Raw genomic sequence first — 72,089 nt, 5'->3', positions numbered from 1 at the left:
CCAGTCATCATCATCCTGCTCAGGTGCTTGGTAATCAGCCTCACTACCTTCCTTCACCAGAAGAGGGAGTTCATCAGACCTCAATGGTGAAGGGAAAATGAACTCACAACAGAACGGATAGTCAGGACGAAGCAATAGATCAGTAAACCAGAACGGGCAATAGACGGTACAATAGGGGCAAACGGTAATGGATTAACGATAGCCAAGCCAGGAGGTCAGAACCGGAGAAGACAATAATACCAAAACGTGAGACAGAGAACAGAGTGAGGGGACAGACCAGGTCATACACGGGAAGCAAACAAGCAATGCAGTATACACGCACACCAGGGGTCAGACACACAGCCAGAACAACAGTGTAGCTGACAGGGAATCCTAGTCTGGAGTGGGTATAAATACCCCTCCCAGATCCAAAGGGAGGCCAGCAAAAGTTAACCCTGCGAGAACAGGACATTAACCTTGTCCTATACCATGACAGATTTATTCCTAATCTATTAAGCTTATCATATATTGTTCCTGTTTGTTCCTGAATAAAGAAGCTCTGTTGACACATGCTTGGAGAGTTTCCTGAATAATCTGCAGCCAACAGACTACTTGCTAGAGATGGGCTGCAGGTTACCAAGATGGGAAAACACATATTTGGATGTCGCTTTAAAAAAGAACATTGTGGGAATGGAACTAAAAGGCTAGGGAAAGTTATACAGCAAACAAATACTATTGAGAACTCTGTTATTAGAAGTATAAAAACAAGACAAAAATTCAGAACAATGCAATTATTGGAGAAAGAGGATATTACAGTTTTATTGCAACATAGAAGAGCTAGAAGATCGCAGCATCTAATTTCTCCTGCTCCTGCACTGATTAGAAGCACTTCACCTTATTATGAAACAATGTAAATTTCTTTTGGCAGTGCAGGGTTAATCTGCTCTGTTGAGAGCTCCTGGAACATTTAGGCTCTTTGCTGCTCACTGTTAGCCACTCCCATCTCCATTGTAATCTGGGTCCTGGCTAGCACTCATTGTCAGAGTTAGCTTATTCTGCATAGCTGGAGGTTGTTACTGGGTATTATTGGAGAAGGCAATTGGTGGATTTATCTGTGATTGTTGCTAGGTTTTGAGTATGTGACAATTCCCTTTCTTCTCCTACATTGGTTTAACCCCATCCTCAACTCCACGGTGCATTCCTCTGTTACATGTGTGAGTATATTTGTAAGCTTGTTTTTTTTCTTTACCCCTGTTCATACTACCCTGTTAGTCTGGTTGGTGCACTACGGTATACTACTATTCCCCTCAACCATGGGTGGAGGAAAGGTACAGACTGAGGACGGATTCGGGAACTAAGGCAAGGTTAATTACTCTGTCATCTTCACCATCAGAAGTAATCCGGGAGCTGAGCGAGCTAGGGTGCACCCTTGCGTTAGGGACAGGGTTGGAGCCCCTGGTCCCAGGAAACCTGACAACACAGTTGCGAAACCGATCAAAACCTAAGATATTTTTATACAAATGCACAAAGCATGGGCAACATACAAAGAGAATTGGAGCTACTAATGCAGGAAAGGATATATGATGTCATTGGCATCACTGAAACTTGGTGAGACAATACACATGATTGGAATACAAGACTAGAAGAATACAACTTATTTGCAAGAAACAGACTTAATAAATGGGGAGGAGGTGTCGCATTGGGTGTTAGAAAAGTGTATATCCACAGAGATTGAAGCTCCAGAGACTGGGAGCCCTGTGGAAACTGTTTTGTTAAGAATACAAGGCGAGAACAACGGAAAGGACACCATTGTAGGAGATGACTTAATGATCATGTGAAATTTCAACTGTCCAGACATTTGTTGGGACTCTCTCATAGGCAAAACTAACAGGTCCAGCCAGGTACAGACTGGGGCTGAAATTCAGTCCTGGCATTTGAAATCACACAGGCCCATGTTGTCCCCATCCCCATGAACCAGATCGGACATATTATTAATATTACCCTGGATGGAGGAAATTAAGATTTTCTGCAAAGCCTATATTTCTAATGATACCCGTGGCCTGCTGGGGTAAGTGATGGAGTCAGCAACTTTGTGCTCCATCACAACTTTTAACAGTATGGGTGTCTTGAAAACACCGATTTTGTTAACATAGCAGACATGGCAGCCCATGACTAGTGTTGCGCGATACCACCTGATATTGAAAAATATCGGATCGGATTGGATCGGCCGATATGAAAAAAGTATCGGGTATCGCCGATTCCGATCCCGGAAGTCCCATTCAAGTCAAAGGAACAGAAATATCGGTATTAAAAAAAAACCTTTTTTTTCCCTGTAGGTTAATTCTACATGAAGAAAAACAACTAAGAATAATGTAGAATGTATTGGGGGAGGTGGAGGAGACATTAAAGGCATAGAGGTTTAGCCCAATCAAATGGAATAGCAGGAATAAATTTTGTTTTTAAAGATGTTCGGAGTTACAAAGATATCGACTATGTTAACCTTTTGTATATTTTGTTAGATATGTATGCTTCACTACTTCCATGCTCTTCACCTTCTTTTTTACTTCTCCAACACTTTCTCCTTCATCATCCTCAGCAGCAGCATCTTTTTCATCAACTTCTTCAACTTATTCATCTTCTACTTCTTCACCTTCTTCCTATTATTCTTTTTTTTTACATTCTTCATCTTCTTCCTATTATTCTTTTTTTGTACATTCTTCATATTCTTCTTATTCATCTTCTTCCTATTCTTCTTCTTCATCATATTCTTATTTGTGACATGCATTCCTGTAGTTGTTATCTATAAAATTTTGAAGATTACACCTTCTGTTTTGCCTGTCACAAAAGATTTACAACAGGATTTGTCCGCGTTCAGTTTGGCCTGCAGAAGCAGGCATTTTCCAGGGGCACCACGAGGAGGAACGGACTCACCCCATACACTGCTTAGTCTTCTTCTGCTTAGAATTTAGATAATATCTTTTGCTCTGATTTTTAGTCTTATGCTTAATGTTCTTCTGCTTTTGGTCCTTCTGCGTTTTGTTCTTCTGCTTCTTGGTCTTCTGTCTCTTGTTGTTCTGCATCTTGGTGGTTGTCTTTATGTTCTTTGTCATCTTGGTCATCTTCTTCAGGGTCATCTTTTTGGTCTTCTTCGGTGTGGTCGTCGTCAGGGAAATTCAGAGTGAGAACCATAAACCATTTCCACAAGCGTGAACTTTGAAAAGTAGCAGAAGGTACAAGAAGGCTGAGGAACTGCCAAGAACCAGCTGATGGTACTGGAACCCGGATGGGCAACAGAAGGAACAAGAGCCAATGGCACAACTGTGGACCAGCTGATGGTTCTGGAACACGGTTACTAAGCAGGAGGTACCTGTGCTACAAAGCACTACCAAGGACCAGCAGACATTGCTGGAACTCGGATACCGAGAAGGAGGCACCTAGGCCAAAGGCACTGCCGAGAGCCAGCTGACGGTGCTGGAACCCGGATGGGTAGCAGAAGCTACCCCTGAAAAACAACGTTGCAAGGTCGCGAGCCGGCCGCAGTTACCGAAACCCAAAGTCCTACAGGGGGTGCTTGTCCTATTGGCACTACGGAACCAGCCTTTATTACCAGAACCCGCAGCCCACATAGGAAGTACCTAAACTGCAGGCACCATAGACTCGGATAACCCGACCGCAACACGACAGGACTATGTATTGGTGGTAAAGTGACGTTGACACTACCCGGAAACAGCAGGCGTGCTGGAACCAGGTTGAGCAGGAGGGAGTACCCATGCCAAAGGCTCTGCCGAGAGCCAGCTGACGGTGCTGGAACTCGGATACCGAGAAGCAGAAGCTACCCCTGAAAAACAACGTTGTAAGGCCGCGAGCCGGCCGCAGTTACCGAAACCCACAGTCATACAGGGGGTGCTTGTCCTATTGGCACTACGGAACCAGCCTTTATTACCAGAACCCGCAGCCCACATAGGAAGCACCTAAACTGCAGGCACCATAGACTCGGCTAACCCGACCGCAACACGACAGGAATATGTATTGGTGGCAAAGCAGCGTTGACACTACCCGGAAACAGTAGGCATGCTGGAACCAGGTTGGGCAGAAGGGAGTACCCATGCAAAAGACACTGCCGAGGACCAGCTGACGGTGCTGGAACCCGGATGGGTAGCCGAAGCTACAAGAGTCAATGGAACTACCGTGAACCAGCTGACGGTGCTGGTACCCAGAGTGGCAGGGTAAGGAACAAGAGCCAATGGCACAACCGTGGACCAGCTGACAGTGCTGGAACACGGTTACTAAGCAGGAGGTACCTGTGCTACAAAGCACTACCAAGGACCAGTTGACGTTGCTGGAACTCGGATACCGAGAAGGAGGCACCTAGGCCAAAGGCACTGCCGAGAACCAGCTGACGGTGCTGGAACCCGGATGGGTAGCAGAAGCTACAAGAGTCAATGGAACTACCGAGAACCAGCTGATGGTGCTGGTGCCCAGAGTGGCAGCAGAAGGAACAATAGCCAATGGCACAACCGTGGACCAGCTGACAGTGCTGGAACACGGTCACTAAGCACGAGGTACCTGTGCTACAAAGCACTACCAAGGACCAGTTGACGTTGCTGGAACTCGGATACCGAGAAGGAGGCACCTAGGCCAAAGGCACTGCCGAGAACCAGCTGACGGTGCTAGAACCCGGATGGGTAGCAGAAGCTACCCCTGAAAAACAACGTTGCAAGGTCGCGAGCCGGCCGCAGTTACCAAAACCCACAGTCCTACAGGGGGTGCTTGTCCTATTGGCACTACGGAACCAGCCTTTATTACCAGAACCCGCAGCCCACATAGGAAGCACCTAAACTGCAGGCACCATAGACTCGGCTAACCCGACCGCAACACGACAGGACCATGTATTGGTGGCAAAGTGACGTTGACACTACCCGGAAACAGCAGGCGTGCTGGAACCAGGCTGGGCAGGAGGGAGTACCCATGCCAAAGACACTGCCGAGGACCTGCTGACGGTGCTGGAACCCGGATGGGTAGCAGAAGCTACAAGAGTCAATGGAACTACCAAGAACCAGCTGATGGTGCTGGTACCCAGAGTGGCAGCAGAAGGAACAAGAGCCAATGGCACAACCGAGGAACAGCTGACAGTGCTGGAACACAGTTACTAAGCATAAGGTACCTGTGCTACAAAGCACTACCAAGGACCAGCAGACGTTGATGGAACTCGGATACCGTGAAGGAGGCACCTAGGCCAAAGGCACTGCCGAGAACCAGCTGACGGTGCTGGAACCCGGATGGGTAGCAGAAGCTACAAGAGTCAATGGAACTACCGAGAACCAGCTGACGGTGCTGGTACCCAGAGTGGCAGCAGAAGGAACAATAGCCGATGGCACAACCGTGGACCAGCTGACAGTGCTGGAACACAGTTACTAAGCAGGAGGTACCTGTGCTACAAAGCACTACCAAGGACCAGCAGACGTTGCTGGAACTCGGATACCGAGAAGCAGAAGCTACCCCTGAAAAACAACGTTGCAAGGCCGCGAGCCGGCCGCAGTTACCGAAACCCGCAGTCCTGCAGGGGGTGCTTGTCCTATTGCAACTACGGAACCAGTTTTTATTACCAGAACCCGCAGCCCACATAGGAAGCACCTAAACTGCAGGCACCATAGACTCGGCTAACCCGACCGCAACACGACAGGAATATGTATTGGTGGCAAAGTAGCATTGACACTACCCGGAAACAGCAGGCGTGCTGGAACAAGGTTGGGCAGGAGGGAGTACCCGTGCCAAAGACACTGCCGAGGACCAGCTGACGGTGCTGGAACCCGGATGGGTAGCCGAAGCTACAAGAATCAATGGAACTACCGAGAACCAGCTGACGGTGCTGGCACCCAGAGAGGCAGGAGAAGGAACAAGAGCCAATGGCACAACCATGGACCAGCTGACAGTGCTGGAACACGGTTACTAAGCAGGAGGTACCTGTGCTACAAAGCACTACCAAGGACCAGCAGACACTGATGGAACTCGGATACCGAGAAGGAGGCACCTAGGCCAAAGGCACTGCCGAGAACCAGCTGACGGTGCTGGAACCCGGATGGGTAGCAGAAGCTACAAGAGTCAATGGAACTACCGAGAACCAGCTGACGGTGCTGGTACTGGAGAAGTGGGCAGCAACTAACAGAATGGTTTTTAACAGGGAAAAATGCAAAGTACTACATCTGGGCAATAAAAATGAAAAAAGCATATATAGAATGGGAGGAATAGGGCTAAGTGACAGCACATGTGAAAAAGACTTGGGTATACTAATAGATCACAGACTGAATATGAGTCAACAGTGTGATGCAGCAGCAAAAAAGGCAAATGCAATTCTAGGATGTATTAAGAGAAGCATACAGTCTAGATCACGTGAAGTAATTATTTCCCTCTACTCCTCTTTGGTCAGACCTCATCTGGAATATTGTGTCCAATTTTGGGGACCACATTTTAAAAAAGACATCAACAAACTGGAGCAAGTTCAGAAAAGAGCGACCAGAATGGTGACCGGTCTGCAAACCCTGTCTTATGAGGAAAGGTTGCAGGATTTGGGAATGTTTAGTTTGCAAAAGAGAAGACTGAGAGGAGACTTAATAGCTGCCTACAAATATCTAAAGGGCTGTCACATTGTAGAAGGATCAACTTTATTCTCATTTGCACAAGGAAAGACTAGAAGCAATGGGATGAAGTTGAATGGGAGGAGACACAGATTAGATATTAGAAAAAACTTTTTGACAGTTAGAGTGATCAATGAGTGGAACAGGCTGCCACGAGAAGTGGTGAGTTCTCCTTCAATGGAAGTCTTCAAACAGAGGCTGGACAGACATCTAACTGGGATGATTTAGCGAATCCTGCTTTGAGCAGGGGGTTGGACCAGATGGCCCAGGAGGTCCCTTCCAACTCTACGATTCTATGATTCTATGATTCTATGATTCTAATCAGAGTGGCAGCAGAAGGAACAATAGCCAATGGCACAACCGTGGACCAGCTGACAGTGCTGGAACACGGACACTAAGCACGAGGTACCTGTGCTACAAAGCACTACCAAGGACCAGTTGACGCTGCTGGAACACGGATGCCGAAAAGGAGGCACCTAGGCCAAAGGCACTGCCGAGAACCAGCTGATGGTGCTGGAACCCGGATGGGTAGCAGAAGCTACCCCTGAAAAACAACATTGCAAGGTCGCGAGCCGGCCGCAGTTACCGAAACCCACAGTCCTACAGGGGGTGCTTGTCCTATTGGCACTATGGAACCAGCCTTTATTACCAGAACCCGCAGTCCACATAGGAAGCACCTAAACTGCAGGCACCATAGACTCGGCTAACCCGACCGCAACACGACAGGACTATGTATTGGTGGCAAAGTGACGTTGACACTATCCGGAAAGAGCAGGCATGCTGGAACCAGGCTGGGCAGGAGGGAGTACCCGTGCCAAAGACACTGCCGAGGACCAGCTGACGGTGCTGGAACCCGGATGGGTAGCAGAAGCTACAAGAGTCAATGGAACTACCGAGAACCAGCTGACGGTGCTGGTACTGGAGAAGTGGGCAGCAACTAACAGAATGGTTTTTAACAGGGAGAAATGCAAAGTACTACATCTGGGCAATAAAAATGAAAAAAGCATATATAGAATGGGAGGAATAGGGCTAAGTGACAGCACATGTGAAAAAGACTTGGGTATGCTAATAGATCACAGACTGAATATGAGTCAACAGTGTGATGCAGCAGCAAAAAAGGCAAATGCAATTCTAGGATGTATTAAGAGAAGCATACAGTCTAGATCACGTGAAGTAATTATTTCCCTCTACTCCTCTTTGGTCAGACCTCATCTGGAATATTGTGTCCAATTTTGGGGACCACATTTTAAAAAATACATCAACAAACTGGAGCAAGTTCAGAAAAGAGCGACCAGAATGGTGACCGGTCTGCAAACCCTGTCTTATGAGGAAAGGTTGCAGGATTTGGGAATGTTTAGTTTGCAAAAGAGAAGACTGAGAGGAGACTTAATAGCTGTCTACAAATATCTAAAGGGCTGTCACATTGTAGAAGGATCAACTTTATTCTCATTTGCACAAGGAAAGACTAGAAGCAATGGGATGAAGCTGAATGGGAGGAGACACAGATTAGATATTAGAAAAAACTTTTTGACAGTTAGAGTGATCAATGAGTGGAACAGGCTGCCACGAGAAGTGGTGAGTTCTCCTTCAATGGAAGTCTTCAAACAGAGGCTGGACAGACATCTAACTGGGATGATTTAGCGAATCCTGCTTTGAGCAGGGGGTTGGACCAGATGGCCCAGGAGGTCCCTTCCAACTCTACGATTCTATGATTCTATGATTCTATGATTCTACTCAGAGTGGCAGCAGAAGGAACAATAGCCAATGGCACAACCGTGGACCAGCTGACAGTGCTGGAACACGGACACTAAGCACGAGGTACCTGTGCTACAAAGCACTACCAAGTTGACGCTGCTGGAACACGGATGCCGAAAAGGAGGCACCTAGGCCAAAGGCACTGCCGAGAACCAGCTGATGGTGCTGGAACCAGGATGGGTAGCAGAAGCTACCCCTGAAAAACAACATTGCAAGGTCGCGAGCCGGCCGCAGTTACCGAAACCCACAGTCCTACAGGGGGTGCTTGTCCTATTGGCACTACGGAACCAGCCTTTATTACCAGAACCCGCAGTCCACATAGGAAGCACCTAAACTGCAGGCACCATAGACTCGGCTAACCCGACCGCAACACGACAGGACTATGTATTGGTGGCAAAGTGACGTTGACACTATCCGGAAAGAGCAGGCATGCTGGAACCAGGCTGGGCAGGAGGGAGTACCCGTGCCAAAGACACTGCCGAGGACCAGCTGACGGTGCTGGAACCCGGATGAGTAGCCGAAGCTACAAGAATCAATGGAACTACCGAGAACCAGCTGACGGTGCTGGCACCCAGAGAGGCAGGAGAAGGAACAAGAGCCAATGGCACAACCATGGACCAGCTGACAGTGCTGGAACACGGTTACTAAGCAGGAGGTACCTGTGCTACAAAGCACTACCAAGGACCAGCAGACGTTGATGGAACTCGGATACCGAGAAGGAGGCACCTAGGCCAAAGGCACTGCCGAGAACCAGCTGACGGTGCTGGAACCCGGATGGGTAGCAGAAGCTGCAAGAGTCAATGGAACTACCGAGAACCAGCTGACGTGCTGGTACTCAGTGTGGCAGCAGAAGGAACAATAGCCAATGGCACAACCGTGGACCAGCTGACAGTGCTGCAACACGGTCACTAAGCACGAGGTACCTGTGCTACAAAGCACTACCAAGGACCAGTTGACGTTGCTGGAACTCGGATGCCGAAAAGGAGGCACCTAGGCCAAAGGCACTGCCGAGAACCAGCTGATGGTGCTGGAACCCGGATGGGTAGCAGAAGCTACCCCTGAAAAACAACATTGCAAGGTCGCGAGCCGGCCGCAGTTACCGAAACCCACAGTCCTACAGGGGGTGCTTGTCCTATTGGCACTACGGAACCAGCCTTTATTACCAGAACCCGCAGTACACATAGGAAGCACCTAAACTGCAGGCACCATAGACTCGGCTAACCCGACCGCAACACGACAGGACTATGTATTGGTGGCAAAGTGACGTTGACACTATCCGGAAAGAGCAGGCGTGCTGGAACCAGGCTGGGCAGGAGGGAGTACCCGTGCCAAAGACACTTCTGAGCAGCAACTGTCGATGTTGGAGCCCAGGGTCAATCATGCAGCAGGCTGAGGCCTACTTGGAGCGAGTAGAAAGTAAGATGTAGTGTGATTTTGGAGGCAGCAGGAGACTTTGTCGTCCACACAGCAGGGGAGCAGCTGGCATTACTGTACCCCACTGACACAGGAGCTAGTGTTTCTCTCTGTGCGGACGGCACTTCCAAGCAACAACTGGCTGTGTTGAAGCCCAGGATCAAGCATGGAGCAGGCTGAGGCCTACTTGGAGAGAGTAAAAAGTAAGTTGTAGTGTGATTTTGGAGGCAGCAGGAGACTTTGTCGTCCACACAGCAGGGGAGCAGCTGGCGTTACTGAACCGCACTAACACTAGAGCATGTGTTTTTCTCTGTGTAGATGACACTTCTGAGCACCAACTGGCTGTGTTGAAGCCCAGGATCAATCATGGAGCAGGCTGAGGACTACTTGAAGCAAGTTTTATATCGGTTGTACACTACTACTGATTGTAACCGTGCTCCACTTAGGCCTCTGGCTCCACTGTCTCTAGTATTTCCCCTGGCCTCCAACCCCGCCAGTTGCTGCTCAGAAGTGGCGTCTGCACAATCCACACTTGTTCCTGGGTTACAGGGGCTCAGTCATGTCAGCTGATCCCCTGATGTGTGTCCGGCAAGGTCTCCTGCTCTGTCCACATTCCCACTACTAGTAATGGGAATGTGGACAGAGCAGGAGACATTGCCGGACACACATCAGGGGATCAACTGACGTGACTGAGCCCCACTAACACAGTAACAAGTGTGGATTGTGCAGACGCCACTTCGGAGCAGCAACAGGTGAGGTTGGAGGCCGGAAGAAATACTAGAGACAGTGGAGCCAGAGGCCTAAGTGGAGCGCGGTTAAAAATCAGTAGTAGTGTGATTGTGTAGGCAGCAGGAGACTTTGCCATCCACACAGCAGGGGAGCAGCTGGCGTTACTGAACCCCACTGACACAGGAGATAGTGTTTCTCTCTGTGCGGACGGCATTTCCAAGCAACAACTGGCTGTGTTGAAGCCCAGGATCAATCATGGAGCAGACTGAGGCCTACTTGGAGCGAGTAGAAAGAAAGATGTAGTGTGATTTTGGAGGCAGCAGGAGACTTTGTCGTCCACACAGCAGGGGAGCAGCTGGCGTTACTGTACCCCACTGACACAGGAGCTAGTGTTTCTCTCTGTGCGGACGGCACTTCCAAACAACAACTGTCTGTGTTGAAGCCCAGGATCAATAATGGAGCAGGCTGAGGCCTACTTAGAGCGAGTAAAAAGTAAGATGTAGTGTAATTTTGGAGGCAGCAGGAGACTTTGTCGTTCACACAGCAGGGGAGCAGCTGGCGTTACTGAACCCCACTAACACTAGAGCATGTGTTTTTCTTTGTGCAGACGGCACTTCCGAGCACCAACTGGCTGTGTTGAAGCCCAGTATCAATCATGGAGCAGGCTGAGGCCTACTTGGCATGTCAAATGGTACTGTCTCCAAATGAATGACTGCGTTTGAAAGAGAAGGAAAAACGTCTGAAGCAAAGCACAGGTCCGGACGAAAGTCGAAGTAGACTGAGAGCGTTACTGTCGGACTGTAAGGCAAATTTAGATAGAGGATCGCAAGACCACTGCTCGGAAAAACAATGCAGAGCTCAATGAACACCTACAGAACACAGTTTCCACGAAAAAAGTTTGTCGCGAGCTGCACAAATCTGGATTCCACGTAATCGCTGCAATTGTAAAAACACTTCTCTCAATGACAAATGTTTCCATGCATTTAGAGTGGTGTAGAAACCTACAGAAAAAGACTATTGAGCTGTGAAAACATTTTATATTCTCAGACCAATCATCGTTTACCCTATTTACAACCTCCGGCCGAGTGTACGTTTGTAGATAGCCTAAAGAAATATTCAATCCAGACTGCCTTCTCGCAACCGTAAAGCATGGCGGATGTTCTGTGATGATCTGGGGTGACATTTCGTGGACATACTCCAGGCCAATGATATCCCTTACTTGTAGAAGTAACAGCCGCGATTATATAGGCATTTTGGGCAACCAAGTGCATCCTGTGGATCAAGCACTGTTCCCGGAGGGGAACGCCATCTTTCAGGATGATAACGCACCAATTTACACAGCTCGAATCGCTAAAGCATGGCACGAGTAACACTGTAATGAAGTTGAGCATCTCATACAGTTGTGGCCAAAAGTACTGACACCCCTGCAATTCTGTCAGATAATACTCAGTTTCTTCCTGAAAATGATTGCAAACACAAATTCTTTGGTATTATTATCTTCATTTAATTTGTCTTAAATGAAAAAACACAAAAGAGAATGAAGCAAAAAGCAAAACATTGATCATTTCACACAAAACTCCAAAAATGGGCCAGACAAAAGTATTGGCACCCTCAGCCTAATACTTGGTTGCACAACCTTTAGCCAAAATAACTGCGACCAATCGCTTCCGGTAACCATCAATGAGTTTCTTACAATGCTCTGCTGGAATTTTAGACCATTCTTCTTTGGAAAACTGCTCCAAGTCCCTGATATTTGAACGGTGCCTTCTCCAAACTGCCATTGTTAGATCTCTCCACAGGTGTTCTGTGGGATTCAGGTCTGGACTCATTGCTGGCCACCTTACAGAAGAAGTCTCCAGTGCTTTCTCTCAAACCATTTTCTAGTGCTTTTTGAAGTGTGTTTTGGGTCATTGTCCTGCTGGAAGACCCATGACCTCTGAGGGAGACCCAGCTTTCTCACACTGGGCCCTACATTATGGTGCAAAATTTGTTGGTAGTCTTCAGACTTCATAATGCCATGCACACGGTCAAGCAGTCCAGTGCCAGAGGCAGCAAAGAAACCCCAAAACATCAGGGAACCTCCACCATGTTTGACTGTAGGGACTGCGTTCTTTTCTTTGAATGCCTTTTTTTTCCTGTAAACTCAATGTTGATGCCTTTGCCCAAAAAGCTCTACTTTTGTCTCATCTGACCAGAGAACATTCTTCCAAAATGTTTTAGGCTTTTTCAGGTAAGTTTTGGCAAGCTCCAGCCTGGCTTTTTTATGTCTCGGGGTAAGAAGTGGGGTCTTGCTGGGTCTCCTACCATACAGTCCCTTTTCATTCAGACGCCGACAGATAGTACGGGTTGACACTGTTGTACCCTCGGACTGCAGGGCAGCTTGAAGTTGTTTGGATGTTAGTCGAGGTTCTTTATCCGACATCCGCACAATCTTGCGTTGAAATCTCTTGTCAATTTTTCTTTTCCGTCCACATCTAGGGAGGTTAGCCACAGTGCCATGGGCTTTAAACTTCTTGATGACACTGCCCATGGTAGAGACAGGAACATTCAGGTCTTTGGAGATGGACTTGTAGCCTTGAGATTGCTCATGCTTCCTCACAATTTGGTTTCTCAAGTCCTCAGACAGTTCTTTGGTTTTCTTTCTGTCATGATCCAGCATGGATCTGACAGATTAAATGGATAAGTGAACTTTTTTCCCTTGGCTAGGTGCCAAAGTGATGTGATTGCCCCCGGTGGTCATTAGAATTATTACACGTGGTGTCGTTCATTCTAAGTTGCCCGGTGGTGGTGAGTGGTATCGCACCTTAGTTTTAGGGTTAATGTGCACGCAATTACAAATCAGGTGGTAGGCTCTATATAAGAGAGCCAGGTGTGTTCAATCACTGTTGGTGATATTGTGTGTTAGTCATTCACAAGGAAGCCTGGGTGAATGAAGGAGCTGAACAAGAGTCCTGCGCAGCCCAGCCACAGGGGATGAGTGGCAGCTAGGTGGTCTGCAAGAAGGGCTGGCATGGCGTGGTGGAGTGACGACTATGGAGAGAGTTGCACTCAGCATGCGGGACTTGGTTGCTGAGAGCTGGACTCAAGCATGCTTGACTTTTTGGGCAGGAGCTGAACTCATCTTTGGGACTCTGTTACTGGACAGCTGCAACTGGTGGTGGACTCTGCTCCAAGGCTGCACTATGGTGAAGGATCCAGTTACGGTGATGGATCCGGGTGGAGGAGAAGATGCACACAGTGGTGGGCTCTGTTGCTAGGAGCGTACGCAACAGAGCAAAGCTAAGTGGTGTTTCCCCTGTTTTGTCATCTTTCCTCATATGTGTTTTAGTGCAGTGGTGGGATTAGTTTCTGCACCGACCAATTCCCTAGTGAGGGTTTAGGTCAGGGAGAGCTAGGGTTTTCAGATTCCTGTTGCACGCCCGGTGCGGAACCGGCATAGGGAACGTTAGGAGTTCAGGGACACTGGCTCAGGGGAGCTCAGGAGGTCTCCACTTTTCTATTCCCTATCGCAGGGCCCACCATTGTTAATGTTTCCCAGGTTCCCCTATATTATTTAAATTTGCCTTACTGGAGGCGGGGTTTCCAGACTTGTATATACGTGTAATGTCTAAATTTGCCAGTTGGAGGCGGTGTATCCAGCTGCACGTGTTTATTATTTAAATTCGCCCCACCGGAGGCGGTGTATCCAGGGTCACGTGTGTCATATGGGTTCGCCTTGCGGTACTCGCTGCGTCCAGACACACGTGACTGTGACATTATCACCAACCCTACATTTTTTTTTTCTGGTGAGCTTTGGCCATGTGGAGACCGCTGAGTAATTGCTGCCGGGCCTCACTGAGGTAAGTGGGGAGCGGCAAGGTGTTTAGAGACGCTGCAGCAGCAGTTATCAGGGTCTGGGGCCTCTGCTCAGGTAACCAGGAAATCAAAATGGCGGCTTTGGCAAATTGCAGGTCTGGCAAAAGCCCCCTTGAGTCGCTTGCTGGGGAGCGGGACTTGTTCATACAGGTGGACGTAACCAGACAGGTGGGTGGAGTTGGTGATCCCCATGGTGCTGTCTGGGGTTCCCCGAGGTGAAGGGGTATGCCTCTGTAGTGAGCAGACTGGTGATAGTCCGCGGGGCTCACGCCAAATCTTCAATACCACCGAAGAAGCCGCCCCCTCCTGGTCGTGTGGAGGAAGGCGACCAGCGAGTGTATTTTTTCCTCCATGTCCCTGCGGCTTTGGTAAAAGCCCCCTGGAGTCGCTGCTGGGCAGCAGGACTTGTTCATACAGGCGGACGTAACCAGACAGGTGGGTGGAGTTGGTGATCCCCATGGTGCTGTCTGGGGTTCCCCGAGGTGAAGGGGTACGTACCTGTAGTGAGCAGACTGGTGATAGTCCGCTGTGCTCACACCAAATCTTCAGTACCACCGAAGAAGCCACCCCCTCCTGGTCGTGTGGAGGAAGGCGACCAGCGAGTGTATATTTCCTCCGTATCCCGGTCCCTTCACCTCCAGGTGTGAGCAGCAGGTGTGCTGCGGGGGAGTAGGGACAAATCTCACCCCTCACCATTAACCAACCCTGGGAGGCGCAGACCTCATGGTGAAAGGGTTGGAGGGTGGTGTCCCTTGGTGAATAGCGGGGGTGTGAGTGTGGACTCAGGGGGGCGCCTCTGTTGTAGAGTCCAGAATGAGTTCACCAAAATATGACAAACGAATGTGTGGCAATAAACGTTCAGGTCCGGACCTGTGTGTGAATGAGCATGTATGGGTGGCCACCAAAAAACATCCTGTGGAAGTGTGTTGTGGAGTCTGATCAGCTCATAGCAAACATACACATACATAAACTCGTTCCCCAGGTCTTCGCTGTGGAGATGAGTGGTGCCTCCAGAACACATATTGTCAATACCAGCAGTGCGTTTGTCATTAGCCTAAAATGTCAGGTAGTGGTGGGATGAACTCAGGATCTGGGCGTCCCCGCTGTAGGTGTTTCCCTAATGAGGAGTGGTCTGGAGGGTCCAGAGGCCCCTCATTAAGGAGGGGGTACTGTCATGATCCAGCATGGATCTGACAGATTAAATGGATAAGTGAACTTTTTTTCCTTTGGCTAGGTGCCAAAGTGATGTGATTGCCCCCGGTGACCATTAGAATTATTACACGTGGTGTCGTTCATTCTAAGTTGCCCGGTGGTGGTGAGTGGTATCGCACCTTAGTTTTAGGGTTAATGTGCACGCAATTACAAATCAGGTGGTAGGCTCTATATAAGAGAGCCAGGTGTGTTCAATCACTGTTGGTGATATTGTGTGTTAGTCATTCACAAGGAAGCCTGGGTGAATGAAGGAGCTGAACAAGAGTCCTGCACAGCCCAGCCAGAGGGGACGAGTGGCAGCTAGGTGGTCTGCAAGAAGGGCTGGCATGGCGTGGTGGAGTCACAGTTTTTGGTGTTGGCAGGAAGTGCTTGCATGGCTTGGTGGAGTGATGACTATGGAGAGAGTTGCATTCAGCATGCGGGACTTGGTTGCTGAGAGCTGAACTCAAGCATACTTGACTTTTTGGGCAGGAACTGAACTCATCTTTGGGACTCTGTTACTGGACAGCTGCAACTGGTGGTGGACTCTGCTCCAAGGCTGCACTATGGTGAAGGATCCAGTTATGGTGATGGATCCTGGTGGAGGAGAAGATGCACAGAGGTAGTGGGCTCTGTTGCTAGGAGCGTACGCAACAGAGCAAAGCTAAGTGGTGTTTCCCTTGTTTTGTCATCTTTCCTAATGTGTGTTTTAGTGCAGTGGTGGGATTAGTTTCCGCACCGACCTATTCCCTAGTGAGGGTTTAGGTCAGGGCGAGCTAGGGTTTTTAGGTTCCTGTTGCGCGCCCGGTGCAGAACCGGCATAGGGAACGTTAGGAGTGCAGGGACACTGGCTCAGGGGAGCTCAGGAGGTCTCCACTTCCCTATTCCCTATCGCAGGGCCCACCATTGTTAATGTTTCCCAGGTTCCCCTTTATTATTTAAATTCGCCTTACTGGAGGCGGGGTTTCCAGACTTGTATATATGTGTAATGTCTAAATTCGCCAGTTAGAGGCAGTGTATCCAGCTGCACGTGTTTATTATTTAAATTCGCCCCACTGGAGGCGGTGTATCCAGGGTCACGTGTGTCATATGGGTTCGCCTTGCGGTACTCGCTGCGTCCAGACACACGTGACCGTGACACTTTCTTTTCTCCATGCTCAATGTGGTACACACAAGGATACAGGACAGAGGTTGAGTCAACTTTAATCCATGTCAACTGGCTGCAAGTGTGATTTAGTTATTGCCAATACCTGTTAGATGCCACAGGTAAGTTACAGGTGCTGTTAATTACACAAAATAGAGAAGCATCACATGATTTTTCGAACAGTGCCAATACTTTTGTCCACCCTCTTTTTTATGTTTGGTGTGGAATTATATCCAATTTGACTTTAGGACAATTCATTTTGTGTTTTTTCGTTTAAGACAAATTAAATGAAGATAATAATACCAAAGAATCTGTGTTTGCAATCATTTTCAGGAAGAAACTGAGTATTATCTGACAGAATTGCAGGGGTGTCAATACTTTTGGCCACAACTGTATGTCCCCCACAATCCCCAGACCTCCACATTATTGATCATTTATGGCAGAGTTTTTAGATTCAAGTTATACGTCGATTTCCGCCACCATTGTCGCTCAAAGAACTGTTTGGTGTTTTAACTGAAGAATGGGCTACTATTCCTTTGGAAACAATTCATACCTTGTATGAATCCATACCTCGGATAATCAAGGCTGTAATCGCTGCAAAAGGTGGACCTACACCATATTAACCTAAGTTTGGTTGATGTTTCCATGTGTTTCCATTCTTTTTTCCAACCACCAGATTTCATGAGTCAACCACACCCGCTCACACAGTCAGTATGGATTTAAACGTACTCAAACAAGTTGAAAAAAGGTACTGTATCAGCAGATGCAAAGTGTATCCAGTCCAGGGGTAATTGGAAATATCCGTCTATATTTCCGGAGTCAGAAAAATACACTCCCAGGCTCAGTATAGATTAGACAAGAATATAAAATGTCCAAAAAGGGTACAGCTGCATACGGTATTGGTGTCATTTTAAATCTCCTTATAGTTTTCAGGAGTCTGACACAAACTGTCACAGGCTCAGTTCGGATTACACCAGAATCTAAAAATTAAAAAAAGGGAAATGTATTAGAAGCGTACAACAGTATACAGTGTTGTGGTACTTTTAAATATTCATTTATATTTCAGTGTCAGTAAGCCAGTCCAGACTGTCCGCTACAAGAAACTAGATGGATAAAAGTCCAGAAGCAAAGTCGAGTGATTGCTGAAATTTTGGAAAATTACTAATCAAGGGAAAACCTCCTGAGAGAATTCGCAGAGGCGATGCTGACCCTCAATTAATTTGTGGAGACTGCGAAAACGGTTCTTTGTGAATAACAGGTTGCTGTATCACAGTAGCGTGGATCCCATCACCGTTACTCGTATCCATCAAATTGTGATGACAGCTAGAGATGTACACATGGTCCTCACTGCCTATCATAATCTGTCTGTTAATTTTGGAGTGCAAAAGACTGAAGCCACAGGCCGTAGGCGATTCTATTGGATTGCCATGAGAGGAGACTGTTATGAATGAGTCACCGAGGAGGAAAAATCAAAAAGCAAGCTAAGCCCAGAAAACCAGAGAGGTTGGTAACTAGCAGATTGCAGACACCTGATCCTATCCACCACAACTAGCAGTAGCCGTGAAGCGTGCCTACGGTGGTCCTTGACGCCTCGTCACGGCCGGAGAACTAAGTAAGCCTAAAGAAAGAAAGGGAAAATCTAAACTTCCCCAGAGCAGACTCCAAAGCAATAGACAGCCCCCAACATGTATTGTCGGTGAAACAAGATGAAAACACAGACACAGGTAGAAAGATAGGCTGAGCAAACGATGGGGCCCTCGCTAACAAGAAAGGACAGGAAAGAAAAGCTGCTGTCTGCAATCACACAAAAACCCTGCCAAAAAGAATGTCCAACACGTCTGATAGAAAAAGGCCCTGAAGTCGCTAGACTTCAAAATCACTATATCAGCACTCAGGTATATTCTGAAGACAGAGCAAAAGAGATCAACTGATCAGAGACAAAATGGGGATTCAGCCCAGTCCCAGCCAGGGCTGGCTGAAAGTAAACCAGACAAAAACTCATATGAACAATAGCAGAGAAAACTTAGCTTTAGGAAGGCAGGAACCAAACTGGAAACCAGAAGCCACAGTCAGGAAAAATCACCAGCAAGAAACTAGGGAGTCGGCTGCCTTAAATCCAATAAGAAACTCCTGATGTCCAATCGCAGTCCGCTTCCTCAGGTGCCCGGTCTCTGCCATTTAGATCAGCTTCATTACCTCCCTTCACTAACAGAGGGAGTCCAGATAGAGAACTCACTACTCCTCTGTCAGCACAGCCAGCTCCATAACCCTCATTAGAAGCCAGAGGCAAACCCGAAAATGAGCTCACAACAGTACCCCCCCTTGAGGAGGGGTCACCGAACCCTCATCCACGCCACCGGGCCGATCAGGATGGGCTCAATGAAAAGCATGAACCAATTTATCGTCATGAATATCAGAGGCAGAGACCCAAGAATTGTCCTCCTGGCCATAACCCTTCCACTTGACCAAATACTGGAGTCTCCGTCTAGCCAGACGAGAATCCAGTATTTTCTCTACCTCATATTCCACATTACCTTCAACCAATACAGGGTCGGGAGGTGCAGCCATAGGAACTACTGGCACAACATATCTCTTCAACAGCGACTTATGAAACACGTTATGGATCTTAAACGTAACAGGAAGAGCCAATCGAAAAGAAACCGGATAAAGAATCTCCAAAATCTTGTAAGGTCCAATAAATCTTGGCTTGAACTTTGGAGAAGCCACCTTCATAGAGATATTCTTTGATGACAACCAAACAATATCACCCACTTTAAACCGGGGACCAATGGTCCTATGCCGGTTAGAAAACCGCTGGGCCTTTTCCTGGGAGAGAGACAGCTTATCCACTACTTGGTCCCAAATCTGCTGCATTCTCTCTACCTCAGTGTCAACACCTGGGCAGGCTGAAGATTCCACTTGTCCTGAAGAAAATCGAGGATCAAACCCAAAGTTACAGAAAAAGGGCGACATCAAGGTGGCAGAACTAGCTCTATTATATAAAGCGAATTCGGCCAAGGGCAAAAATGAAACCCAATCATCCTGATCAGCAGATATAAAACATCTCAAATAGGACTCCAAAGTCTGGTTTGATCTCTCCATCTGCCCATTGGCCTGAGGGTGAAACGCAGAGGAGAAGGACAACTGAATTCCCAGCTTGGAGCAAAAGGCTTTCCAGAATCTGGAAACAAACTGAACTCCTCTGTCTGATACAATGTTCTCAGGAATCCCATGCAACTGAACCACCTGTTGTAAAAACAAGGGTACCAAATCTGAGGAAGATGGCAACTTTGGGAGTGGTAAAAGATGGACCATCTTAGAGAATCTATCACAAATCACCCAGATAACAGTCATTCTCTGAGAGACAGGAAGATCAGAAATAAAATCCATTGAAATATGGGTCCATGGCCTCTTAGGCACCGGCAAGGGCATCAACAACCCACTAGAGCAAGAACAGGGTTTAGACCGGGAACAAGTCCCATGGGACTGCACAAAATTCCTGATATCACGAGATAAGGCGGGCCACCAAAAAGACCGCCTCACCAAATCTCTGGTACCAAAAATACCTGGATGACCAGCCAATGCGGAGCAATGAACTTCAGACATCACTCTCTTCCTCCACTGGTCAGGAACATACAATTTTCCCATAGGACAACGCTCAGGTTTGTCCTCCTGGAATTCTTCCAGCGTATGTCTCAAATCGAGCGATATGGCAGAAAGAACTACCCCCTCACCTAGAATGGTAGTAGGCTTGGTCACAATAGGAGAATCAGCAAAGAAACTCCTAGAAAGGACGTCTGCCTTAACATTCTAAGAGCCTGGAAAAAAGGAGACCACAAAATCAAAACGCGTTAAAAAACAAGGCCCACCTAGCCTGTCTAGGATTCAAGCGTTTGGCCGACTCAAGGTAAATCAAATTCTTGTGGTCAGTGAGGACCACAACTTGATGTCTAGCTCCCTCCAACCAATGTCTCCACTCCTCAAATGCCCATTTCATGGCCAACAATTTCCGATTCCCCACATCATAGTTGCGTTCAGATGGGGAGAACTTTCGGGAAAAGAAGGCACAGGGATTCATTTTAGACGTCACCGGATCTTTTTGGGACAAAACAGCTCCTGCACCAACCTCTGAAGCGTCTACCTCCACCTGAAAAGGAAGTGAGACATCAGGTTGCCGCAAAACTGGAGCAGAAGTGAACCTCTGCTTCAGCTCCTGAAAGGCCGAAACAGCCTCTGAAGACCAATTCAGCACATCAGCACCCTTCTTAGATAAATCAGTCAGTGGTTTAGCAATACCAGAACAATTAGCTATAAATTTACGATAAAAATTAGCAAAACCAAAAAACTTCTGGAGAGCCTTCAAAGAAGTGGGTTGAAACCAATCATAAATGGCCTGTACCATGGCCGGGTCCATTTCAATAGTTGACGGAGACAAAATAAATCCCAAAAATGAAATCCTCTGTACACCAAAAAGGCACTTCGATCCCTTAACATACAAGGAATTCTCCCTCAATATCCTGAACGCAGTCCGAACATGTTCCACATGAGAATCCCAATCCCCGGAAAAGATCAAAATATCATCCAGATAGATGATCAAAAACTTATCCACAAAGTTCTGGAAAATATAATTCATGAAGGATTGGAAGACAGATGGGGCATTAGTGAGCCCAAAAGATATCACCAGGTACTCAAAATGTCCCTCTGGAGTATTAAACGCCATCTTCCATTCATCCCCATGCTTGATGCAAATAAGATTATACGCCCCCCTGAGGTCAAGCTTAGTAAACCAGCAAGCACCTTAACTCTGGAGAATAAAACAGAAATCAGGGGTAACGGATACTGAAATTTAACCGTAATTTTGTTGAGCGAATGATAGTCAATACAAGGCCTTAATGAACGATCCTTCTTGGCCATGAAAAAAAACCCAGCACCTAAGGGCGAAGAGGATGGTCTAATAAGACCCTTCTCCAACGACTCCTTAATATAAGATCGCAGAGCCTCGTGTTCGGGTACAGATAAATTGAAAAGTTGACCCTTGGGAAATTTACACCCAGGTCTCAACTCAATTGCACAGTCATAACTCCTATGAGGAGGCAAAGACGCAGGCTTGCTCTCACTAAATACATCATAAAAATCAGCCAAATAGTCAGGAGGAACATCATGTGACTGGGGAGAGGTGGAGAAAACAGGAGTGTCACCAAGAGCACACCGACAACCCCAACTCACCACAGACACAGATTTCCAATCCAAAACTGGATTATGGATTTGCAACCAGGGAAAACCCAGAACAATGGTATCATGTAAATTATGCAACACCAAAAATCTGCAATTTTTTTGGTGGTCTGGGGCGACCCACATTATCACCTGGGTCCAAAACTGAGGTTTATTCTTCGCCAAAGGAGTAGCATCAATGCCCCTCAAAGGAATAGGCATCCGCAGAGGTGTAATAGGAAAACCACAATGTTTAGCAAAATCCAAGTCCATTAGATTCAAGGCCGCTCCTGAATCCACAAAAGCCTTCGTGTAAAATGTGGATAAGGAGCAGATCAGAGTAATTGCCAAAAGAAACTTAGGTTGTACACCACCCTAAATGTGTGTGCAAAACGTTTCTCTCATTTAGGGACAGAAATAACATGAGAGGCATCGCCACAGAAAAAACACAGCTTATTTCTAGTGTTGAGCGATACCGTCCGATACTTAAAAGTATCGGATCGGAATGGATCGGCCGATCTAAAAAAAATATCGGGTATCGCCGATTCCGATACCGGAAGTCCCATTCAAGTCTATGGGACTTCCGGTATCGGAATAAGAAAAACCCTATTTTTGCCTTGTACAGCCTCTCTGGGGTCTGTACGGGCCTTTCGGGGGCTGTACCGGCCTGCCGGGGGGTCTGTGCAGGCTCCGATGGTCTGTGCCGGCCTGCCGGGGGGCTGTGCCGGCCTGCCGGTGGTCTGTGCCGGCCTGCCGGGGAGCTGTGCCGGCCTGCCGGTGGTCTGTGCAGGCTCCGGTGGTCTGTGCCGGCCTGCCGGGGGGCTGTGCAGGCTCCGGTGGTCTGTGCCGGCCTGCCGGGGGGCTGTGCCGGCCTGCCGGTGGTCTGTGCAGGCTCCGGGGGTCTGTGCAGGCATCGTCCGATGGGACTACAAGTCCCATCGGGCGATGCCTGCTACCATGACAGTGATTGACACATTAGCCAATGATGGGACAGTAGTAGTCCCATCATCCGGCTAATGTGTTGAATGTAAAAAAAAAAAAAAAAAATTACATGCAACATACATACAACATGCATACTACATACAGTGGGGAAAAAAAGTATTTAGTCAGTCAGCAATACTGCAAGTTCCACCACTTAAAAAGATGAGAGGCGTCTGTAATTTACATCATAGGTAAACCTCAACTATGGTAGACAAACTGAGAAAAAAAAATCCAGAAAATCACATTGTCTGTTTTTTTTTCATTTTATTTGCATATTATGGTGGAAAATAAGTATTTGGTCAGAAACAAAATTTCATCTCAATACTTTGTGATTAGAGTTGAGCGATACCGTCCGATACTTCAAAGTATCGGATCGGAATGGATCGGCCGATCTTAAAAAAAAGTATCGGTATCGCCGATTCCGATACCGGAAGTCCCATTCAAGTCTATGGGACTTCCGGTATCGGAATAAGAAAAATCCTGTTTTTCCCTTGTACAGCCTCTCTGGGGTCTGTACGGGCCTTTCGGGGGGCTGTGCCGGCCTGCCAGGGGGTCTGTGCAGGCTCCGGTGGTCTGTGCCGGCCTGCCGGGGGGCTGTGCAGGCTCCGGTGGGCTGTGCCGGCCTGCCGGGGGGCTGTGCCAGCCTGCCGGGGGGCTGTGCAGGCTCCGGGGGGCTGTGCCGGCCTGCCGGGGGGCTGTGCCGGCCTGCCGGGGGGCTGTGCAGGCTCCGGGGGGCTGTGCCGGCCTGCCGGGGGGCTGTGCAGGCTTCGGGGGTCTGTGCAGGCATCGTCCGATGGGACTACAAGTCCCATCGGGCGATGCCTGCTACCATGACAGTGATTGACACATTAGCCAATGATGGGACAGTAGTAGTCCCATCATCCGGCTAATGTGTTGAATGTAAAAAAAAAAAAAAAAAAATTACATGCTACATACATGCTACATACATACAACATGCATACTACATATATACTACATGCTACATACATACCACATACATACTACATACATACTACATACATACTACATATATACTACATGCATGCTACATACATACTACATGCTACATACATACTACATATATACTACATACATACTACATACATACATACTACATGCTACATACATACCACATACATACTACATACATACTACATACATACTACATGCTACATACATACCACATACATACTACATACATGCTACATACATGCTACATACATACTACATATATACTACATGCATGCTACATACATACTACATATATACTGCATACATACATACTACATGCATGCTACATACATACTACATGCTACATACATACCACATACATACTACATACATACTACATGCTACATACATACTACATATATACTACATGCATGCTACATACATACTGCATGCTACATGCATGCTACATACATACTACATACATACTACATGCTACATACATACCACATATATACTACATACATACTACATACAATACATTCATACAATACATACATAGACATACAGTACATATAACATAGAGTAACATACTTACCAATACTTGTCACATTGTTCCCCGAAGCCATTGTCTTTTACGGAATAAATATTAACATAACAAACCACAAAATGCTCACCCACGATCCGAAGCAGTCCACGAGTGTGTCCCACGACGATCTTGGGTAGAGAACTGCAGCATCAGCTGTTGCTGCCGTTCTCTACGGGCTGCAGGAATCCAATGACGGAAGGTAGGTATCCTTCCGCACTGTATTCCTCCGCCACTTAAAAAAAAAAAAGTCCCTAGTCTCACTTTATGCCATTGCTGTGTGGGAAATTCCCACACAGCAATGGCATAAAGTGAGACTAGGGACTTTTTTTTTTTTAAGTGGCGGAGGAATACAGTGCGGAAGGATACCTACCTTCCGTCATTGGATTCCTGCAGCCCGTAGAGAACGGCAGCAACAGCTGATGCTGCAGTTCTCTACCCAAGATCGTCGTGGGACACACTCGTGGACTGCTTCGGATCGTGGGTGAGTATTTTGTGGTTTGTTACGTTAATATTTATTCCGTAAAAGACAATGGCTTCGGGGAACAATGTGACAAGTATTGGTAAGTATGTTACTCTATGTTATATGTACTGTATGTCTATGTATGTATTGTATGAATGTATTGTATGTAGTATGTATGTAGTATATATGTGCTATGTATGTAGCATGTAGTATGTATGTAGTATGTATGTAGTATGTATGTAGCATGCAGTATGTATGTAGCATGTATGTAGCATGTATGTAGTATGTATGTAGTATATATGTAGTATGTATGTAGCATGTAGTATGTATGTAGCATGCATGTAGTATATATGTAGTATGTATGTAGCATGTAGTATGTATGTAGCATGCATGTAGTATGTATGTAGTATATATGTAGTATGTATGTAGCATGTAGTATGTATGTAGCATGCATGTAGTATATATGTAGTATGTATGTATGTAGTATGTATGTAGTATGTATGTAGCATGCATGTAGTATATATGTGTTATGTATGTGGTATGTATGTGGTATGTATGTAGTATGTATGTAGTATGTATGTGGTATGTATGTGGTATGTATGTAGTATGTATGTAGTATGTATGTAGCATGTAGTATGTATGTAGCATGCATGTAGTATATATGTAGTATGTATGTATGTAGTATGTATGTAGCATGCATGTAGTATATATGTGGTATGTATGTGGTATGTATGTGGTATGTATGTGGTATGTATGTAGTATGTATGTAGTATGTATGTAGCATGTAGTATGTATGTAGCATGCATGTAGTATGTATGTAGTATTTTTTTTTTTTTTTAACATTTAACACATTAGCCGGATGATGGGACTACTACTGTCCCATCATTGGCTAATGTGTCAATCACTGTCATGGTAGCAGGCATCGCCAGATGGGACTTGTAGTCCCATCGGACGATGCTTGCACAGACCCCCGGACATCAGCACAGCCCCCCGGCAGGCCGGCACAGCCCCCCGGCAGGCCGGTACAGACCCCCACAGGGTGCACAGACCACCGGCAGGCCGGCACAGCCCCCCGGCAGGCCGGTACAGACCCCCACAGGGTGCACAGACCACCGGCAGGCCGGCACAGCCCCCCGGCAGGCCGGTACAGACCCCCACAGGGTGCACAGACCACCGGCAGGCCGGCACAGACCACCGGCAGGCCGGCACAGCCCCCCGGCAGGCCGGTACAGACCCCGGGCAGTCCACACAGCCCCCCGGCAGGCCGGCAGAGACCCCCGGCAGGCCGGTACAGACCCCGGGCAGTCCACACCGCCCCCCGGCAGGCCGGCAGAGACCCCCGGAAGGCCCGAAATGACGGCGCATCATGATGCGCACACACCGCGCATCATGATGACGTCAGGCTGTCAATCAACTTTAAACTTCCGATTCCGATGCCGACTTCCGATATTGAAAAAATATCGGAAGTCGGTATCGGAATTCCGATACAGCAAGTATCGGCCGATACCCGATACTTGCGGTATCGGAATGCTCAACACTATTTGTGATACATCCTTTGTTGGCAATGACAGAGGTCAAACGTTTTCTGTAAGTCTTCACAAGGTTGCCACACACTGTTGTTGGTATGTTGGCCCATTCCTCCATGCAGATCTCCTCTAGAGCAGTGATGTTTTTGGCTTATCGCTTGGCAACACGGACTTTCAACTCCCTCCAAAGGTTTTCTATAGGGTTGAGATCTGGAGACTGGCTAGGCCACTCCAGGACCTTGAAATGCTTCTTACGAAGCCACTCCTTCGTTGCCCTGGCGGTGTGCTTTGGATCATTGTCATGTTGAAAGACCCAGCCACGTTTCATCTTCAATGCCCTTGCTGATGGAAGGAGGTTTGCACTCAAAATCTCACGATACATGGCCCCATTCATTCTTTCATGTACACGGATCAGTCGTCCTGGCCCCTTTGCAGAGAAACAGCCCCAAAGCATGATGTTTCCACCACCATGCTTTACAGTACGTATGGTGTTTGATGGATGCAACTCAGTATTCTTTTTCCTCCAAACACGACAAGTTGTGTTTCTACCAAACAGTTCCAGTTTGGTTTCATCAGACCATAGGACATTCTCCCAAAACTCCTCTGGATCATCCAAATGCTCTCTAGCAAACTTCAGACGGGCCCGGACAAGTACAGGCTTAAGCAGTGGGACACGTCTGGCACTGCAGGATCTGAGTCCATGGTGGCGTAGTGTGTTACTTATGGTAGGCCTTGTTACATTGGTCCCAGCTCTCTGCAGTTCATTCACTAGGTCCCCCCGCATGGTTCTGGGGTTTTTGCTCACTGTTCTTGTGATCATTCTGACTCCACGGGGTGGGATTTTGCGTGGAGCACCAGATCGAGGGAGATTATCAGTGGTCTTGTATGTCTTCCATTTTCTAATTATTGCTCCCACAGTTGATTTCTTCACTCCAAGCTGGTTGGCTATTGCAGATTCAGTCTTCCCAGCCTGGTGCAGGGCTACAATTTTGTTTCTGGTGTCCTTTGACAGCTCTTTGGTCTTCACCATAGTGGAGTTTGGAGTCAGACTGTTTGAGGGTGTGCACAGGTGTCTTTTTATACTGATAACAAGTTTAAACAGGTGCCATTACTACAGGTAATGAGTGGAGGAAAGAGGAGACTCTTAAAGAAGAAGTTACAGGTCTGTGAGAGCCAGAAATCTTGATTGCTTGTTTCTGACCAAATACTTATTTTCCACCATAATATGCAAATAAAATGAAAAAAAAACAGACAATGTGATTTTCTGTATTTTTTTTTCTCAGTTTGTCTCCCATAGTTGAGGTCTACCTATGATGTAAATTACAGACGCCTCTCATCTTTTTAAGCGGTGGAACTTGCACTATTGCTGACTGACTAAATACTTTTTTCCCCACTGTATATACTACATGTAGCATACATACTACATATATACTACATGCAACATACATGCTACATACTACATACATGCTACATACATACTACATACATAATACATATATACTACATGCATGCAACATACATACAACATATATACTACATGCATGCAACATGCATACTACATATATACTATATATACTACATGTAACATACATACTACATATATACTACATGCTACATACATGCAACATACACACTACATGCTACATACATGCAACATACATACTACATACATGCTACATACTACATGCATTCTACATACATACACTACATGCATGCAACATACATACTACATATATACCACATGCATGCAACATGCATACTACATATATACTGCATATATACCACATGCATACTACATATATACCACATACATGCTACATACATACAACATGCATACTACATATATACTACATGTAACATACATACTACATATATACTACATGCATACTACATACATGCTACATACTACATACATGCTACATATATACTACATACATAATACGTATATACTACATGCATGCAACATACAACATATATACTACATGCATGCAACATGCATACTACATATATACTATATATACTACATGTAACATACATACTACATATATACTACATGCTACATACATGCTACATACTACATACATGCTACATACTACATACATAATACATATATACTGCATGCAACATACATACAACATATATACTACATGCATGCAACATGCATACTACATATATACTATATATACTACATGTAACATACATACTACATATATACTACATGCTACATACATGCAACATACACACTACATGCTACATACATGCAACATACTACATACATGTTACATACTACATGCATACTACATACATGCTACATACATACTACATACATACACTACATGCATGCAGCATACATATATACTACATACAATACATACATATAGACATACAGTACATATAACATAGAGTACATACTCACCGTCACTTGTCACTTTGATCCCCGAAGCCATTGTCGCCTGAGGAATAAATATCAAAATAAAAAAACACCAATATACTTACCCCGATCCACAAAAGTCCACGAGGGTCCCACGTCCATCTTGCCTGGAGAACAGCAGCATCAGTTGATGCTACCGTTCTCTACCAGCTCCAGGAATACAATGACGGAAGGTAGGTATCCTTCCGCACTGTATTCCTCCACCACTGTAAAAAAAAGTCCCTAGTCTCACTTTATGCCATTGCTGCGTGGGAATTTCCCACGCAGCAATGGCATAAAGTGAGACTAGGGACTTTTTTTTTTTTTTAAAGTGGTGGAGGAATACAGTGCGGAAGGATACCTACCTTCCGTCATTGTATTCCTGGAGCTGGTAGAGAACGGTAGCATCAGCTGATGCTGCTGTTCTCCACGCAAGATGGACGTGGGACCCTCGTGGACTTCTGCGGATCGGGGTAAGTATATTGGTGTTTTTTTATTTTGATATTTATTCCTCAGGCGACAATGGCTTCGGGGATCAAAGTGACAAGTGACGGTATGTACTCTATGTTATATGTACTGTATGTCTATATGTATGTATTGTATGTAGTATATATGTATGTTGCATGCATGTAGTGTATGTATGTAGTATGTATGTAGCATGTATGTAGTATGCATGTAGTATGTAGCATGTATGTAGTATGTTGCATGTATGTAGCATGTAGTGTGTATGTTGCATGTATGTAGCATGTATTATATATGTAGTATGTATGTTACATGTAGTATATATAGTATATATGTAGTATGCATGTTGCATGCATGTAGTATATATGTTGTATGTATGTTGCATGCATGTAGTATATATGTATTATGTATGTAGTATGTAGCATGTATGTAGTATGTAGCATGTATGTAGCATGTAGTATATATGTAGTATGTATGTTACATGTAGTATATATAGTATATATGTAGTATGCATGTTGCATGCATGTAGTATATATGTTGTATGTTGCATGCATGTAGTATATATGTATTATGTATGTAGTATATATGTAGCATGTATGTAGTATGTAGCATGTATGTAGTATGCATGTACTATGTAGTATATATGTAGTATGTATGTTACATGTAGTATATATGTAGTATGCATGTTGTATGTATGTAGCATGTATGTGGTATATATGTAGTATGCATGTAGTATATATGCAGTATATATGTAGTATGCATGTTGCATGCATGTGGTATATATTTAGTATGTATGTTGCATGTATGTAGCATGTAGTGTGTATGTTGCATGTATGTAGCATGTAGTATATGTAGTATGTATGTAGCATGTATGTATATATAGTATATATGTAGTATGCATGTTGCATGCATGTGGTATATATGTAGTATGTATGTTGCATGCATGTAGTGTATGTATGTAGTATGTATGTTGCATGTATGTAGCATGTAGTGTGTATGTTGCATGTATGTAGCATGTATTATATATGTAGTATGTATGTTACATGTAGTATATATAGTATATATGTAGTATGCATGTTGCATGCATGTAGTATATATGTTGTATGTATGTTGCATGCATGTAGTATATATGTATTATGTATGTAGTATGTAGCATGTATGTAGTATGTAGCATGTATGTAGCATGTAGTATATATGTAGTATGTATGTTACATGTAGTATATATAGTATATATGTAGTATGCATGTTGCATGCATGTAGTATATATGTTGTATGTTGCATGCATGTAGTATATATGTATTATGTATGTAGTATATATGTAGCATGTATGTAGTATGTAGCATGTATGTAGTATGCATGTACTATGTAGTATATATGTAGTATGTATGTTACATGTAGTATATATGTAGTATGCATGTTGTATGTATGTAGCATGTATGTGGTATATATGTAGTATGCATGTAGTATATATGCAGTATATATGTAGTATGCATGTTGCATGCATGTGGTATATATTTAGTATGTATGTTGCATGTATGTAGCATGTAGTGTGTATGTTGCATGTATGTAGCATGTAGTATATGTAGTATGTATGTAGCATGTATGTATATATAGTATATATGTAGTATGCATGTTGCATGCATGTGGTATATATGTAGTATGTATGTTGCATGCATGTAGTGTATGTATGTAGTATGTATGTTGCATGTATGTAGCATGTAGTGTGTATGTTGCATGTATGTAGCATGTAGTATATATGTAGTATGTATGTTACATGTAGTATATATAGTATATATGTAGTATGCATGTTGCATGCATGTAGTATATATGTATTATGTATGTAGTATATATGTAGCATGTATGTAGTATGTAGCATGTATGTAGCATGTATGTAGTATGCATGTTGTATGTATGTAGCATGTATGTAGCATGTATGTAGCATGTATAGTATGTAGCATGTAATTTTTTTTTTTTTTTACATTCAACACATTAGCCGGATGATGGGACTACTACTGTCCCATCATTGGCTAATGTGTCAATCACTGTCATGGTAGCAGGCATCGCCCGATGGGACTTGTAGTCCCATCGGACGATGCCTGCACAGACCCACGGAGCCTGCACAGACCACCGGCAAGCCGGCACAGTCCCCTGGCAGGCCGGCACAGACCACCGGAGCCTACACAGACCACCGGCAGGCCGGCACAGCCCCCCGGCAGGCCGACACAGACCACCGGCAGGCCAGCACAGCCCCCCGGCAGGCCGGCACAGACCACCGGAGCCTGCACAGACCACCGGCAGGCCGGCACAGCCCCCCGGCAGGCCGGCACAGACCACCGGAGCCTGCACAGACCACCGGCAGGCCGGTACAGACCCCGGGACAGTCGGCACAGCCCCCCCGAAGGCCCGAACTGACGGCGCATCATGATGCGCACAGACAGCGCATCATGATGACGTCATTTCGGCAGCCAATCAGAGCCACAAAAGTGGCTCATTGCATTTTGGACTTCCGATTCCGGTATCCGATACGAAAAAAGTATCGGTACTCGGTATCGGAATTCCGATACGGCAAATATCGGCCGATACCCGATACTTGCGGTATCGGAAAGCTCAACACTACTTATTACGCCTTCTAAACTCCTGACGTTGCGCCCTAGACAAAACTCCATCACATTGCATAGGTTCAGACATTTGTTCAAAATGTGGCAGCGCCTCCCGTGTAGTTTTACATTCACGTAAACGCTGATCAACTTGAATGGCTAGTGTCATAGAATCGTCAAGACCAGAGGGAACAGGAAATCCCACCATAGTATCTTTTAAAGTCTCAGACAAACCCTTCCGAAAGAGAGCTGCCAATGCACTATCATTCCATGTAGTAAGGACCGCCCACTTTCAGAATTTCTAACAGCATAACTCTGCAGGATCCTGACCCTGGTTCAATGCCAATAGGGCTCTCTCAGCTTGATCAATAGCATTAGGTTCATCATGTAACAACCCCACGGCTTGAAAAAATGCATCCACATTAGTCAAAACAGGATCTTCAGGTGTCAAAGAAAACGCCCAAACCTGGGGATCACCACGCAGCAAGGAGATAGAGATGACAAAACCAGGGGAAGAGTCTTGAGGAGATCATTTGCATATTCCCAGTGCCTTCTGGGATAAGTGAAGAGTCTCCGCGAGCTCAACGATCACTGGGTTTTGGCTGTTGCAGCTGAAAAGAGGAAATCGGAAAACCAGGGGAAGAGTCTTGAGGAGATCATTTGCATATTCCCAGTGCCTTCTGGGATAAGTGAAGAGTCTCCGCGCGCTCAACGATCACTGGGTTTTGGCTGTTGCAGCTGAAAAGAGGAAATCTCAATATGGAAGAGGCCAGGAGCCATTTGGTGAGCTGCATTTCTTGCTACATGTTCACAGACTTACCAGTGGAAAAGCCAAACTTAACATGCCACAAATGCAAGCTTGTGTCCCTGTTGGAGGAAAAGTTGCAAAATCTCAAAGAGAGGTTAGCTACGTTGAAGATCATTAAGGAAGGGGAAGAGTTCTTAGACAGAGCAGAATTATCTCTTCATGTTACAGAAAGAGAAGAAATTCGAAGTGCACCTGAAGAAACAGAGTAATGGAGACATGTGACCCAGAGAAGCAGGAGGATCAGGAGGCAGTCAGCACCCATACTGCTCAAGAACCAGTACCAGGCTCTCACGCAGGAAAACGATAAAGAAATACATCAGGATAAGACTTTGCCCACAAACAGCAACCTTGTACGCCTTCAGAGTCCTCCTGGATGGAGAAAGAAAAATGTTGTGAAGAAGAAACGGAGAGTGGTGTTCATGGGGGATTCCCTGTTGAGAGAAACAGAGACCGCTATCTGCAGACCGGATATAACTTCAAGAGAAATGTGCTGTCTTCCAGGTGCAAAAATTAAAGATGTGTCTGACAGGATATCAAGACTCTTCAGACCTACAGATGACTACCCATTCCTGCTACTACATGTGGGGAAAATGACACCGCAAGAAACGATCTGGAAACCATCTGCAGAGACTTTGTAGACTTAGGCAAGAAAGTGAAAGAACTGGGAGCGCAGGTGGTCTTCTCTTCCATCCTCCCAGTGGATGGCCATGGAACAAGGAGGTGGAATAAGATTCTGCAGGTGAACAACTGGCTACGTCAATGGTGCCGTCAGCAACGATTTGGATTCATGGATCACGGAGTGAATTACCTTTACGATGGACTGCTTGCTAGAGATGGGGTGCACCTTACGATGACTGGAAAACATGTATTTGGAAGTCGCCTTGCTACACTTGTAAGGAGAGCTTTAAACTAGAACAACGTGGGAAGGGAAGCAAAAGACCAGAAAAAGCCATACACCTGACAAATGCTATTGAGAACTCTGCTATTAGAAGTGGAAAGGAAGAACAAAGACAAAAGAATCTAATTAATAAAAATATTGGAGAAAGAGAAACCAATCACAAACTAAAATGTTTCTATACTAATGCACAAAGCATGGGCAACAAACAAGGAGAATTGGAACTACTAACACAGGAAAAGAAATATGATGTCATTGGAATCACTGAAACTTGGTGGGACAATACACATGATTGGAATACAAGACTAGAAGGATACAACTTATTTGCAAGAAACAGACTTGATAAACGAGGAGGAGGTGTCGCATTGTATGTTAGAAACGCGTATATCTGCACAGAGATTGAAGCTTCAGAGACTGGGAGTTCTGTGGAAACTGTTTGGGTAAGAATACAAGGACAGAACAATGGAAAGGACACCATTGTAGGCATTTACTACAGGCCGCCTGTGCAAGCAGAAGATATGGATGAACTCTTTATGCATCAAATGGCCAAGTTCTCCAAAAAATATGACATAATTGTCATGGGAGATTTAAACTATCCAGACATTTGTTGGGAATCTCTCCCAGGCAAAACTAACAGGTCAAGGAAATTCTTATCCTCTCTTGCTGACAACTTTATCTTCCAAAAGGTAGGGGAGAAAACAAGGAGAACTGCTACCTTGGATCTAATCCTTATAAACAGGGAGGAAATGGTTGAGGAGGTAAAAGTGGCTGGGACCCTAGGAGGTAGCGACCATGCTATTTTAGAATTTTGGATAACTAGAGGAGGAAGACCTGTGAAGACTCAGACGTCAAGGTTAGATTTCAGAAAGGCAGATTTTAAGGGATTCAGAAAGAGAATTGGAGGGATCCAATGGCTGGATATCCTTAAAGACAAAAATGTCCAGGAAGGATGGGAAATCTTGAAAAATGAAATTCTCAAAGCACAATTGTTAACAATTCCGAAAAGAGGGAAGAATAGGAAGCATTTAAGGAAACCAGGATGGATGAACACAGAACTTAAGCACATGCTAAAAAGGAAGAAAAAAATGTTTATAAAATGGAAAGAGGGAGGCATATCTAAAGAAGAATATAATGCTGTCTGCAGAACCTGCAGGGCACAAATCAGATTACTAAAGCTGACAATGAATTGAGGCTTGCAAGACATGTCAAAAGCAATAATAAAGGATTTTAGGGATATGTCAAAAGTAAAATAAAAGTCAAAGATGCTATAGGATTTTTACAGGATGAAAATGATGAAATGGTAAGACAGGATGTTGAGAAGGCCGAACTTTTAAATTCCTATTTTGCATCTGTTTTCTCTCAGAAAGGAAACGTAACATCAACTGTTCTTCATGTCATGATCCAGTGTTGGATCTGGCGGTATTTAATGCATTAAGTGAACTTTTTTTCCTTTGGTTCCAAAGTGTGTCGTGATAGCCCCCGGTGGCCATTAGAATTATCACACGTGGTGTCGTTCATTCTAAGTTGCCCGGTGGTGGGGAATGGTATCGCACCTTAGGTTTAGGTTAATGTTCACTTAATTATGGATCAGGTGTGACACCCTATAAAGGTGTGCTCAGGGTATGCAATCATCGTTGGTGATAGTTGTTCATTTGCAACCAACCTTGGTGGTGGAAGGAGCTGGAGAGATTGCTCAGCTCAATCTGAGTCCTGGTGTGGAAGGAGTCACAGAAGGGAGTTCATTGCAGCGCTGACTGAACTTGGTGGCAGCTATTCAGGAGGAAGGCTGCAGTCGGTTGCTGGACTCTGTGCTGGAGCATTTGCACAGAGAGAGCTAAGTTCTATTTCCCCTGTTTGTGACTTTCCTTATGTGTGATCTAGTGCAGTGGTGGGATTAGTTTCCGCACCGGCCAATGCCCTAGCGAGGGACTAGGTTCAGGGTGAGTCAGGGCATAAGGTTCGCGTGCGGCGACAGGTTCGGAGCCTGTATAGGGAATGTAAGGAGTGCAGGGATGCTTCCTCAGGGGAGCTCAGGAGGTCCACCACTGTAATTGTTCCTGTGTTTCCCCTTATTATTTAAATTCGCCAGCTGGAGGCGGGGTATCCAGTTTTACGTGTACTTTTTAAATTCGCCAGCTGGAGGCGGTGTATCCGGCTGCACGTCCCGGTATTATTTAAATTCGCCCCGCTGGAGGTGCTGTATCCAGGGTCACGTGTGTCATAAATTCGCCCTGCTGGAGGCACTGTGTCCAGTCCCACATTGACCGTTACATTTCACTGTCCTATTAAGGGTATAGAAGAATCCAGGATATCTATAAACAGAAAGATAGTGAGGAAACACTTAGCTAACCTAAATGAATTCAAGTCTCCAGGTCCAGATTAATTACACCCCAGAGTACTGAAGGAGATAGCAGAAGAAATTTTTGAACCCCTCGCCATAATCTTTGAAAATTCTTGGAGAACAGGAGAAGTCCCAGAAGACTGGAGAAGAGCAAATGTTGTTCCTATCTTCAAAAAGGGGAAGAAGGTGGACCCAGGCAACTATAGGCCGGTAAGTCTGACTTCTATACCAGGAAAGATCTTTGAACAAATTATTAAACAACATGTATGTCAGTACCTGGATAAGAATGAAGTGATTAAACAGAGTCAGCATGGGTTTGTAACTAATAAGTCATGTCAGACTAACTTAATTTCCTTCTATGACGGAATCACTGATTGGGTGGATCAAGGAAATGCTGTAGATATAGTATATCTTGACTTCAGCAAAGCATTTGACAAAGTATCTCATACAATCCTTATTGAAAAAATGACTAAGTATGGAATGGACAAGGCAACTGTTAGGTGGATTCATAACTGGCTTAGTGATCAGACCCAAAGAGTGGTCGTAAATGGCTGCACATCCAGTTGGAAGAATGTCTCAAGTGGGGTACCACAGGGCTCTGTCCTGGGCCCTGTATTGTTCAACATCTTTATCAATGATTTAGATGAAGGAATTGCGGGTAAACTGATTAAATTTGCTGATGACACAAAGCTAGGAGGGATAGCTAATACTAGAGAAGAGAGAGAGGATTCAAAAAGATATAAATAAACTGGAGAAGTGGGCAGCAACTAACAGAATGGTTTTTAACAGGAAAAATGCAAAGTACTACATCTGGGCAATAAAAATGAAAAAAGCATATACAGAATGGGAGGAATAGGGCTAAGCAACAGCACATGTGAAAAAGACTTGGGTATACTAATAGATCACAGACTGAATATGAGTCAACAGTGTGATGCAGCAGCCAAAAAGGCAAATTCAATTCTAGGATGTATTAACAGAAGCATACAGTCTAGATCACGTGAAGTCATTATTTCCCTCTACTCCTCTTTGGTCAGACCTCATCTGGAATATTGTGTCCAGTTTTGGGCACCACATTTTAAAAAAGACATCAACATACTGGAGCAAGTTCATAAAAGAGCGACCAGAATGGTGACCGGTCTGCAAACCCTGTCTTATGAGGAAAGGTTGCAGGATTTGGGAATGTTTAGTTTGCAAAAGATATCAAAGAAACAATTTTCGGATTTAAACGTGCGCTGCTAGACAAAACGACTCCTTTCCAGATTGTGTACTTGTATACTTTTATTTTCCCAACGCGTTTCGAAGTCTCAAACTTCTTCCTCAGGGGATGACATGTACAAACAGACAGAGCTCTGTCTGTTTGTACATGTCATCCCCTGAGGAAGAAGTTTGAGACTTCGAAACGCGTTGGGAAAATAAAAGTATACAAGTACACAATCTGGAAAGGAGTCGTTTTGTCTAGCAGCGCACGTTTAAATCCGAAAATTGTTTCTTTGATATCTGATGATCTATGGTCACGGCGGGGCCATTTGGATGTGCAGCAGCTTTGACCTCTATTCCTTTATGCCTCTAACTCTCCTGCTATTGTTTTAACCACTAGTTTGCAAAAGAGAAGACTGAGAGGAGACTTAATAGCTGTCTACAAATATCTAAAGGGCTGTCACATTGTAGAAGGATCAACTTTATTCTCATTTGCACAAGGAAAGACTAGAAGCAATGGGATGAAACTGAATGGGAGGAGACACAGATTAGATATTAGAAAAAACTTTTTGACAGAGTGATCAATGAGTGGAACAAGCTGCCACGAGAAGTGGTGAGTTCTCCTTCAATGGAAGTCTTCAAACCGAGGCTGGACAGACATCTGACTGGGATGATTTAGCAAATCCTGCTTTGAACAGGGGGTTGGACCAGATGGCCCAGGAGGTCCCTTCCAACTCTACGATTCTATGATTCTATGATTGAATTTTAACCTGCTGCGCTGAGCTCCCCGATGAACTAGGCTTCAAGACAAGAAATAATTTACAATTATTCTTAAAATTCAAAAATTTAGACCGATCCCCAGAAAACACATCAGGGGCAGGGATCCTTGGTTCAACAGCATGTGAATGAGTGAGATAGGTGGAAATTCCCTGCATTTCAGCAGCGAGCTGCTCCACACGATCAGACAATTGCTTTATCTCCATCAAGGAGAAAAAAAAAAAAAAATAGAATCCTCCTACGGCCCCAGAGAAAAAGAGGAGAAAATATACATATAAAAAAAAAATTCTGACACTTTTTTTTTCTACAATTCTCTCCTGCTTTTGAGTACCCTAGAATCTGCGGTATGGCTGGTGATTCTGTTATGAATGAGTCACTGAGGAGGAAATAACAAAATGCTAGCTAAGCCCAGAAAACCGGAGAGGTTGGTAACTAGCGGATTGCAGACCCCTGATCCTATCCACAACAACTAGCAGTAGCTGTGGAGCATGTGTACGGTGGTCCTAGACGCCTCTGTTATGAATGGGTCATCGAGGAGAAAAAAAAGCAACACACGCTAAGTCTCAGGAAACCAGAGAGGTTGGTAACTATGCAGATTTCAGATCCCTGATCTTAACACACAACTAGCAGCAGTCGTGGAGCGTGCCTACGATGGTCCTGGATGCCTCGTCACAACCGGAGAGCTAAATAAGCCTAATGTAAGAAAAGAGGAAAACTAACTCCCCCAGAGCAGACCCCAAAGGAAAGACAGCCCCCCACATGTATTGACGGTGAAGCAAGATGAAAACACAAACAAAGGCAGAAAAATAGGCTGAGCAAACGATGGGGCCAAACTAACTTGAAAGGACAGGAAAGGAAAGATACTGTCTGCAATCTGCCAAAAAACCCTACCCAAAATAATGTCCAACACTTCTGATAACAAAATTAACTTTGAAGTCACTAGACTTCTCCCACTATATCAGCACTCTGAAATATTCTGAGACAGCAAAAAAGAGGCCAATCTAATAAAGGACAAAAAGGCAAATTGGCAAATACAGATAAATAAGAGTGGAAGTTCAGCACAGCCCAGCCGGGCTGGCTGACCACAAAAAAACTGAGTTGACCAACAAGAGCAAGTGTGAACATTAGCAAAAACAAACTTAACTTGAGAAGACTGGAGCAGAGCTGAAGTCCAAGACCTGAGAAGCAGACTGAATCACCAGCAACTGGATAGGGCATCGGCTGTCTTATATCAAGTCTGATACTCCAGAGATCCATTCATTATCCTCCTCATCAGGAGGCAGACCATTACCAATTAAACCAACCTCACTACCTCCTGTCAACACCAGAGGGAGAACAGAAGGAGAACTCCCAGCTGGTGGAGCAGAAAATGAGCTCATAACAGTACCCCCCTTGAGGAGGGGTCACTGAAACCTCATCCACGCCACCAGGCTGATCAGGATGGGCCCGGTGAAAAGCACGAACCAATTTATTGGCATGAATATCCGAGGCAGAGACCCAAGAATTATCCTCCTGGCCATAACCCTTCCATTTGACCAAATACTGGAGTCTCCGTCTGACCAAACGAGAATCCAATATTTTCTCTACCTCATATTCCACATTGCCTTTAACCAAAACAGGGTCAGGAGGTGCCGCCACAGGAACTACTGGCTCAGCAAACCTCTTCAACAGTGATTTGTGAAATACGTTATGGATTTTGAATGTAACTGGAAGAGCCAATCGAAAAGAAACAGGATTAAGAATCTTCAGAATCTTATAAGGTCCAATAAATCTTGGCTTAAATTTTGGAGATGCAATTTTCATAGGGATATTCTTAGACGACAACCAAACCATATCACCCACTTTAAACCGGGGACCAATGGTCCTATGCCGGTTGGAAAAACGCTGGGCCTTTTCCTGAGAGAGTGACAACTTATCCATCACTTGGTCCCATATCTGCTGCATTCTCACAACCACAGTGTCCACACCTTGGCAGGACGAAGATTCCACTTGTCCAGAAGAGAATCGAGGATGAAACCTAAAATTACAGAAAAAGGGTGACATCAAAGTGGCAGAACTAGCTCTATTTTTCAGTGCAAATTCGGCCAAGGGCAAAAATGAGACCCAATCATCTTGATCAGCAGATATAAAACATCTTAAATAAGACTCCAGTGTCTGGTTTGTTCTCTCAGTCTGCCCATTGGTCTGGGGATGAAACGCGGAGGAGAAGGATAGCTGAATTCCCAGATTGGAACAAAAGGCTTTCCAATATCTGGAAACAAACTGGACACCTCTATCGGACACAATGTTCTCAGGAATCCCGTGTAACCGAACCACCTGTTGTAAAAACAAGGGTACCAACTCAGCGGAAGATGGCAACTTTGGGAGAGGTACAAGATGGATCATCTTCGAAAATCTATCACAAATCACCCAGATAACAGTCATTCTCTGAGAGACAGGAAGATCAGAAATAAAATCCATTGAGATATGGGTCCATGGCCTCTTGGGCACCGGGAGGGGCATCAGCAACCCACTAGAATGAGAACAGGGTTTAGACCGAAAACAAGTCCCACAGGACTGTACAAAATTCCTGACATCACGAGATAAGGCAGGCCACCAAAACGACCGACTCACCAAATCTCTAGTACCAAAAATACCTGGATGACCAGCCAATGCGGAGCAATGGACTTCAGACATCACTCTCTTTCTCCACTGGACAGGAACATACAATCTTCCCATAGGGCAACGCTCAGGTTTATCCTCCTGAAATTCCTCCAGGGTGCGTCTCAAATCGGGCGAAATGGCAGAAAGAACTACCCCCTCAACTAGAATAGTAGTAGGCTCAGTCACATTAAGAGAATCAGCAAAGAAAACAGCTCCTGCACCAATCTCAGAAGCCTCTACCTCCACTTGAAATGGAAGTGTGACATCAGGTTGCCGTAGAACTGGAGCTGAAGTAAATCTCCGCTTAAGCTCCTGAAATGCTGAGACAGCCTCAGGAGACCAATTCAGCACATCAGCTCCCTTCTTGGTCAGATCAGTCAGTGGTTTGACAATACTAGAAAAATTACCTATAAATTTACGATAGAAATTAGCAAAACCCAAAAACTTCTGGTGAGCCTTCAAAGACGTAGGCTGAACCCAATCATAAATGGCCTGTACCTTGGCCGGGTCCATTTTAATAGTCGATGGAGACAAGATAAATCCCAAAAATGAAATCCTCTGTACACCAAAGAGGCATTTCGATCCCTTAACAAACAGGGAATTCTCCCTCAAAATCCGGAACACAGTCTGGACATGTTCCACATGGGAATCCCAATCACTAGAAAAGATCAAAATATCATCCAGATAGATGATCAAAAACTTATCCACAAAGTCTCGAAAAATATCATTCATAAAGGACTGGAAGACAGGAGGGGCATTAGAGAGCCCAAAAGGCATTATCAGGTACTCAAAATGTCCCTCCGGAGTATTAAACGCCGTCTTCCATTCATCCCCGTGCTTGATGCGAATAAGATTATACGCCCCCCTGAGGTCAAGCTTAGTAAACAGCGAAAAGGAGGATGAGTGACCTCATGGAGATCAACATCCAACACTGCGGAGACACCATCACATGTTTCTCAACGCAGTGATTCTAGAGCAATGCCCCCATCCCTTATGGGAAATATGCAAAAACATGTAAATCAACAGCTGCGGAGACACCATCACATGTTTCTCAACGCAAGCAATGACTAGCCAGGTCTTTCACCGGGAAGGAACAACCACGGGAAGGGCAGTCTCCAATGAAGGAAACCACCTATGCCAAAACATGGTATCCATCCACAGACAGCTGTTTCGGGGTATTGCCCCTCATCAGTGTGGAGTAGGAAACTGGCTAGTAGGAGCAATGCCTAGTAAAAAGACTGCGAAAAGGAGGATGAGTGACCTCATGGAGATCAACATCCAACACTGCGGAGACACATCACATGTTTCTCAACGCAGTGATTCTAGAACAATGCCCCCATCCCTTATGGGAAATATGCAAAAACATGTAAATCAACAGCCGCGGAGACACCATCACATGTTTCTCAACGCAAGCAATGACTAGCCAGGTCTTTCACCGGGAAGGAACAACCACGGGAAGGGCAGTCTCCAATGAAGGAAACCACCTATGCCAAAACATGGTATCCATCCACAGACAGCTGTTTCGGGGTATTGCCCCTCATCAGTGTGGAGTAGGAAACTGGCTAGTAGGAGCAATGCCTAGTAAAAAGACTGCGAAAAGGAGGCTGAGTGACCTCATGGAGATCAACATCCAACACTGCGGAGACACCATCACATGTTTCTCAACGCAGTGATTCTAGAGCAATGCCCCCATCCCTTATGGGAAATATGCAAAAACATGTAAATCAACAGTCGCGGAGACACCATCACATGTTTCTCAACGCAAGCAATGACTAGCCAGGTCTTTCACAGGGAAGGAACAACCACGGGAAGGGCAGTCTCCAATGAAGGAAACCACCTATGCCAAAACATGGTATCCATCCACAGACAGCTGTTTCGGGGTATTGCCCCTCATCAGTGTGGAGTAGGAAACTGGCTAGTAAAGAAACATGTGATGGTGTCTCCGCAGTGTTGGATGTTGATCTCAATGAGGTCACTCATCCTCCTTTTCGCAGTCTTTTTACTAGGCATTGCTCCTACTAGCCAGTTTCCTACTCCACACTGATGAGGGGCAATACCCCGAAACAGCTGTCTGTGGATGGATACCATGTTTTGGCATAGGTGGTTTCCTTCATTGGAGACTGCCCTTCCCGTGGTTGTTCCTTCCCGGTGAAAGACCTGGCTAGTCATTGCTTGCGTTGAGAAACATTTGATGGTGTCTCCGCGGCTGTTGATTTACATGTTTTTGCATATTTCCCATAAGGGATGGGGGCATTGCTCTAGAATCACTGCGTTGAGAAACATGTGATGGTGTCTCCGCAGTGTTGGATGTTGATCTCCATGAGGTCACTCAGCCTCCTTTTCGCAGTCTTTTTACTAGGCATTGCTCCTACTAGCCAGTTTCCTACTCCACACTGATGAGGGGCAATACCCCGAAACAGCTGTCTGTGGATGGATACCATGTTTTGGCATAGGTGGTTTCCTTCATTGGAGACTGCCCTTCCCGTGGTTGTTCCTTCCCGGTGAAAGACCTGGCTAGTCATTGCTTGCGTTGAGAAACATGTGATGGTGTCTCCGCAGCTGTTGATTTACATGTTTTTGCATATTTCCCATAAGGGATGGGGGCATTGTTCTAGAATCACTGCGTTGAGAAACATGTGATGGTGTCTCCGCAGTGTTGGATGTTGATCTCCATGAGGTCACTCATCCTCCTTTTCGCAGTCTTTTTACTAGGCATTGCTCCTACTAGCCAGTTTCCTACTCCACACTGATGAGGGGCAATACCCCGAAACAGCTGTCTGTGGATGGATACCATGTTTTGGCATAGGTGGTTTCCTTCATTGGAGACTGCCCTTCCCGTGGTTGTTCCTTCCCGGTGAAAGACCTGGCTAGTCATTGCTTGCGTTGAGAAACATTTGATGGTGTCTCCGCGGCTGTTGATTTACAAGCTTAGTAAACAAGCAGGCACTCTTAACTCTGGAGAATAAATCAGACATCAGAGGTAACAGGTACCGATATTTAACCGTCATCTTGTTAAGGGAACGATAATCAATACACGGTCTTAATGAACCATTTTTCTTGGCCACAAAAAAAACAGCGCCTAAAGGTGACGAGGATGGTCTAATATGACCCTTCTCCAACGACTCCTTAATATAGGATTGCATAGCATCATGTTCGGGTACAGATAAGTTGAAAAGCCGACCCTTGGGAAATTTGCACCCAGGCATCAACTCAATTGCACAGTCATAACTCCTATGAGGAGGCAAATATGCAGACTTACTCTCACTAAATACATCAGAGAAATCAGTCAGATAATCAGGAATATCATGAGACTGAGGAGAGGTGGAGAAAACAGGAGCGTCCCTAAGAACACACTGACAAGCCCAACTCACCACAGACACAGATTTTCAATCCAAAACTGGTTTATGAGTTTGCAACCAGGGGAAACCCAGAACAATAGTATCATGCAAATTATGCAGCACCAAAAATTTACAATTTTCTTGGTGGTTTGGGGCAACTCGCATTATCACCTGGGTCCAAAACTGAGGTTTATTCTCTGCCAAAGGAGTGGCATCAATACCCCTCAAAGGAATAGGCGTCTGCAGAGGCGTCATGGACAAACCACAACGTTTGGCAAAGTCCAAATCCATCAGATTCAGAGCTGCTCCTGAATCCACAAAAGCCTTAATGGAAAACGTGGACAAGGAGCAGATCAAAGTAATTGCCAAAAGGAACTTAGGTTGTACACTGCCCACAGCAAATGTGTGTGCAAAACGTTTCTCTCGTTTAAGGCAGACAGAAATAGTATGAGAGGCGTCTCCACAGAAAAAACACAGCTTATTACACCTTCTAAACTGCGGACGTTGCGCCCTAGACAATACCCCATCACATTGCAAAGGTTCAGACATTTGTTCCGAAGGTGGCAGCGGCTGCCGTGTAGTTTTACGTTCACGTAAACGCCGATCAACTTGAATGGCTAATGACAAAGAGCCATCCAGACCAGAGGGAACAGGAAATCCCACCATAACATCTTTTATCGTCTCTGATAAACCTTTCCGAAAGAAAGCTGCCAGTGCACTATCATTCCATGTAGTAAGGACCGCCCACTTTCGGAATTTTTGACAGTATAACTCTGCAGGATCCTGACCCTGGTTTAATGCCAACAGGGTTCTCTCAGCTTGATCAACGGCATTAGATTCATCATACAACAACCCCAAGGCTTGAAAAAATGCATTCACATTAGTCAAATAGGATTTTCAGGTGTCAGAGAAAAAGCCCAATCCTGGGGATCGCCGCGCAGCAAGGAGATGACAATTTTAACCTGCTGCACAGAGCTCCCTGATGAGTTAGGCTTCAAGGCAAGAAATAATTTACAATTTTTCTTAAAATTCAGAAATTTAGACCGATCCCCAGAAAACACATCAGGAGTAGGGATCTTGGGTTCAGCAACATGTGACTGAATGAGGTAGGTAGAAATTCCCTGCACTTCAGCAGCAACTTGCTCCACACGATCGGACAGTTGCTTAATCTCCATTTGGAGAGAAAAAAAAATCCTCCTACGGCCCCAGAGAAAAAGAGGAAAAAATATTTAAAAAATTGACACTTTTTTTTTTTTAAACAATTTTTTCCTGCTCTTGAGTACCCTAGAATCTGCAGTATGGCTGGTGATTCTGCTATGAATGGGTCACCAAGGAGAAAAAAAAGCAACACACGCTAAGTCTCAGAAAACCAGAGAGGTTGGTAACTATGCAGATTGCAGATCCCTGATCTTAACACACAACTAGCAGCAGTCGTGGAGCATGCCTACGATGGTCCTGGACGCCTCGTCACAACCGGAGAGCTAAATAAGCCTAATGTAAGAAAAGAGGAAAACTAACTCCCCCAGAGAAGACCCTAAAGGAAAGACAGCCCCCCACACGTATTGATGAAAGATGAAAACACAAACAAAGGCAGAAAAATAGGCTGAGCAAACGATGGGGCCAAACTAACTTGAAAGGAAAGGAAAGATACTGTCTGCAATCTGCCATAAAACTCTACCCAAAATAATGTCCAACACTTCTGATAACAAAATTACCCCTGAAGTCACTAGACTTCTCCCACTATATCAGCACTCTGAAATATTCTGAGACAGAGCAAAAAAGAGGCCAATCTAATAAAGGACAAAAAGGCAAATTGGCAAACACAGATAAATAAGAGTGGAAGTTCAGCACAGCCCAGCCGGGCTGGCTGACCACAAAAAAACTGAGTTGACCAACAAGAGCAAGTGTGAACATTAGCAAAAACAAACTTAACTTGAGAAGACTGGAGCAGAGCTGAAGTCCAAGACCTGAGAAGCAGACTGAATCACCAGCAACTGGATAGGGCGTCGGCTGTCTTATATCCAGTCTGATTCTCCAAAGATCCAATCATTATCCTCCTCATCAGGTGGCAGACCATTACCAATTAAACCAACCTCACTACCTCCTGTCACCACCAGAGGGAGAACGGAAGGAGAACTCCCAGCTGGTGGAGCAGAAAATGAGCTCATAACACGCCTCGTCACAGCCTGAAAACTAAATAAACCTAAAGAAAGAAAGGGAAAATCTAAACTGCCCCAGAGCAGACCCCAAAGCAATAGACAGCCCCCAACATGTATTGTTGGTGAAACAAGATGAAAACACAGACACAGGTAGAAAGATTGGCTGAGCAAACGATGGGGCCCTCGCTAACTAGAAAGGACAGGAAAGAAAATGACACCGCAAGAAACGACCTGGAAACCATCTGCAGAGACTTTGAAGACTTAGGCAAGAAAGTGAAAGAACTGGGAGCGCAGGTGTTCTTTTCTTCCATCCTCCCAGTGGATGGCCATGGAACAAGGAGGTGGAATAAGATTCTGCAGGTGAACAACTGGCTACGTTGATGGTGCCATCAGCAACGATTTGGATTTATGGATCACGGAGTGACTTACCTCTATGATGGACTACTTGCTAGAGATGGGGTGCACCTTACGAAGACTGGAAAACATACATTTGGAAGAAGCCTTGCTACACTTGTAAGGAGAGCTTTAAACTAGAACAACATGGGAAGGGAAGCAAAAGAAAAGAAAAAGTCACACACCTGACAAATGCTATTGAGAACTCTGCTATTTGAAGTGGAACGGAAGAACAAAGACAAAATAATCTAATAAATAAAAATATTGGAGAAAGAGAAACCAATCACAAACTAAAATGTTTCTATACTAATGCACAAAGCATGGGCAACAAACAAGGAGAATTGGAACTACTAACACAGGAAAAGAAATATGATGTCATTGGAATCACTGAAACTTGGTGGGACAATACACATGATTGGAATACAAGACTAGAAGGATACAACTTATTTGCAAGAAACAGACTTGATAAACGAGGAGGTGTCGCATTGTATGTTAGAAACGCGTATATCTGCGCAGAGATTGAAGCTTCAGAGACTGGGAGTTCTGTGGAAACTGTTTGGGTAAGAATACAAGGACAGAACAATGGAAAGGACACCATTGTAGGCATTTACTACAGGCCGCCTGTGCAAGCTGAAGATATGGATGAACTCTTTATGCATCAAATGGCCAAGTTCTCCAAAAAATATGACATAGTTGTCATGGGAGATTTCAACTATCCAGACATTTGTTGGGAATCTCTCTCAGGCAAAACTAACAGGTCAAGGAAATTCTTATCCTCTCTTGCTGACAACTTTATCTTCCAAAAGGTAGGGGAGAAAACAAGGGGAACTGCTACCTTGGATCTAATCCTTAAAAACAGGGAGGAAATGGTTGAGGAGGTAAAAGTGGCTGGGACCCTAGGAGGTAGCGACCATGCTATTTTAGAATTTTGTATAACTAGAGGAGGAAGACTTGTGAAGACTCAGACGTCAAGGTTAGATTTCAGAAAGGCAGATTTTAAGGGATTCAGAATGAGAATTGGAGGGATCCAATGGCTGGATATCCTTAAAGACAAAAATGTCCAGGAAGGATGGGAAATCTTGAAAAATGAAATTCTCAAAGCACAACTGTTAACAATTCCGAAAAGAGGGAAGAATAGGAAGCATTTATGGAAGCCAGGATGGATGAACACAGAACTTAAGCACATGCTAAAAAGGAAGAAAAAAAGTTTATAAAATGGAAAGAGGGAGGCATATCTAAAGAAGAATATAATGCTGTCTGCAGAACCTGCAGGGTACAAATCAGATTATTAAAGCTGACAATGAACTGAGGCTTGCAAGAGATGTCAGAAGCAATAATAAAGGATTTTGGGGATATGTCAAAAGTAAAATAAAAGTCAAAGATGCTATAGGATTTTTACAGGATGAAAATGACGAAATGGTAAGACAGGATGTTGAGAAGGCTGAACTTTTAAAATCCTATTTTGCGTCTGCTATCTCTCAGAAAGGAAATGTAACATCAACTGTTCTTCACTGTCCTATTAAGGGAATAGAAGAATCCAGGATATCTATAAACAGAAAGATAGTGAGGAAACACTTAGCTAACCTAAATGAATTCAAGTCTCCAGGTCCAGATGAATTACACCCCAGAGTACTGAAGGAGATAGCAGAAGAAATTTTTGAACCCCTCTCCATAATCTTTGAAAATTCTTGGAGAACAGGGAAGTCCCAGAAGACTGGAGAAGAGCAAATGTTGTTCCTATCTTCAAAAAGAGGAAGAAGATGGACCCAGGCAACTATAGGCTGGTGAGTCTGACTTCTATACCAGGAAAGATCTTTGAACAAATTATTAAACAACATGTATGTCAGTACCTGGATAAGAATGAAGTGATTAAACAGTGTCAGCATGGGTTTGTAACTAATAAGTCATGTCAGACTAACTTAATTTCCTTCTATGATGGAATCACTGATTGGGTGGATCAAGGAAATGCTGTAGATATAGTATATCTTGACTTAAGCAAAGCATTTGACAAAGTATCTCATACAATCCTTATTGAAAAAATGACTAAGTATGGAATGGACAAGGCAACTGTTAGGTGGATTCATAACTGGCTTAGTGATCAGACCCAAAGAGTGGTCATAAATGGCTGCACATCCAGTTGGAAGAATGTCTCAAGTGGGGTACCACAGGGCTCTGTCCTGGGCCCTGTATTGTTCAACATCTTTATCAACGATTTAGATGAAGGAATTGAGGGTAAACTGATTAAATTTGCTGATGACACAAAGCTAGGAGGGATTGCTAATACTAGAGAAGAGAGAGAGAGGATTCAAAAAGATATAAATAATCTGGAGCAGTGGGCAGCAACTAACAGAATGGTTTTTAACAGGAAAAATGCAAAGTACTACATCTGGGCAATAAAAATGAAAAAAGCATATACAGAATGGGAGGAATAGGGCTAAGCAACAGCACATGTGAAAAAGACTTGGGTATACTAATAGATCACAGACTGAATATGAGTCAACAGTGTGATGCAGCAGCAAAAAAGGCAATTTCAATTCTAGGATGTATTAACAGAAGCATACAGTCTAGATCACGTGAAGTCATTATTTCCCTCTACTCCTCTTTGGTCAGACCTCATCTGGAATATTGTGTCCAGTTTTGGGCACCACATTTTAAAAAAGACATCAACAAACTGGAGCAAGTTCAGAAAAGAGCGACCAGAATGGTGACTTGTCTGCAAACCCTGTCTTATGAGGAAAGGTTGCAGAATTTGGGAGTGTTTAGTTTGCAAAAGAGAAGACTGAGAGGAGACTTAATAGCTGTCTACAAATATCTAAAGGGCTGTCACATTGTAGAAGGATCAACTTTATTCTCATTTGCTTTGAGCAGGGGGTTGGACCAGATGGCCCAGGAGGTCCCTTCCAACTCTACGATTCTATGATTCTATGATTCTATGAAAAGCTGCTGTCTGCAATCACGCAAAAAACCCTGCCAAAAAGAATGTCCAACACGTCTGATAGAAAAAGGCCCTGAAGTCGCTAGACATCAAAATCACTATATCAGCACTCAGGTGTATTCCGAAGACAGTGCAAAAGAGATCAACTGATCAGAGACAAAATGGGGATTCAGCCCAGTCCCAGCCAGGGCTGGCTGAACACAAAAACTAAGTAAACCAGACAAAAACTCATATGAACAATAGCAGAGAAAACTTAGCTTTAGGAAGGCAGGAACCAAACTGGAAACCAGAAGCCACAGTCAGGAAAAATCACCAGCAAGAAACTAGGGAGTCGGCTGCCTTAAATCCAATCAGAAACTCCCGATGTCCAATCGCAGTCCTCTTCCTCAGGTGGCCGGTCTCTGCCATTTAGATCAGCTTCATTACCTCCCTTCACCAACAGAGGGAGTCAAGATAGAGAACTCACTACTCCTCTGTCAGCACAGCCAGCTCCATAACCCTCATCAGAATCCAGAGGCAAACCCGAAAATGAGCTCACAACACGAGACATTGACAAATGGTGTCAGGAATGTTACACGTCTGTGACTAGGAAAACTGTGAAAGCTGATCATAATGCACCCGTGCATCCGATTGTGAGTCGACGTCCATTACAAATGGTAGCCATTGATCATCTGAAGGTAGAGGCCAGCAGGACTGGCCATAGATACGTTTTAACCATCATCGATCAATTCAGCAAAGTTGTAGTGCCCATCCCTGTGAAAGATTTAACTGGCCAGACTACACAGCGGTGGAGCAGGGAGAGGTAAGTGTTGCAAGTGCTTGGGCCCTGAGCAAGCATGGGGGGCACACTCGTGGGTGGCGGCACTGGCACAGGGCCCCTCATAGTACGCCGGTGTGTCTGACGGCGAGTGGGCCCCACACCGTCAGACACTTTACTGTACTATGAGGGGCCCTGTGCCAGAGCCCTCGCCCAAGAGTGGGCACACCCACCTGTTCAGGGCAATGGCACTTGCCCGGGTGTGCCAGGGGGTGACCCCAGCCATGGGGGGGTCATCCCAGTTAGGGTGGTTGAAAAAATGGTATATGTTGATGTGTAGGCTGTACATTCAGCCACTGCAAATGGAGAAAGTGGAGAAGTACGAGGAAGAGGAGTACAAATGCTAGACATTTTTATTGCCACCTATGTGTCATCAGGGGAAGGTGGGACAAAATCCTTTGAAACCCATGCATGATTCATTTTAATGAAGGTTAGATCATCAACATTTTGGGTCGACAGACGGGTCCTTTTTTCTGTGAGGATTAATCCAGCAGCACTGAAGACTCTTTCAGATAACACACTAGCAGCAGGGCAAGCGAGCTCCTGTTAAGCATATTGTGCCAATTCAGGCCAGGTGTCCAGTTTACAGGCCCAATAGTCAAAGGGCAATGACCTATGAGGGAGAACATCGATATGGGAGGAGAAGTAGTTTGTAACCATAGTTGACAACTGCTGTCTCCTGTCACTTGCAATCGATTCTGTATTAGCAGTCATGTGAGCGGTACTTGAAAAATTATTCCACAACATGGTCATGAAACCGCTGTCTCCAACGCCACTTCGGCTGTGTGCACCATGTACACCTCTTCCATTTTGACCTCTACGGCTTGTGGGAGAACCAGCACCGCTGCTGTGTGCTGGGAATGCCTCCAACAAACGGTTTACCAGAGTTTCTTGTTTGTTAGCCAATATTATCTCTAGGTTCTCCTGTGGCATGATGTTCTGTAATTTGACTTTATAGCGTGGGTCCAGGATGTTGGCCAACCAGTAGTTGTCATTAGAGTTGAGCGAAACGGGTCGAACAATTTCAAAAGTTGCCGACTTTTGGCAAAGTCGGGTTTCATGAAACGAAACCCGACCCTAGGATGAGGTCGGCCACGAGGTCGGCGACTTACGCGCCAAAGTCGCGTTTCAAAAGTTTGTTTAGCGCTCTTTTTCAGCCAATCAGGATCCACGGACACTGTGGGCAATGTGATGACATAGGCAGGGGTCGCCACCATCTTTCAGAAGGGCATGCAAGTGATTGGCTTGCTTTGGTGGGCGTCACAGGGGTTATAAAAGGGCGTGCACGCCGACCGCCATCTTACTTCTGCCGATCTTAGCATAGGGAGAGGTTGCTGATTCTGTAGGGAGAGCGTTAGGCAGGGAAGAAGAGAAAAAAACTGCTTCTGCTGCTAGCGATTTTGCCTGTGCAACACACCAGTCACTGTGTGTGCAGTGCAAGGGGAGGCTATATTGTGGTGGATCAGCGGTGTTGGTTGTTAGGCTGCCTTCTAAGGCTTCCTGACAGCTGCATTGCTGTTTCCCCACTGCTCTGCAAACTGCTTTTTTAAAAGCAATCCCAATTTTTTTTTTGTCCTGCTAAGGTACTGAGCGTGCATTTATTCACACCATACAGCGGTGTACGCTCATCACACAGTACCGTGTAACGGCTGTTATCACAGCCACAGTGAAGCTATCTGTGTGTCACTGTGGAAGGATAATTGGAGGACTTGTTCCGTTCTTACAGACCTACACTCTAGGGAGATTCCTATTCTGCCCAATTCTACAATTCACTTTTTTCACACCTGTGCCATCGAGCCTGTGACATAGCGCTCTGATATTCAGTGGGCCTCACACAATCCAAAAGTGTCCAGTGTCCACAAGTGTCTGCAGAAATTCAAAATCTCCCTTATCCTGTAGTCACTTTTTTCACACCTGCTGCATTGAGCCTGTGACATAGCGCTCTGATATTCATTGGGCCTCACACAATCCAAAAGTGTCCAGTGTCTGCAAAAATTCAAAATCTCCCTTATCCTGTAGTCACTTTTTTCACACCTGCTGCATCGAGCCTGTGACATAGCGCTCTGATATTCATTGGGCCTCACACAATCCAAAAGTGTCCAGTGTCCACAAGTGTCTGCAGAAATTCAAAATCTCCCTTATCCTATAGTCACTTTTTTCACACCTGTGCCATCGAGCCTGTGACATAGCGCTGTGATATTCAGTGGGCCTCACACAATCCAAGTGTCCAGTGTCCACAAGTGTCTGCAGAAATTTAAAATCTCCCTTATCCTGTAGTCACTTTTTTCACACCTGTGCCATCGAGCCTGTGACATAGCGCTGTGATATTCAGTGGGCCTCACACAATCCAAGTGTCCAGTGTCCACAAGTGTCTGCAGAAATTCAAAATCTCCCAGAAATTCAAAATCTCCCTTATCCTGTAGTCACTTTTTTCACACCTGTGCCATCGAGCCTGTGACATAGCACTGTGATATTCAGTGGGCCTCACACAATCCAAGTGTCCAGTGTCCACAAGTGTCTGCAGAAATTCAAAATCTCCCTTATCATGTAGTCACTTTTTTCACACCTGTGCCATCGAGCCTGTGACATAGCGCTGTGATATTCAGTGGGCCTCACACAATCCAAGTGTCCAGTGTCCACAAGTGTCTGCAGAAATTCAAAATCTCCCAGAAATTCAAAATCTCCCTTATCCTGTAGTCACTTTTTTCACACCTGTGCCATCGAGCCTGTGACATAGCACTGTGATATTCAGTGGGCCTCACACAATCCAAGTGTCCAGTGTCCACAAGTGTCTGCAGAAATTCAAAATCTCCCTTATCCTGTAGTCACTTTTTTCACACCTGTGCCATCGAGCCTGTGACATAGCGCTGTGATATTCAGTGGGCCTCACACAATCCAAGTGTCCAGTGTCCACAAGTGTCTGCAGAAATTCAAAATCTCCCAGAAATTCAAAATCTCCCTTATCCTGTAGTCACTTTTTTCACACCTGTGCCATCGAGCCTGTGACATAGCACTGTGATATTCAGTGGGCCTCACACAATCCAAGTGTCCAGTGTCCACAAGTGTCTGCAGAAATTCAAAATCTCCCTTATCCTGTAGTCACTTTTTTCACACCTGTGCCATCGAGCCTGTGACATAGCGCTGTGATATTCAGTGGGCCTCACACAATCCAAGTGTCCAGTGTTCACAAGTGTCTGCAGAAATTCAAAATCTCCCAGAAATTCAAAATCTCCCTTATCCTGTAGTCACTTTTTTCACACCTGTGCCATCGAGCCTGTGACATAGCACTGTGATATTCAGTGGGCCTCACACAATCCAAGTGTCCAGTGTCCACAAGTGTCTGCAGAAATTCAAAATCTCCCAGAAATTCAAAATCTCCCTTATCCTGTAGTCACTTTTTTCACACCTGTGCCATCGAGCCTGTGACATAGCGCTGTGATATTCAGTGGGCCTCACACAATCCAAGTGTCCAGTGTCCACAAGTGTCTGCAGAAAATCTAAATCTCCCCTGTCCTACTATATTGTTTGTAGGATTTTGTCTACATTTCTACCAAAAATGAGGAAGGCTGGTGGAAGAGGCCGTGGAATTGGGCGGGGGTTGGCAGCTGGTAATGATGGTGTTGGTGGTGGATCTGATGGTAGTGGCAAAAGCAAAATAGGACCGAATGCAGGAGGTGTTAAGCCTGCGTCATCGTCTGGTTCCATAAGGCTTCGAAGGCTTAGTTTTCTAGGAGTTGGCAAACCGCTTTTAACGCCAGAGCATCAGGAAAAAGTTTTGTCTTACATTGCTGACTCAGCCTCCAGCTCTATCGCCTCCTCTTCTGAAGTTGTAAAAAGTAAAAGCACTGAGTCGTCATTGGAGGCTCATGTTCATGAACCACACCTTTCCTTGTGTCCTTCACCACAACCAAGATTGAAGGATGACGCAGGCCATACTACTGATTACTCCATGGAGCTGTTTTCACATACCATGCCTGGATTATCAAGTGAAATGGTGAATTACCCAGGCCAAGATGAATCTGACATGGAGTGCACTGATGCACAGCCGCTGATAGATGATTCTGCTGGTACATTCACTCAGAGCACTACATTGTCCTCGCAGTGTACAGAGCCAGATTCTGATCCTGATGAGACTCAGGTGCCCCTTCCTGCACACTATACCACCATACACGGTGACACAGAGGAAGGTGCACATGACATTGAAGAGGAGGTGATGGATGACCCAGTTGTTGACCCAGATTGGCATCCATTGGGGGAAGAGGGTGCTGCTTCCAATAGCTCAGATGAGGAGCATCCACAGCAGACATCAACATCGCAACAGCTGTTATCTGGCAGGCCCGGAGCACTCCAAAGACAGGTTCCAAAAATCAAAAGAGTTGCTGGACAGCTTGTCCAGAGGGTCAAAACATCACAGCGTGCTAGGCCGCAAAATGTCTGCCAAAGTAGGAAGAGTGCAGTGTGGCACTTTTTTGAACAAAATCCTCATGATCAGGCCAAGGTTATCTGTAAGAAGTGCGCAAAGACCTTTAGCCGAGGGAAAAATCTGAAAAATTTGAATACCAGTTGCATGCTTAGACATTTAACCAGCATGCACTTGCAAGCGTGGACACAACACCAAACCTCAAGTGCCACATGTGCAACTGATCACAAAGAAGGTAGTCAGCAACGCTACATTGTTTCCCCCACTGTAAGCCCACCGGTTAGCACAGCAGCAAATGTTGAGGTGTCGTTGCAAGGCCACAGCAGTCAGGGAATCCCACTGTTATATCAACGAAATACTGAATCTAGGCCAACAGAAAGAACACCAACTCCATCACCATCATCAACCCTCTCTCAGTCCGCCCTGTCCACCGCTACTTCCACCATATGCAGCTCTCAAGTCCAGCTCACCCTCCCAGACACTATGAGTAGGTCAAGAAAGTACTCAGTCTCTCATCCGCGTACACTGGGTTTGAACGCCCACATTGCCAAACTAATCTCGTTTGAGATGATGCCCTATCGGTTGGTGGAAAGCGCAGCTTTCCGCGAACTCATGGCCTATGCAGTACCATGCTATGACCTACCCAGTCGCCACTTCTTCTCTCGCAAAGCCATCCCAGCCCTCCACCATCATGTGAAAGACCGCATTGTCCATGCACTCAAGCAGTCAGTGAGTGGAAAGGTGCACCTCACAACTGATGCATGGTCCAGTCGGCACGGCCAGGGCCGTTACGTGTCCATCACTGCGCACTGGGTTAATGTGGTGGATGCAGGGTCCACAGGGGACAGCGGTGGTGGGACAGTGCTGCCTAGCCCACGGTATAGGAAACAGTTGGCTGTAGGCGTTCCACCCTCCTCCTCCTCCTCCTCCAGAAGCGAAAGCTCGTCCACAGAGCGCAGTCGTACGAGCACTCCATCTGCAGCTGTCACTGTTGCACACGAGGTGTCCCCCTATCGAGCAGCTAGTGGAAAGCGTCAGCAGGCTGTGTTGCAGATGATGTGTTTGGGCGACAGACACACCGCCGAGGTGCTGGCCGAGTACTTGGAGCGACAAACTGAGTCATGGCTGGGCAGTGTACATCTTGAGGCAGGCAAGGTAGTTAGTGATAACGGCCGTAATTTTGTGGCAGCCATAGCCCTTTCAAAACTCAGCCACATACCTTGCTTGGCTCACACCTTGAACCTGGTGGTGCAGTGCTTCCTCAAAAATTATCCGGAGTTAACAGCCCTGCTCCATAAGGTGCGAAGACTGTGCGCGCACATCCGCTGGTCGCCTGTACACTCCGTTCGTATGCAGAAGCTGCAGCGATTGCTCCACCTTCGCAACCACTGTCTCATTATCGACATTGCAACAAGGTGGAACTCCACCCTGCACATGGTGGAGCGGCTGTGCGAGCAGAGGCAGGCCATAATGCATTTGTGGGAGGATACACGGCCAGGCACTTTGAGAGCAGACATGGAGTTGACAGGTGTGCAGTGGTCGAAGCTGAAAGACCTCTGTAAAGTCCTTCAGTGTTTTGAGGAATGCACACGGCTGGTAAGTGCAGACAACGCCATCCTAAGCATGAGCATCCCACTTATGCGTCTGCTCATGCAAACTTTGACGCACCTTAAGGAGCAGGCGTCTGCAGCCAATGTTGACGAGGAGGAAGAGGTGGAGGGAATCCTTGATGACATTCAGCCATTGTCTGCTCAGGGACCTCTCCTGGACGAGTTGGAGGAAGAAGAGGAGGAGGAGGATGATGATGGGGATGATTACTTAGGGGAGGAGGATGCATCTCGTGGGGCAAGTGAAAATGTTGGCATGGCAAGGTCTGGTACAGGGTTTGTGCGTGACTGGAGGGATGTGGATTTGCCAGAAAGTGCTCCTCCAACCAGCACTCGCAGTGCATCATTGACACCGGGAACATTGGCCCACATGTCAGATTATGCCTTGCAGATCCTAAAAAGGGACCCCCGCATTGCCAAAATGATGAACGATGATGACTACTGGTTGGCCAGCATCCTGGATCCACGCTATAAAGGCAAATTACAAAACATCATGCCACGGGAGAACCTTGACCTAATATTGGCTAATAAACAAGCAACTCTGGTAAATCGGTTGCTTGAGGCATTCCCAGCACACAGCAGCGGTGATGGTTCTCACACGAGCCATACGGGCCGGGGGCAGCTTGGCAGAGGTGTTCATGGTGCACACAGCAGAAGTGGCGTTGGAGACAGGGGTTTCATGACAATGTTGTGGACTGATTTTTCAAGTACCGCTCACACAACTGGTAATACAGCATCGATCGAAAGTGACAGGAGACAGCAGTTGTCAACTATGGTTACAAACTACTTTTCCTCCCATATCGATGTTCTCCCACACAGGTCATTCCCCTTTGACTATTGGGCTGCTAAACTGGACACCTGGCCTGAATTGGCACAATATGCCTTACAGGAGCTCGCTTGCCCAGCTGCAAGTGTGCTATCGGAAAGAGTCTTCAGTGCAGCTGGATCAATCCTGACAGAAAAAAGGACCCGTCTGTCAACCCAAAATGTGGATGATCTAACCTTCAATAAAATGAACCATGCATGGGTTTCCAAGGATTTTGTCCCACCTTCCCCTGATGACACATAGGGTGACAGAAAAATGGCTTGCTTTGGTCCACCTCTTCCTGGGACTTGACCTATTTCGCCTTTTGCATCAGCTGAATGTCCAACATCAACATATGCCACTTTCTAAAACTCCCTAACTGTGCTGCCTCCCCCCCCCCATGGCCGGGGTCACCACCTAGCGTACGACACCGTGCGAGTGCCGTTTCCCTGGACAGGTGGGTAGGCCGACTCTTGGGCGCGGGCACTGGCACAGGGTCCCTCATAGTGCAATCAAGTGTCTTTGACGGTGGTGGTGCACACCTGCCGTCAGACACACCGCCGTACTATGAGGGGCCCAGTGCCAGTACCGACGCCCACGAGTGGGCCCCCCTTGCTTGGGCAGGGCCCCAGCATTTGCAATCTTTACCTCTCCCTGCTCCTCCGCTGTGTAGTCTGGGCTGTCAAATCCATACTGTGCCTGACACCGTCTGAGCCTGCCTCCTGATGTATAGACATATCTTTTGAATGTGTACGCTATCCATACATGTTATCCGGGGATACGGTACCTTTTCTCACCTTTGTGCAATCACTTGCAAGCCATACTGGGCCTAACACCGTCTGAGCCTGCCTCCTGATGTATAGACATATCTTTTGAATGTGTACGCTATCCATACATGTTATCCGGGGATACGGTACCCTTTCTCACCTTTGTGCAATCACTTGCAAGCCATACTGGGCCTTACACCGTCTGAGCCTGCCTCCTGATGTATAGACATATCTTTTGAATGTGTACGCTATCCATACATGTTATCCGGGGATACGGTACCCTTTCTCACCTTTGTGCAATCACTTGCAAGCCATACTGGGCCTTACACCGTCTGAGCCTGCCTCCTGATGTATAGACATATCTTTTGAATGTGTACGCTATCCATACATGTTATCCGGGGATACGGTACCCTTTCTCACCTTTGTGCAATCACTTGCAAGCCATACTGGGCCTTACACCGTCTGAGCCTGCCTCCTGATGTATAGACATATCTTTTGAATGTGTACGCTATCCATACATGTTATCCGGGGATACGTTACCCTTTCTCACCTTTGTGCAATCACTTGCAAGCCATACTGGGCCTAACACCGTCTGAGCCTGCCTCCTGATGTATAGACATATCTTTTGAATGTGTACGCTATCCATACATGTTATCCGGGGATACGGTACCCTTTCTCACCTTTGTGCAATCACTTGCAAGCCATACTGGGCCTTACACCATCTGAGCCTGCCTCCTGATGTATAGACATATCTTTTGAATGTGTACGCTATCCATACATGTTATCCGGGGATACGGTACCCTTTCTCACCTTTGTGCAATCACTTGCAAGCCATACTGGGCCTTACACCGTCTGAGCCTGCCTCCTGATGTATAGACATATCTTTTGAATGTGTACGCTATCCATACATGTTATCCGGGGATATGGTACCCTTTCTCACATTTGTGCAATCACTTGCAAGCCATACTGGGCCTTTCACCGTCTGAGCCTGCCTCCTGATGTATAGACATAACTTTTGAATGTGTACGCTATCCATACATGTTATCCGCGGATACAGTACCCTTTCTCACCTTTGTGCAATCACTTGCAAGCCATACTGGGCCTTACACCGTTTGAGCCTGCCTCCTGATGTATAGACATATCTTTTGAATGTGTACGCTATCCATACATGTAATCCGGGTATACGGTACCCTTTCTCACCTTTGTGCAATCACTTGCAAGCCATACTGGGCCTTACACCGTCTGAGCCTGTCTCCTGATGTATAGACATATCTTTTGAATGTGTACGCTATCCATACATGTTATCCGGGGATACGGTACCCTTTCTCACCTTTGTGCAATCACGTGCAAGCCATACTGGGCCTAACATCGTCTGAGCCTGCCTCCTGATGTATAGACATATCTTTTGAATGTGTACGCTATCCATACATGTTATCCGGGGATACGGTACCCTTTCTCACCTTTGTGCAATCACGTGTAACCCATACTGGGCGTGAGAACGGCTGGCGAGCTGTTAAGCAAGCTACAGCACCTGTGGTTTGCACACGTAAGTTTTTCATTTTTTTCAGGAATGACGGTTAGGCCTAATTTCGGAACTGCGGTTGACCTGCACTTACTGGGAGATCATCGTTCGCGAGTAATAATTGTAATCAGTGATCCCCATCACTAACGTTGTTCAGCGGGTTATCTGCACCTGTAAGCGACAAACGCTGGCCTTTTCAGTGTAGCGCACATGCAGCCACGGACATGTAAGGGCATGACACACCAGTTATTGGCCAATCTCATGTGCCAGAGCCTCACGTTTCCCTCTAGTAAGCCAGACTCGGACCGCGGGGCATGACGGAGTCTCGTTCGTTAACAGAATTAAGCTTGCAATGTGTGCATCTGTTCTGTAGCTGGCATGGTTGAGGTTGCCCGTGTTGAGTCAAATTACGCCGTAGGCTCCACTCCTGGTGGTGCCCTTCTGGACATTCCTTTAAGGTTCAGCCTTGCAACCATACTGCCCACGTAAAACAAACACTTTGCCTTCATGAACGCTGTTTGGAGGGTCATGACTCGTGGGAATAACGACGCCCAATCAGTTAACCTGCTAGAGAGATCCTTCATTGCTCCCAAGCATGACATCACACTCCCTAGGAGGAAGGTAATGCCACTGTGGCGACCGTACTCCTGGGGGCGACACAAGTGCACTGATGCCCAGCCACTGCTCGATGAATCTGCTGGTATATTGACCCAGACCACTACATTCCCCTTGCACGCTACCCGGCCTGAATCTGACCCTGATGAAACTCAGGTTGCCCTTCCCATATACAGTTCCATCTTACACGGTGACAAAGAGGAAGCTGCAGATGAAAGTGCAGGTTCGGCCCACCCGCCATCAGACACACCACCGTACTATCAGGGGCCCTGTGCCAGTGCCGTCGCCAACGAGTGGGCCCCCCCGCTTGCTCAGGATCACAGCACTTGCAAGGTTGAAATACTGTGCAGTGAGATGGAAGATGGGGACGACGAGGAGTCCAGACTAGTACAGGGATTCCCTAGCGAGGAGACTTATTTCATTGTTTTCAATGTTGGGACAGCAATTTTTGGGGAGCACTATACTCTGGAGAATGATAGATGGGGCCCACCATACACTGGAACATTCCAAAGGTGGACATCAGACACTGGAGCAGCATTTACAGGGCCCATTATACACTAGAGCATTAGAAATGGGGCCCATTATGTTTGGAGCATTATTTGGGCCCATAAGACAGTGGAGCTTCATCCATGGGGACCAACATATACTGTAGCATTATGTGGAGCTCATTATATACTGTTTCAAACATTATATGGGACCAGTGATTCTGTATGGAGAAATAGATGGGCCTCGTCATGAGATGTAAAAAGTGAAGTATTTTTCATTGTACTATACCGCTATTTCTCTGCCGTATCGGAGCATGATGAGTTGTGGTATTATGTGTTAAAGGGGCGCTCTTTCGCCCAGGGCACATGAAAACCTGGAGCCAGCCCTACCCCCCCACAACTTTAGCCAAATAACCCCCATTTTTCAGTGCGTAACTTGTATTATGAAGTTAATTAAGGTTGACCAGCTTAAGTAAGAAGAATTGATGCTTTTGGCATTCAAATGAGCACTGTAGGTGTGTTTCCTGTCCTCCTCTCACTGCCGACTTTTATTCCCCATTGACTTACATTGGGTTTCGTGTTTCGGGACGACCCCGACTTTTCCCTATAATCGGCCGATCTTGCTCGACCCGACTTTTGGGAAAGTCGGGTTTCACGAAACGAAACTCGACCATAATAAAACAAAAGTCGCTCAACTCTAGTTGTCATCCTTCATCATTTTGGCAATGCAGGGGACCCTTTTTAGGATCCGCAAGGCATAATCACACATGTGGGCCAATGTTCCAGGTGTCAATGATGCACTGACAGTGGTGGGTGGAGGAGCACTTTCTTGGAAATCCACATCCCTCCAGTCACGCACAAACCCTGGACCTGACCTTGGCACGCCAACGTTATCTCTTGCCCCCTGAGAAGCATCCTCCTCCCCAAAAAAATCATCCCCCTCATCCTCCTCTTTCTCTTCTTCCTCCAACTCATCCAGGTCAGTTGCCCTCGCTGACAATGGCTTCTCTCCTCCTCTTCATCCTCTGCTGCAGAGGCATGATCCTTAATGTACATCAAAGTTTGCATGAGCAGACGCATAAGTGGTATGCTCATGCTTATGATGGCGTCGTCTGCGCTTACCAGCCATGTGCATTCCTCAAAACACTGAAGGACTTTATAGAGGTCTTTCAGCTTTGACCACTGCACACCCGACAATTCCATGTCTTCCCTCAAACTGCCTGTCCGTGTATCCTCCCACAAATGCATCACAGCCTGCCTCTGTTCGCACAGCCTCTCAACCATGTGCATGGTCGAGTTCCACCTTGTTGCAACGTCTATGATTAGGCGGTGCTTGGGGAGGTGGAACGATCGCTGCAGCTTCTGCACACGACTGAAGTGTACAGGCGAGTGACGGTTGTGCGAGCACAGTCTTTGCACCTTATTGAGCAGGGCTGTTAACTCCGGATAATTATTTAGGAAGCACTGGACCATCAGGTTCAAAGTGTGAGCCAGGCATGATATATGTCTGAGTTTTGCAAGGGCTATGGCTGCCACAAAATTCCTGCTGTTATCACTGACTACCTTGCCTGGCTCAAGATGTAGACTGCCCAGCCATGACTCAGTTTGTCGATGCAAGTAGTCGACCAATACCTCCGCAGTGTGTTCTTTTGTCGCCCAAAGACATCATCTTTAAAGCAGCCTGCTGCCACTTACCACTAGCTGTTCGATAATGGGACTCCTCGTGTGCAACACTGGCAGCTGTGGATGGAGTGCTCATGCGACTGCGCTCTGTCGACGAGCTTTCGCTTCTGGAGGAGCAGGAGGAGGGTCGAACGCCTACAGCCAACTGTTTCCTATACCATGGGCTAGGCAGCACTGTTCCACCACTGCTGTCCCCGGTGGAGCCAGCATCCACCACATTAACCCAGTGCGCAGTGATGGACACGTAATGGCCCTGGCCATGCCTACTGGCCCATGCATCTGTTGTGAGGTGCACCTTTCCACTCACTAATTGTTTGAGTGCATGGACAATGCGGTCTTTCACATGCAGGTGGAGGGCAGGGATGGCTTTTCGATAAAAGAAGTGCTGACTTGGTAGGTCATAGCGTGGGACAGCGTAGGTCATGAGCTCTCGGAAAGCTTCGCTTTCAGCCAAACGGAAGGGCATCATCTGTAATGAGATCAGTTTGGCTATGTAGCCGTTCAAAGCCAGTGTACGCGGATGAGAGGATGAGTACTTTCTTGTCCTACTCAGAGTGTCTGGTAGGGTGAGCTGGACTTGAGAGCTGCATAGGGGGAACTAGCGGTGGACATTAAGGACTGAGAGGGGGTTGGTGATGGTGATGGTTGTGTCGGTGATGGCCTAGATTCAGTGTTTTTTTGCAAAAACATTGTGATTCCCTGACTGCTTTGGCCTTGCGACGACACCTCAACATTTCTTGCTGGTGGGGTGCTTAGCGGTGGCCTTTCAGTTGGTGAAGCAATGGAGAGTGGCTGGCTACCTTCAGTTGGAGCAGGTGCACATGTGCTACCTGAGGTTTTGCAGTCCATCCACGTTTGCAAGTGCATGGTGGTTAAATGTCTAAGCATGCAACTGGTGTTTAAATTTCGGAGATTTTTACCTCGGCTGAAGGTCCTTCCGCACTTCTTACAGATAACCTTTGCCTCATCAATAGGATTTTGGTCAAAAAAGTTCCACACTGCACTCTTCCTACTATGGTATAAATTTTGCACGGTGTGCATATTTGACCGTCTGGCCAAGCTGTCCTGTAACTCTTTTTGTTTTTTTAACTAGTTTTGGTACAGCTACGGCCCTGCTAGATAACCGCTGCTGCTATGTCGATGTCTGCTGCGGATCCTTCTCCTCTTCTGAGCTATTGCCAGTGGCCCCCTCTTCCCAGAATGGATGCCAACTGGGTCATCCATCACCTCCTCTTCAATTTTATCTGCACCTTCCTCTGTGTCACCGTGTCAGGTGGTATAGTATGCGGGAAGGGGCACCTGAGTTTCATCAGAGTCAGATTCTGGCTCTGCAAAGTGTGAGGGGAATGTAGTGCTGTGGGTGAATGTACCAGCAGAATCATCTAGGAGTGGCTGTGCATCAGTGCACTCCATGTCAGATTCATCTAGGACTGGGGAGTTCAGGATTTGACTTGATAACCCTGGCATGGTATGTGAGAAGAGCTCCTTGTAGTAATCTGAAGTGTGTGCTGCTGCATCCTTCAATTTTGGTGTGGGTGAAGGACACTAAGAAAGGTGTTGTTCCTGACCAGAAACCTGCACTGACGACTCTGTGCTTGCAGTATTTGTAACTTCAGAAGAGGAGGCAATAGAGCTGGAGGCTGTTTCAGCAATGTAAGCCGAAACCTGTTCCTGATGCTCCGGCTTTAAAAGCGGTTTACCTACTCCCAGAAAAGGGAACCTTAAAGGCCTTCTTGTGCCAGAGGATGACGCAGGCTCAACACCTCCTCCCTTAGCTGCTACTGTGCTTTTGCCATAACCAGCAGATCCACCACCACCATCAGCACCAGCTGCGCCTCCATGCCCACGTACGTGGCCTCTTCCACCATACCTACTCATGTTTGGGAAAATGTATAAAAAATACCAGCAGAGATATGGTACTGTATGAGAAGCGTACTGCTGTGTAAGGTGTATGTAAAAATTTAAATCTCCGTATATATTTCGTTACTCACAGACGCTCTCCCAGTATGTATTTAACCATAATCCAACCCGCAGATATACGGTACTGCATCAGAAGTATACAGCTGTATACGTTTTTGGTGAAACTGTCAATCTCCGTACATTTGTTTCAGGAGTCACACAGACGCTCTGGCAGTATGCATTTGACTGTAATACAACCAGCAGATATACGGTACTGTATGAGACGTGGACAGCTCTATACAGTGTAATGAAATATGGAAATGTCCGTATATGTATTTCTGGAGTCTCACACACACGCTGTGTCTGTATAGATGTGACCGTAATGCGAACAGCAGATATACGATACTGTTTGAGAAGCGGACAGCTCAATACGGTATATGGAGAAATGGAAATGTCTGTATATGTATTTACGGAGTCTCACACACACACGATGACTCTGTATAGATGTGACCGTAAAGCGAACAGCAGATATATGATACTGTTTGAGAAACGGACAGCTCAATAAGGTGTATGGAGAAATGGAAATATCCCTATATGTATTTACGGAGTCTCACACACACACGATGACTCTGCATAGATGTGACCGTAAAGCGAACAGCAGATATACGATACTGTTTGAGAAACGGACAGCTCAATATGGTGTATGGAGAAATGGAAATGTCCCTATATGTATTTACGGAGTCTCACACACACACGATGACTCTGTGTAGATGTGACCGTAAAGCGAACAGCAGATATATGATACTGTTACAGAAGCGGACAGCTGTATATGGTGTATATATGGACAATTTTAAATCTCTGTCTATTTTTTTACGGAGTCAAACACAGATAGCATGTATTTGTCCGTGATACCAGTCGGTACAGGGTAGTGTGTGAGGAGCGTACAGTTCTATATGGTGTAGGTATGGAAAAATGAAAATCTACGGCTATTTTTTTCCGTAGTCACACACAGATGCTGTCTCTGTATAGATTTAACCGTAATCAAACAGCAGATATAGGATTCTGTTTGACAAGCGGACAGCTCTACACGGTGTATGTATGGGAAAATGAAATTCTCCGTCTATCTTTTTACGGAGTCACAGACAGATAGCATGTATTTGTCTGTGATACCAGCCGGTACACGGTAGTGTGTGAGGAGCGTACAGTTCTATACGGTGTATGTATGGAAAATTTTAAATCTCTGTCTATTTTTTTACGGACTCACACACACGCTTTTAGGCATCGGGTTCCTGCAACTGCACAGCAGGAATCCAGAGGCTTGCATTCAGCGTTCTCCCATTCTCCAATGACTGCTCAGGAGCCTGCACAGCAATCCCGGCATTCCAGGTGCCCTGTGGGTCTGGCTGTGGCTGCCACCTCTGGGCCAGCAATAGCAGGGCTGGCTGCTCAGCAGCAAGCTACTTCAGAGGCTAAGTCCTCAAGTCGCGCTACTGGGCATGCTCACGAGACGATCTCCCATTGGAGATTGGGAGTCACATGCTCAGGTCCTTCTCGTGATCTGATTGGTCCATCTTAGGGATCGAGAAGCTTCCGGAAGGTCCCGGCTATAAAAGGTTCGCATGGCCACTCGGCCATGCGCTAGTACAGACTCTACTTGCTGCATGTGTGAATGATGATGGATGCATGAACCTGCGAATGACTCATTAAGACTCCCCTCCCTCTGACATTACGTGTGTGGATAGGGACTTAGTCATAGAGTCAGCGCCAGTCAGTGGCACTCTACAGGCCACAGTGCGTATCATCACCTAACTAGAGTCCGACAGTGCGCCCCTCCTGGACATTGTTGGATAGCAGCTGTGTCAGTCGCCACGTTGCAATCTGCAGCACCTGTGGGCGTCCGCGGTAGCGACGCCGCATGCATGGTAGGTCTAGACGGACTTTGTCCCTCTGCCTTGTGCCCAGCTACTGTGACCATATACCGTGCGTGCATTTCTCTGACCTGTGAGTCCAACAGGCTCAGTATTTATGTTTATGTCTAAGGCATCTCTGTGAAGTTAACAGAGCACGCCCAGTGCACACCGGGTGACGTTCAACCCGTGTGCGATATACCGCCATATTGTGTGTCTGTCATTATATAGCAGCAGTTTAACACCTCTGCACGGTGGACCCCGGGCGGCGAATGCACTTTCTATTTTATATTTAGTGCGTTCCACCGTCCCTAACACACGCAGTCTCTGTATAGATTTGACCGTTATCAAACAGCAGATACTGTTTGACAAGCGGACAGCTCTATACGGTGTATGTAAAAATGTAAATTTCCGTATATGTATTTACGGGGTCTCACACACACACGCTGTCTATGTATAGATTTGACTGCTATACAAACAGCAGATATACAATACTGTTAAGTGAACAGCTCTATGCGGTGTATGCATGGAAAAATGAAAATCTCCGTCTATCTTTTTACAGAGTCACACACAGATAGCATGTGTTTGTCTGTGATACCAGTCGGTACACGGTAGTGTGTGAGGAGCGTACACCTCTATACGGTGTGTGAAAAAATGAACGCTCACTAACTGTGCAGACAAAAGGAATACAAGTTTTTTTGCTTTGAAAAATGCAGTCTGCACAGCAGTGTGCACACAGCAGTGCAGCTATCCTATCAGGTAGCCTTATAAGGTAGCCTAATAAAGACCAGCGCTGCTGCACACAAAAGTGTGAAAAAATGAACACTCGGTAACTGTGCAGACAAAAAGAATAAAATTATATTTGCTTTGAAAAAAGCAGTCTGCACAGCAGTGTGCAAACAGCAATGCAGCTACAGTATCAGGGAGCCTTATAAGGCAGCCTAATAACCACCAGAGCTGCTGCACACAAAAATATCCTCCCCTGTCACTGCACATTAAGTGTTGTATTGTACAGTGAAAATCGCTGTCAGCAGAAGCAGTTTTTTTTTCCTGCCTAAACACTCTCCCTATTGAGAACGAGCAGCAGCAACCTCTCCCTATGCTAAGATCGGCAGAAGTAAGATGGCGGTCGGCGTTCAGGGCTTTTATAGCCAGTGTGATGCCACACAAAGCCAGCCAATCACTGCAATGCTCTTCTCTAAGATGGTGGTTGCCGCTCCCCATGTCATCGCATAGCCCACAGTGTGCGTCCTTGATCACTGGCTGAGAAAAGGTGCTGGAAGCATTATGGGAAACGCGACTTTGGCACTCGAGTCAGCGACCTCATGGCCGACCTCACGCTATGGTCGGGTTTCGATCGGTGAAACTCGACTTTAGCGAAAGTTGGTGACTTTTGAATTTGACCGACCCGTTTCGCTCAACTCTAATCATGACACTTAGTCAGAGAGGAGGAACCGATCTCATAGCAGCAAAAGAACCATTAGTCTTTCTATTTCTGAGGGACAAGAGCAGGACTATAAATAGCGCTCACCCGTAGTGAGAAGCTGGCACTGTGACACATAATCAGTGAGGAAGAACTGATCTATTAGCTGAACAGTTGTTATGTGCTTGCGCTGAACGCAATTGTTGTGTTTTGTTTGTGTGCAGTGACAGGGGAGGATTTCTGGTGGGCAGCAGCGCAAGGCATTAGGCTGCCTGACAGTGACAGGGACCATTTTCTTGTGTGCAGCAGCGCGGATTATTAGCCTGCCTTATTGCAGTATTGCTGTGTGGACACTGCTGTGCAGACTGCATTTTACACAGTACTCCTACTTTTAGTCTGTTTTCCTGCAGTGAACGAACGTTCATTATTTCTTACACCATATAGAGCTGTACGCTCCTCACACACTACCGTGTACCGGATGGTATCATGTATAAATATATGCTGACTATCTTTATGAGACTATGGAAATATATAGGGAGATTAACATTTTCTATTACACTATATACACCGGGTATTTGATGATAGAGTACCTTTGTTCTTAATTTTTTCTTACGGTATAATACATACTGAGTGAGCGTGTGTGGTTTACTCATTCAATATATATGGAGAAAAACATTTTACCCTATACTCTATACACCTCCTATCTTGTGATACAGTACCTTTGTTTGACATTTCGTATTACGTTGAAATCCATACTGGGTGACTGTCTGAGGGTGACTACGGAAATATATACAGAGATTTAAATTGTACCCTACAGTACATATACTTGCTATCTTGTTATCCAGTACCTTTTTTAAACATTTTCTATTATGGTTTAATCCAGACTGAGTGAACGTCTGAGGGTGACTCCGGAAATATATACAGAGATTTACTTTTAGCCAAACACTGTATCCAGCTGTAAAAAACAGTACCCTTTTTTGCAATTAACATTCTGTTGTAATCCATACTCAGCCGGTGATTGTCTGTCTATTACTCCGAAAACGAGGCTATGCGATCTTATATTAAGGAGTCGTTGGAGAAGGGTCTTATTAGACCATCCTCTTCGCCCTTAGGTGCTGGGTTTTTTTTCGTGGCCAAGAAGGGTGGTTCATTAAGGCCTTGTATTGACTATCATTCGCTCTACAAAATTACGGTTAAATTTCAGTATCCGTTACCCCTGATTTCTGGTTTATTCTCTAGAGTTAAGGTGCTTGCTGGTTTACTAAGCTTGACCTCAGAGGGGCGTATAATCTTATTTGCATCAAGCATGGGGATGAATGGAAGATGGCGTTTAATACTCCGGAGGGACATTTTGAGTACCTGGTGATACCTTTTGGGCTCACTAATGCCCCATGTGTCTTCCAATCCTTCATGAATTATATTTTCCAGAACTTTGTGGATAAGTTTTTGATCATCTATCTGGATGATATTTTGATCTTTTCCGGGGATTGGGATTCTCATGTGGAACATGTTCGGACTGCGTTCCGGATATTGAGGGAGAATTCCTTGTATGTTAAGGGATTGAAGTGCCTTTTTGGTGTAAAGAGGATTTCAATTTTGGGATTTATTTTGTCTCCGTCAGCTATTGAAATGGACCCGGCCATGGTACAGGCCATTTATGATTGGGTTCAACCCACTTCTTTGAAGGCTCTCCAGAAGTTTTTGGGTTTTGCTAATTTTATCGTAAATTTAAAGCTAATTTTTCTGGTATTGCTAAACCACTGACTGATTTATCTAAGAAGGGTGCTGATGTGCTGAATTGGTCTTCAGAGGCTGTTTCGGCCTTTCAGGAGCTGAAGCGGAGGTTCACTTCTGCTCCAGTTTTGCGGCAACCTGATGTCTCACTACCTTTTCAGGTGGAGGTAGACGCTTCAGAGATTGGTGCAGGAGCAGTTTTGTCCCAAAAAGATCCGGTGACGTCTAAAATTAATCCCTGTGCCTTCTTTTCCCGAAAGTTCTCCCCATCTGAACGAAACTATGATGTGTTGAATCGGGAATTGTTGGCCATGAAATGGGCATTTGAGGAGTGGAGACATTGGTTGGCGGGAGCTAGACATCAAGTTGTGGTCCTCACTGACCACAAGAATTTGATTTACCTTGAGTCGGCCAAACGCTTGAATCCTAGACAGGTTAGGTGGGCCTTATTTTTTACGCGTTTTGATTTTGTGGTCTCCTTTCTTCCAGGCACTAAGAATGTTAAGGCAGACGCCCTTTCTAGGAGTTTCTTTGCTGATTCTCCTATTGTGACCAAGCCTACTACCATTCTAGGTGAGGGGGTAGTTCTTTCTGCCATATCGCCCGATTTGAGACGTACTTTGGAAGAATTCCAGGAGGACAAACCTGAGCGTTGTCCTATGGGAAAATTGTATGTTCCTGACCAGTGGAGGAAGAGAGTGATGTCTGAAGTTCATTGCTCCGCATTGGCTGGTCATCCAGGTATTTTTGGTACCAGAGATTTGGTGAGGCGGTCTTTTTGGTGGCCCGCCTTATCTCGTGATGTCAGGAATTTTGTGCAGTCCTGTGGGACTTGTTCCCGGTCTAAACCCTGTTCTCGCTCTAGTGGGTTGTTGATGCCCTTGCCAGTGCCTAAGAGGCCATGGACCCATATTTCAATGGATTTTATTTCTGATCTTCCTGTCTCTCAGAGAATGACTGTTATCTGGGTGATTTGTGATAGATTCTCTAAGATGGTACATCTTTTACCACTCCCAAAGTTGCCATCTTCCTCAGATTTGGTACCCTTGTTTTTACAACAGGTGGTTCGGTTGCATGGGATTCCTGAGAACATTGTATCGGACAGAGGAGTTCAGTTTGTTTCCAGATTCTGGAAAGCCTTTTGTTCCAAGCTGGGAATTCAGTTGTCCTTCTCCTCTGCGTTTCACCCTCAGACCAATGGGCAGACGGAGAGAACAAACCAGACTTTGGAGTCCTATTTGAGATGTTTTATATCTGCTGATCAGGATGATTGGGTTTCATTTTTGCCCTTGGCCGAATTCGCTTTAAATAATAGAGCTAGTTCTGCCACCTTGATGTCGCCCTTTACCTGTAACTTTGGGTTTGATCCTCGATTTTCTTCAGGACAAGTGGAATCTTCAGCCTGCCCAGGTGTTGACACTGAGGTAGAGAGAATGCAGCAGATTTGGGACCAAGTAGTGGATAAGTTGTCTCTCTCCCAGGAAAAGGCCCAGCGGTTTTCTAACCGGCATAGGACCATTGGTCCCCGGTTTAAAGTGGGTGATATAGTTTGGTTGTCATCAAAGAATATCTCTATGAAGGTGGCTTCTCCAAAGTTCAAGCCAAGATTTATTGGACCTTACAAGATTTTGGAGATTCTTTATCCGGTTTCTTTTCGATTGGCTCTTCCTATTACGTTTAAGATCCATAACGTGTTTCATAAGTCGCTGTTGAAGAGATATGTTGAGCCAGTAGTTCCTATGGCTGCACCTCCTGACCCTGTATTGGTTGAAGGTAATGTGGAATATGAGGTAGAGAAAATACTGGATTCTCGTCTGGCTAGACAGAGACTCCAGTATTTGGTCAAGTGGAAGGGTTATGGCCAGGAGGACAATTCTTGGGTCTCTGCCTCTGATATTCATGACGATAAATTGGTTCGTGCTTTTCATTGAGCCCATCCTGATCGGCCCGGTGGCGTGGATGAGGGTTCGGTGACCCCTCCTCAAGGGGGGGTACTGTTGTGAGCTCATTTTCGGGTTTGCCTCTGGCTTCTAATGAGGGTTATGGAGCTGGCTGTGCTGACAGAGGAGTAGTGAGTAGTGTTGAACATTCCGATACCGCAAGTATCGGGTATCGGCCGATATTAGCGGTATCGGAATTCCGATACTGACTTCCGATACTTTTGTCATATCGGATTCCGGAATCGGAATCGGAAGTTCCCATCATGCTATGAGCCTGCTTGCTTTGATTAAGCCAATGGGAATCCTCCGAAGTGTGGGCACATCCTGTTAGGCATGTAGGCATGTTAACTATTGGCATGGCTGTGATTGGCTGCCGAAATGATGTCATGATGCACTATAAAAGCCACCGCAGCCGCCATTTCTGGTTCACTCTGCTGTGAATTCAGTTAGAGACAGGCTGCTGTAGAAGACTGTGAGGGACAGTTAGAAATAGCGATTCCACCAAACTTCTAGTGCTTTACCCAGGCTACATAAACCACCACTGTAGCCTTCTTTGCCCTAGCAGCAGTGTTCACAGCTGTCTGCAAGGGCTGTGTGAGTGCAGCTCACGCTGTGGAGTGGGTCCTGCAGCCACGTCAGGCTGTAGGCCACCCAGTGTGATCACTGCTGCCTCATACATCTTTTAATTTTTGAGCTGCATTTTTTACATAATTTCAATCTAGTGTGCTTCCATCCGTATCCATATACGTTGGTTGCAAACACTAGTAGTGGACAGCGGAGCCTTTCTGCAGCCTTTCAGTGCTAGTGTCCACTTTGCTGCACTGTTCACGGCTGTCTGAGAGGTCTCTGACTGTGTGTGAGTGCAGCTCACGCTGAGTAGTGTGTCCTGCAGCTACGTCTGGTTGTAGGACGCTCAGCGTGTCACTGCCTCACACATTTTTCTTTTATTGCAGCTCATTTTTTCTTCTATTAGTGTGCATCCATCCGTCTCCATCTACGGTGGTTGCAAACACTATATAGGAGTACACAGCGGAGCCTTTCTGCAGGCTGTCAGTGCCAATGCCCACTTAGCTGCACTGTTCACGGCTGTCTGA

The sequence above is a fragment of the Dendrobates tinctorius genome, unplaced genomic scaffold (genome assembly GCF_039654945.1).
Source record: "Dendrobates tinctorius isolate UK_male_01 unplaced genomic scaffold, ASM3965494v1 ptg000033l, whole genome shotgun sequence".
Taxonomy (NCBI): Eukaryota; Metazoa; Chordata; class Amphibia; order Anura; family Dendrobatidae; genus Dendrobates; species Dendrobates tinctorius.
This window is presented reverse-complemented; position numbering follows the sequence as displayed.